Below are 50,870 nucleotides of genomic sequence, written 5' to 3'. Positions count from 1 at the left end.
ACAGAAAACCACACAGCACGTTTCAGTAGGATTCTGCTCCTTATTTCCATGTCTTCACACCACCTCGAGATGCAGAGGGCAGCTCAGAGTGACCTCCAGCGAATCTGCCCTCTCTGTGTCGTCTGCAGGGGATTAGTGGGGAGTAAGGGGATGGAGAATTATCCAGGAGTCCTTCAGCCTTGATGGTCCAAGTTCACAGCCGCTTCTGCGCTGGGTGGCCAGAGGGCGGGCTCTACACGAGAGTCTCAGGGGACCCTGCACCAGGCGTCGGGTTGCCACGCTCTGGGTGAGACTGCACCTTGAACGCTCCAGCCTTCCCTGGGGGCGTACCGCCCACGGCCGCTGCGACTGGCCGCGGGACCTGCCAGTCTGCGGCTTTGCAGCCAATCCCCGTCTCCCCCCAGGCTACGCCCTCTGTTCCTCTCGCCTCTGTGCCACCGGTCGCGCCAGTTTCCTCGTAGCCCCGCCCTTGGTCCCCGGCGATTGGCCGACAGTTCTGCCTGTTTTCTGCCAAGATTCCTCGCCTGCCTCCAGGCCCTCGCCTCCCAGCGCCTAGCACCCTGCGGGACTACCGAGGCACCCCAGGCCTCTCCCAATAGCCCCACCTCTGCCTGTCAGCGATTGGCTTCGGGGGCTGCCCATACGCTTCATACCCGCCAATCACTGACGTTTCCAGCGCTGACTGGCCAGGGAGCAGCCAATCGGGGCGTGGCGTGGACCCCTCCCGTGGCGCGCTCTGGGGGTGCGCGAGGCGGGGCCGTGGCGGCTGGAGGTGGCGGCGGCGGCGACGCGTCCGGGCCGGTGAGGGGGCGCGGGGGCGCCGGGGGGCGCAAGCGTCAGCGGCCCGCGCTTGTCGGGCTGAACTGAGGTAAGGCATGGGTCCTGTCATGGATCCCGGGGCGAGGGGCGGACGAGGCGGGGCGTGACAGCAGCGTCGCGAGGGCAAGAAGAGGTTAAAGACCCCCCCAACCCCACACTCCACGTCTACTGCCCTCTGGGGGCTACTGCATCCAGGTCTGAGCCCCTCACCCGCAGCCCACGCACGCCTGACACCATGTCCCTTTTCGTTGACATCCCCCATACACCTGAAACTGTCCTTGCTGACATCTCCCACACCCCTGGGGCCTTGTCCCCGGCGCCCCGCAGAGCTGGGTCTGACATCCCCCTCACACACCTGACACCGCGCCCCCACTCACGAACACCCACCCCCACTCACGAATACCCCTCATATCACCTGAGACTGTCCCTGTCGATGACACCCCCACATCCACACCTGAGCCTGTGACTTCTAACCCACGGTCCCGCAACTCACACCTGGACCTGGTCCCGTCCCCTACTGCCTTTCCTCATATCCAGCTCGCTACCCTTGTACCCACTCCCCCAGCAACCTGGGTCCCTCTTCTCAGGGACTTTCCCCCCGGCAACTGCCCTCTGGTCCTGGCAGCCCCACACCTCTGTCTCTCCCCTTTCTCCTCCCTCCTACCCTCTCCCATCTTGGGCTTTCTTCCACGTGCACCTGTGTTCGCACACCCTCTGTAATAATCCCCCCGAATCCCCCAGGTCCTCCAATAGTCCCCCAAGCCTTGGTATCACAGTATCGCTGCACCCTCCCCTCCCCAAACAAAAGCTTACCCCAGTGTTCATTTCTAACAGTGCTTGACAGTCTATAAAGTGATTTCCGGACCTTAGAATAATCCCATCGGTCAGACGAAACCGGAATCATCTCCATTTTACCAGCCACAGACCTAAACCACTTGAATGCTAGAGGCAGAGACTGTTGCATCCTGGGCATCGCTGACCCTCTGCTGTGGGGACCCACCGCGTTTGCGCCCATCTGTTATGTTTATCGCAGAGGGATTGGCAGGAGTCGTGACTTTGACTCGGTCCGGAAAGGCTTAGCTGGAAGGGACAGCCCCTCTGCCAAGCATGTGTCTCGGAGTCCTGGGGCGGGCTGGCGGTGGAGACGCTACCGGAGGAGGGGGGTCATCATCTTGGGTATCTCCTGCAGGATGCCGGAGAGGGAGTTGCCGGGGCCGGGGCTCCCAGCCCTTGCAGACCGAGGACCCCTCTCAGACACTCCTTGGGCCCTTGAAGCCGATAAACAGAGTAAGGAAACACTCTTTAGAGTGAGTCAAACTACTGTTTCAGCTGTTTAAAGCTAACCTGCAAAACGAGCCTGGGAGCCTGGCATGGTGCTAGGAATGATTCTTCTGGAACTTTTTAGTTCTCTTGAGTCTGATTTGCAAGCATGCAGCATAGAAGGAGGACAGTGGCTTTGTTGTTGAAAAGCAATAACGTGCCATTTCCTGTAAGGCTTGCGGAGCATTTCTTATCCCCTCCCACCTCTCCCTGCAAAGACGGTGCCAGAATGTTCCAGAGGGTCATGTCACCTTCAGCTTCTCCTGTGGAAACTGAAGCCATTTGGGTTTTCTGTCCAACTTCAATAGGGGTCATTTAAAACATATATGGATGTGTGTGTATATATGTATGTATATGTGTGTGGGTGTGTGTTGTACACAGCACCTATATGCATATGTTTATATACATAGTTTATATACACATATTTCATGTGTGTTATATATGTACATGTGTGTAAACTTTGACAAGATCATTGAGTGTATAGTTTTTGGGTTTTTTTTTTTTGAGAAAGAGTCTTGCTCTGTCGCGCAGGCTGGAGTGCAATGGCGTGATCTTGGCTCAAGGCAACCTCTGCCTCCTGGGTTCATGCAGTTCTCCTGCCTCAGCCTCCCGAGTAGCTGGGATTACAGGCGTGTGCCACCACGCCCAGCTCATTTTTGCATTTTTAATAGAAACGGGGTTTCATCATATTGTCTAGGTTGGTCTCACACTCCTGACCCCAAGTGATCCACTCGCCTCAGCCTCCCAAAGTGCTAGGATTACAGGCGTGAGCCACCACGCCCGGCCTATTATATAGTTAAAAACAAAAAATCAAACAGTACAAAAGGGCATGTAGTAGAAATCAGGCAGTCTACCCCGTTCCTCCTCAGATGCACTTACTGTTGATAATTTCTTGTATTTTCTTCCAGAGGTAGTCTATGACTGGGGTGGCAGAAACGGGTGGGGGGAGGTATATATCCCCCAGCCCTTTTAAACCACTGGTAAATTTGCATTGAACAGACATAGGCATTCTAAGGCCACTCCCCTACTGATGGCTATTTAAGCTGCAGCCCATATTTAGCTTTTACAAACAGAGCTGCAATGGATAGACACATGCATTATCATGTACTAAATACACAGTGAACGTATTTGGGCTCCAGCCATGCCCAGACACTTCAGACCCCCCTGTCTTGCCAGCTGTGCCTATAGTCCACAGTTACTCAGGAGGCTGAGGTGGGAGGATTGCTTGAACCAAGGAGTTCAAGGTTGCAGTGAGCTATAATCTTGCCACTGCATTCCTCTCCAGCCTGGACGACAGAGCTAGATCCTGTCTCAAAAAAAAAAAAAAAAAAAAAAAAAAAAATCGGGGGGCCAAGTCAAAGGGCATATTCATGTAAATAGTTAATGTCCCTCCTTCTCCTCTCAACTGTGAAGTTGGAAAGCCTGATTCCTCTCTTGCGGCCAGCTCAGTTATTATCAAGTTTTGTGGTCTGTCCCATCGATAGGTAAAAAATAGCACAAGAGAACATCACTTCCATGCTTCCTACCCCTCTCTTAGGTGTTCTGGCTTGTGGGGTAGGGATTAAACATTAGACTTGTTTCTCTGCCAGTCAGACTAAAGTTCAAGAAATATTTGGGGCTGGACGCAGTGGTTCACACTACCCAACTCTTTGGGTGGATGAGGCAGGAGTATTGCTTGAGCCCAGGAGTTTGAGACCAGCTCGGGCAACATGGTGAAACCCCATCTCTATAAAAAAAAATTTAAAAATTAGCCAGGCATGGTGGCATGCACAAATGGCCCCAGCTAGTTGGGAGGCTAAGGTGGGAGGACTGCTTGAGCCCAGGAGTTCAATGCTGCAGTGGGCTATGATTGTGCCATTGCACTCCAGCCTGGGCAACAGAGCAAGACCCTGTTTTTCTGTTTAAAAAAATAATTTTTTTTGAGTTACTGCTCTGTGAAGCTTGTCACTGTAGCAGGGAGCAGTGGTGGTGCTGAGATTTTTGGCTTAAGTTACCTCAACAAGAACAATTGCTAGAAGAACCATTTAGGTGTTGCTGATTTTTTTTTTTTTTTTTTTTTTTTTTTTTCCACTTGGGTCTAGGAAAAGAAAGATGAGGGCATCATGAGAGATTGAGACGAGTCAGATGTTAAATCTGTCTGTGAAGCTGTTTCGAGACTCTCTCCAGTTGTCCAATTTCTCACCACTGGTGCCAGATGGAGGGTGTCGTCATACTGAAGTCAGGCCTCTGCCCACGTGTCATACAGTTTTTTTTGTCTGTCTCTTCTATTTTGGCAGTTAGACATTAAGAGGGGATTATTGAGATGATCAGAATCATTCACTTGTTTGGGTTTTGCAAGACAGGGCTTTTAAAAATGCATTTGCATTTTTTATTTAAAACATGAAATACTTCTTCATAAAGAGTATATTGGCTGGACGTGGTGGCTCACACCTGTAATCCCAGCACTTTGGGAGGCCGAGGCAGGTGGATCATGAGGTCAGGAGTTCAAGACCAGCATGACCAACATGGTGAAACCCTGTCTCTGCTAAAGAATACAAAAATTAGCCAGGCGTAGTGGCACATGACTGTAATCCTAGCTACTCAGGAGGCTGAGGCAGGAGAATCGCTTCAACCCAGGAGGCGGAGGTTGCAGTGAGCCAAGATCATGCCATTGCAGTCTAGCCTGGGCAACAGAGCGAGACTCTGTCTCAAAAAAAAAAAAGTATATTATGTCGGGCCAGGCATGGTGGCTCACGCCTTTCATCCTAGCACTTTGGGAGGCCGAGGCACGCGGATCACTTGAGGTCAGGAGTTCGAGATCAGCCTGGCCAACATGGCGATACCCTGGTCTCTACTAAAAATAAAAAATTAGCCGGGCATGTTGGTGGGCGCCTGTATTCCTAGCTACTCTGGAGACTGAGGCAGGGAGAATTGCTTAAACCCGGGAGGCAGAGGTTGCAGTGAGCCAAGATTGTGCCACTGCACTCCAGCCTGGGCGACAGGGCAAGACTCCATCTCAAGAAAAAAATAAAAACAAAAATAGCCAGGTGTGGTGGTGCATGCCCGTAGTCCCAGATACTCAGGAGACTGAGGCAGGAGAATTGCTTGAACTCTGGAGGCGGAGGTTGCAGTGAGCTGAGATGGCACCACTGCACTCCAGCCTAGGTGACAGAGCGAGACTCAGTCTCACATAAATAAATACATAAATTAGCTGGCCTTGGTGGCATGCGCCTATAGTCCTAGCTACTTGGGAGGCTAAGGTGGGAGGATCACTTGAGCCCAGGGGATTGAGGCTGTAGTGAGTCATGACTGTGCCACTGCACTCCAGCCCGGGTGACAGTGAGGCTCTGTCTCTTTAAAAAAAAAAAAAAGTATATAACGTGTATGTGAAAAGAAAGAAGATTTAACCAATAATGAAATTAGCATTCAGCTCAGGAAGTAGAACGTTGTCCCCTGGAGGCCCCACCCTGTTCACAGAGCTATTTTTAAAATATGCTTGTCAACATTTGTTTTCTTCACTGAGCACCTTTTGCTACAACCATCTTGGGCTGAATGCTTGGATTCCAGGGGCTCAACAAAGTTCTCTGCTGGCCAGATTTTCTGCTGAGCTCTCTGCCAGCCCAGCAGCCTGTGAAGTTCTGGCAGGCAAATGGCTGAGGACAAGCCACCAGCTGAGGGACAGGCCAACACTTGGAGGCTTGGCCTCAGATCCCTGCATATTCATTTCCTGTGGCTGCCATAATAAATTACCACAGGCCGGGCGCGGTGGCTCAAGCCTGTAATCCCAGCACTTTGGGAGGCCGAGACGGGCAGATCACGAGGTCAGGAGATCAAGACCATCCTGGCTAACACGGTGAAACCCCATCTCTACTAAAAAATACAAAAAAAAACTAGCCGGGCGAGGTGGCGGGCGCCTGTAGTCCCAGCTACTCGGGAGGCTGAGGCAGGAGAATGGCGTAAACCCGGGAGGCGGAGCTTGCAGTGAGCTGAGATCCGGCCACTGCACTCCAGCCTGGGCGACAGAGCCAGACTCCCTCTCAAAAAAAAAATAAATAAATAAATAAAATAAAAAAAATAAATTACCACAAACTGGGGGGCTTCAGACAACAGGAATATATCCTGTCATAGTTGTGGAGGCTTGAAGTCTCAAAATCAAGGTGTCAACAGGGCTGGTTCCTTCTGGAGGCTCTGAGGGAGACCTTCCCAGGCCTTTCTCCAGGCAAACCTTGGAGTTCTTGACTCGTGGCTACATCACTCCAGTCTCTGCCTTTGTATTCACGTGGCTTTCTCCCTGTTGTGTGTCTCTTTGTGTCCTCTTTTTTTTTTTTTTTTTTTTAGAGATGGGGTCTTGCTATGTCGTTCACACTGGAATGCAGTGATATGATCATAGTTCACTGCAACCTCTAACTCTTTGGCTTAAGTGATTCTCATGCCTCAGCCTGCTGAGTAGCTGGGACTATAGGCGCAGGCCACCACTCCTGGATCTCCTCTTCTTTTTTTTTGTTTTTTGAGACAGGATCTTTCTGTGTTGCCCAGGCTGGAGTGCAGTGGTGCGATCTCTGCTCACTGCAACTGCTGCCTCCTGGGTTCAAGCGATTCTCCTGCCTCAGCCTCCCAACTAGTTGGGGTTACAGGCACGCGCCACCATATCCAGCTAATTATTATTGTTATTATTATTATTATTTTTTTTTTGAGACTGAGTCTTGCTCTGTCGCCCAGGCTGGAGTGCAGTGGCGTGTTCTCGGCTCACTGCAAGCTCCGCCTCCCAGGTTCACGCCATTCTCCTGCCTCAACCTCCCCAGTAGCTGGGACTACAGGCGCCCACCACCACACCCAGCTAATTTTTTGTATTATTTTTAGTAGAGACGGGGTTTCACCGTGTTAGTCAGGATGATCTCGATCTCCTGACCTTGTGATCCGCTCGCCTCGGCCTCTCAAAGTGCTGGGATTACAGGCATGAGCCACCGCGCCCAGCCTTTTTTTATTTTTTTAGACAGAGTTTCACTCTTGTTGCCCAGGCTGGAGTACAACAGTGCAATTTCAGCTCACTGCAACCTCCACCTCCCAGGTTCAAGCCATTCTCCTGCTTCAGCCTCCCAAGTAGCTAGGATTATAGATGTGCACCACCACATACAGCTAGTTTTTGTATTTTCAGTAGAGACAGGGTTTTACCATGTTGGCCAGGCTGGTCTTGAACTCCTGACCTCAAGTGATCCGCCCAACTCGGCCTCCCAAAGTGCTGGGATTACAGACGTGAGCCACTCCCGGCCGATCCCCTCTTCGACACTAGTCCTTGAGTTTAGGGCCCATCCTAAATCTCAGGGTGAACTCATCTTAAGATCCTTAGCTGATTGCATCTGCAAAGACCCTATTTCCAAAGAAGGCCACGTTCTGAGGTTCCAGGTGGATATGAATTTGGGGGGATGTCATTCAACCCCTATACTTTCTGAGCCAGTATTTCCAACAGGACATTATTAAGGGAAATGCTTGTTCAGGTGCCTCTGTTACTTCAGGAAGAATAGGCCAGTGGGGTCAGACACGTTCCTCAGCCCCTCCAGATGGCTCATGTTGGCAGCTTCGCTTACTAACCTGTCTCCCTTGGAAGGTGGAGGCATCTAGATGGTCTAAGCCAGCAAGGACCTGGACTAGTGAATGCATAACGTCTTTTTTTTTTTAATACAGGGTCTCACTTTGTTGCTCAGGCTGGAGTGCAGTGGCAAGACCACAGCTCACTGCCACCTCGAATTCCTGGGCTCAAGTGATCCTCCTGCCTCAGCCTCCCAAGTAGCTGGGACTATAGGCACGCACCACCATGCCCAGCTAACTTTTAATTTTTTTGTAGAGACAGGGTCTCTCCATCCTTCCCAGGCTGGTCTCAAACCCCTGGGTTCAAGCCATCCACCCGCCTCAGCCTCCCAAAGTGCTGGGATTAGAGGTGTGAGCCACCGCGCCCAGCTCCACCTGTGTACGTCTTAATTTTGCTTTCTGGGCTGTGAGCTCGGTCCTGTGATTATCTCCTGTTGATACCCAGTCTCAGAAGGATGGCACAGACACACATCAGACCACCACTCAGTGATTGGAGTACCATATTGGTCAGTCTTGAGGAGAGGCTGGGGTGCTACGGTCTGATCTTCAGGGGGCCAGGGAGATTTTCAGGAAGCTCTGGGAGATCTGAAGTTAGTGAGGAATTAACCATATGGCAGAGCCAAGGGCTAGCAGAAAGCAAAATTAGGGCTGGCGCGGTGGCTCACACCTGTAATCCCAGCACTTTGGGAGGCCAAGGTGGGTGGATCACCTGAGGTCAGGAGTTCGAGACCACCCTGGCCAACATGGTGAAACCTGTCTCTACTAAAAATATAAAAATTAGCCAGTTGTGGTGGCAGGCGCCTGTAATCCCAGCTACTCAGGAGGCTGAGGCAGGAGAATCACTTGAACCTGGGAGGCGGAGGTTGCAGTGAGCCGAGATTGCACCACTGCACTCCAGTGTAGGCGACAAAGCGAGAATCTGTCTCAAAAAAAAAAAAAAAAAAAAAAAAAAACTAAAAATACAAAAATAAAGGAATGTTCTTTGACGAGCAGCCGGACAAGTCATCTAAGTTTTGTTTCACATTGTAGGAAGATTAACCTGTGGGGGGATGTTCAGCCTGGCATGGGGCGACCCAGGATGAATAAGGGTCTTCAGGTGGTGAGATGGGGCAAATGGGATCTTGCTGTGTTGCCCAGGCTGATCTCCAATTCCTGGGCTCAGACTGTCCTCCCACCCCAGCCTCCCAAAGTGCTGGCTGGGATTACAGGTGTGAGCCACCGTGCCTGGCGAATATGTACTTCAATCACCGATCATGGGGAAGCCAAGTGTCTTGAAAGCATGCTCAGTAGGCCAGGGCCGTGTTAAATGGGATTTGCCCCAGCCCCGTCTGATTCCTTATTAGGGAGAACAATACTTACCAACACTTGTCACCCACTTGAGTGGCACTATCCTGTGAAGATGGTGACAGATGAGGAAATCAAGGAATGGGGAGGTTTATTTTTTACTTTGGATTTGTTGTTTGTTTGTTTTTTCAGAGTCTCACTGTGTTGCCCAGGCTGGAGTGCAGTGGCCTGATCTTGGCTCACTGCAGACTCCGTCTCCCAGGCTCAAGTGATTCTCATGCCTCACCTCCTAAGTAGCTGAGATTACAGGCACCTGCCACCACGCCCAGCTAATTTTTGTATTTAGCCAGGCGTGGAGACAGGGTTTCGCCATGTTGGCCAGGCTGGTCTCAAACTCCTGGCCTCAAGTGATCTGCTGCCTCGGCCTCCCAAAATGCTGGGATTACAGGCATGAGCCACCTCACTCAGCTGAAAATTTTTTTTAGAGACAGGATCTTGTTCTGTTGCCCAGGCTGGAGTGCAGTGGTGTGATCACAGTGTATGCAGCCTCGACCTCTTGGGTTCAAGTGATCCTTCCACCTCAACCTCCCGAGTAGCTGAGACTATAAGTGTGCGCCACCATACCTGGCTAATTTGTTTATTTTATAGAGACGGGGCCTCACTGTGTCACCCAGACTGGAGTGCAGTGGTGGGATCATAGCTCACTGCAGCCTTGAACTCCCAGCCTCAAGTGGTCCTCCTGCCTCGGCCTCCTAAAGTGCTGAGATTACAGGTGTGACCCACTGTATGTGGCCTATGTGGAAGTTTAGTGACACATCCAGTGTGTCACATGCTAGACCCCATCTTCCCACAATACAGTGTGGGGTGGCAGGGAGCTTGTGCATGCTGCTGTGTGGCCATGAGGAAGAGAATGGTTGAAGGGGTGTATTCTTGCTGCTGTGGGAGGGATGGCTGAAGAGCAGGAGGATGGTACAGCAACAGGTAAAAGCACCTGTCTGCAGGTGTTATGTTTCTGCTTCCTTGCTGGGCATGGACACTGAGTGTGATGCGGACCCTTGCCTTCCAGGGATCCCCGCCTTCCAGGGACCCCCAGCCTGGTTGCGGGGAAGCAAGTGGAGAGTGGCCCCTCAAGTGCAGTAGAGAACCACAGACTGCTCAGTGCAGGGCACAGCAGTTAACTCTGGGGGCAGCGAGGCCACGACATTTAGGAGCTTTGAAGGATGCAGAGAAATTTGCCGGGATCGGAGACTGCGGCCAAAGTAAAACTTGGCATATCCAAGGAATTAATTCACTTGTCCAGCAAATAGTTGTTGAAGGCCAACCAAGTGTGGATTGCTGTGTCAGGTTCTGTGTGGTAAGAACATAGGATTTTTTTTTTTTTTTTTTTTTTTTTGAGATGAGGTATTTCACTATCACCCAGGCTGGAGTGCAGTGGCATGATCTCGGCTCACTGCAACCTCTGTCTCCTAGGTTCAAGCAATTCTTCTGCCCTCACCTCCAGAATAGCTGGAATTACAGGTGTGCATCACCATGCTGGATAATTTTTATGTTTTTAGTAGAGATGGGGTTTCACCATGTTGGCCAGGATAGTCTTGAACTCCCGACCTTAAATGATCCACCTGCCTTAGCCTCCCAAACTGCTGGGATTATCGGCGTCAGCCACTGCGCCCAGCTAATTTTTGTATTTTTGTAGAGACAGGGTTTTACCATGTTGCCCAGGCTGGTCTTGAACTCGTGGCCTCAAGTGATCCGCCCACCTTGGCCTCCCAAAGTGCTGGGATTACAGGCATGGGCCACCAGGCCCGACCAAACATAGGGCTTTTGAGGTGAGGTCAGTTACTGAAGTAGACCCTCTTGGTGGAGGGATGTGAGTACCATTCAGTACCTTGGATTGTTTTAGATCACATCTCCTTTGGTGACAGGTGTGGGTAGCACTGTCTGCAAGGACAGAGGACAGCAATTGATCATAGAATTTCCTGGATCTTTCAGGGTGTTTAACCCACAGAGACCGCAAAAGGGTCGCTGTTACCAAAGATTGTCTGAAAGGCACACAGGAGTGAATGCAGCAGGAAGAAACTCCCCATTTGTGAGGCAGTCTGTGGGGTCAGGGTTAACAGGGAGCAGCCATTATGTAAGATGTGCCCGGATCCCTTAGGCAGAGTTAATGCCTATTAACTAGAAAAGAAAACAGCCTTTATCAAAGACTGGCAGATAGGATGTTAATTGGCTTCCGTTTACTGAGAGATTACAGGATTCATTTCACGGCTGCTTATAATAAACTCCATCCACAGAGAAACTGTCCCCACCCCCCAACATTTGTACAAACATTTCCTGAGTCCCAAGGGGTGGAGCTGGCAGTTGTATGGTGGTCCCCACAAGGTAACAGCATAAATGGTGGGCCTGTCTTATGGCTGGTCGGGAAGCTATGAGACAGGCTTAAGGGAATCAGGCACACGTGCATATGAGTGTGTGTGTGTAAGAGTGCATGTGAGAGTCTGAGTATGCGCGTGTGTGTGTGAGTGTATGTGTGAGCGAGTGTGTGTATGTGTGAATATGTGAGTGCATATGAGAGTGTGAGTATGCATGTATGTGTGTGTGAGTGTATGTGTGAGCAAGTGTGAGTGTATGTGTGAGTGTGTGTGTATTAGGATAACCCATGCACATGGAGCTTATAGGATGCTTTAACGGTGCTGTGGCTCACACCTGTAATCCCAGCACTTTGGGAGGCAGAGGCAGGTCAATTGCTTGAGGCCAGGAGTTTGAGACCAGCCTGGGCAGTATAGCAAGACCCCGTCTCTACTAAAAATAATTTTAAAATTAGCCGGGCATGATAGTGTACACTCATAGTCCTAACTACTCAGAGGCTAAGGTGGGAAGATCACTTGAGCCCAAAAGATGGAGGCTGCAGTGAGCTATGATCTTACCACTGCATGTCAACCTGGGTGACAGAGTGAGACCCTGTCTCGAAAAAACAAGTAGCTTGTCCTCCCCTCTCCCAAGCAACTGCCAGCTTGCTTGGAACCAGTGTTCCCATTGCTCTGGAGGTTCTGTGCCGGAGCTGGTGTGTGATCGTGAGTTATCGAAGATCCCATGCTCCAGGTTTACGTTTCCTGAATAATGCTGTTTAATAAGTCATTTCCCACATCATCCCCCCATGCCCCGCTGAGCTTTGTTTTTTGTTTGATGAACAGAAAGACTTCATGAACAGAAACAGCATGGGAAAAGATACACATATGTTATTTGGGGCTGGCCCCCCTGTGCCTGGCCGCTGGTTGTCACCCTTGTGGGGACACCTGAATCCCAGTTCAGAAAGCTCTGGCGTTCTAGGTACTCACGAAAGGTACCTAGAGTCAATGTGGCAAGGCTGGGTCTCCTAGAGCCACAGAACACTGTCATCTGTGGTTGTAAATACTGTGTGGTGCTGGGGGAGTATGAGGTACCTACCCCAGCACAGCATACGAGTCAGGACTCTGGTAGGTGCAAGTGACAGAAACCCATCCTATGCTGACTGAACCGGAAAGGGTGCTTCCTGGGCTCCATGACAGCAAAGTCTGTGTGCTTTTGGTACCACTGGCTTCCAGATCACCCTAGCCTGCAGGTATCCTCCTCCGCCTCCTGGCCTTGCTCTGCCCCCAACTCTGTGTCAACTCTGCCCAACCTCACACCCTACTGGCTTCCCCTCCCCTGAAGAAAGAGTACTTCTCCAGCCTGATGGTTCCCTTAAAAGTCCCAGGTCTCGGTCTTTGGGGGCAGCACCCTGAACCTAGGGGAGTATGAAGTCTCATTACCTGACTATGGTCACCTGGGTCATCCTGGTGTCAAGCGGAGGATCAGCCCCAATTCCTCCATAGTGACAGGGAGCAGAGCGAGTGGTTTCCCAGAATGCTGTCCTCACACTGTGAGTGTGGACCAACTATAGAGGCTTTCGTCACTGCTAAGATCATGAACAGGTATTCTCGGCCAGGCGCCATGGCTCACACCTGCAATCCCAGCACTTTGGGAGGCCGAAGCAGGTGGATACCTTGAGGTCAGGAGTTTAAGACCAGCCTGCCCAACATGGCGAAATGCTGTCTCTACTAAAAAAAAATACAAAAATTGGCCAGATGTGGTGGTGTGTGCCTGTAATCCCAGCTACCCGGGAGGCTAAGGCACGAGAATCACTTGAACCCAGGAGGCAGAGGTTGCCATGAGCCGAGATCATGCCACTGCACTCCAGCCTGGGCGACACAGCGAGACTCCGCCTCAAAAAACAAAACAAAACAGGTGTTCTCCACAGGTGAGAGGAAAGTGGGAAAGAGCAAGCTGAACACGTCCACCCACAAAGCCCATCCATTCAAGTCCCCTGGGAATTACAAATTGCTTGCCTGCCCCACTCCTAGACTTGGCAGAAGGGGATGTGGCAGAGGTGTTTTGTTTGCACTGTTTAAACATTTTAAATTGAGGCATAGCTTATACAGAGTAAAGCACATAAATCCTAAGTGTATATATAGCTCAGTGAATTTTTACATATATATTCATCCTTGGAACCAGATCAAGACAGTTTTCAAGCCCGCAGCTGGCTCCTTCTTGCCCCCTCCCTGATATACCCCCGAGAGGTAACCAGTATTCTAATCTTTATCACCATAGATGTGTTTCGTACTTACATTTCTTAAAAATTGTGGTAGTCTGGGCACAATGGCTCATGTCTGTAATTCCAGCACTTTGGGAGGCAGAGGCTGGAGGATGGCTTGAGCTCAGGAGTTCAAGACCAGCCTGGGCAACATAGTAAGACCCCGTCTCTATAAAAAATTTAAAATTTAGGCCGAGCACGGTGGCTCAAGCCTGTAATCCCAGCACTTTGGGAGGCCGAGACAGGCGGATCATGAGGTCAGGAGATCGAGACCATCCTGGCTAACCCGGTGAAACCCCGTCTCTACTAAAAAATACAAAAAACTAGCTGGGCGTGGTGGCGGGCGCCTGTAGTCCCAGCTACTCGGGAGGCTGAGGCAGGAGAATGGCGTGAACCCGGGAGGCGGAGCTTGCAGTGAGCCGAGATCGCGCCACTGCACTCCAGCCTGGGCGACAGAGCGAGACTCAGTCTCAAAAAAAAAAAATTTAAAATTTAGCTGGTCATGGTGGCCCACACCTGTAGCCCCAGCTACTCAGGAGGCTGAGGTAGGGGGATCATTTGAGCCAGAGAGTTGGAGGCTGCAGTGAGCCACGATCATGCCACTGCACTCCAGCCTGGGTGGCAGAGCATGACCCTATCTCAAAAATAAATAAATAAATAAATATGTGGTAAAATACACAGTACTTAAAAATGACATTTTTAATTGTTCAGTTCAGTGGCATTAAGTACATTCGCACTGTTGTGCAACCATCATCACCATCCGTCTCCACAACTCTTCCATCTTACAAAACTGAAACTGTCCCTATTAAACAGTAACTCTCTGTTCCCCCGCTCCCAGCCCCTGGCACCTGCCATTCTGCTTTCTGTCTCTATGAATGTGATGACTCTAGGTACCTCGTATAAGTGGATTCGTACAGTATTTGTCCTTTTGTGACTGGCTCATTTCACTCAGCATGACATCCCCAGGGTCCATCCGTGTGGCGGCAGGTATCAACATTTGGATGTGTACAAAACATTTTGTTTACTGAGCTTAACTGTTACACAGACAGAATCATTCAGTATGCAGCTGGGCACAATGGCTCAACCTGTAATCCCAGCACTTTGGGAGGCCGAGGTGGGCAGATCACCTGAGGCCAGGAGTTCGAGACCAGCCTGGCCAACATGGTGAAACCCCATCTTTACTAAATACAAAAAATTAGCTGGGTGTGGTGGTGCACGCCTGTAATCCCAGCTACTCGGGAGGCTGAGACATGAGAATCGCCTGAACCCAGGAGGTGGAGGTTGCAGTGAGCTAAGATCGCACCATTGCACTCCAGCCTGGGCAACAGAGTGAGACTCCAACTCAAAAAAAAGAATCATTCAGTATGCAACCTTTTGTGCCTGGCTTCTGCCTCTTCACTGGTGTGTGTGTGAGATCCATCTGCGTTGTCATGTGTAGCAGCACTTTGGTGTGTTACATAGTGTCTCATCATGGGATATACCACATCCGTGTTCCCATTCTCCTGTGGGCGGTCTTTGGGGTTGTGTCCATAAAGTGTGCTCATCATTGCCATGATATGCTGCTGGGCAGGTCATCAGAGCTCCCAGGGCTGTATATGGGGAGACTGGAGGGAGAGGCCTCTATGGCTGGTGTGGCTTGTAGGAATCTTGGCTGCACTGGGCAGAAGCAGGGGTCTGAAGGCAGGAGACCCAGCCGGCATTGGGCAGTGGTGGTACTTTTTGTCTTCCTACAAGCACAGCCTGCAAAGGCCCACTTGCATTCAGCATGAACGTGCACGTGCCTGACACAGCCTCAGCCTGTTTGTTTCCCTGGTCAGCCTGAGCTCACTCCAGCCTTGGGTTCTTCCTTCTTGCTGTTCTCCCTCCCTGGTGTACTCCTTCCCTTCCAGATCCCAGGACAGACTCCTTTCCCCCACCCCATGTCCCTCCTCCCACACAGACTGTGCACATGGTCATCCCTGTGTGGGTCATTTGCAGTACCCACTGAGCCCGTGAAGGTGTGCCTCCACAGAGCATGTACGCAGCAAGCATGCAATGCACGTACACAAAGGGAGTGACATACGAATGTCCAGCAGCTAATCTGATTCCAAGTAACCCAGTAGGAAGGGAAAGATCCGTAAGAAAAGGGAGACCCAAGGTCATGAACATTGCCTGAGTCAGCCCAGGGTGTACCCAGGCTCCTACCACCATGTTATCCTGCCAGAGCAGAGAAGGGCCTCCCGGGGTCGGTGGGAACCTGGGCAGGTTTTTGTATGTGTGTCAAAATGCACATAACTTAAAAGTTACCATTGTGACCTTTTTTTTTTTTTTTTTTTTTTTTTTTGAAGTCTTGCTCTTGTCCCCCAGGCTGGAGTGCAATAGTGCAATCTCGGCTCATTGTGAGCCTTTTAAAGTGAATAGTTCAGGGGTATATAGTACAATCACAGCGCTGTGCAACTACTGCCTTCATCTGATTTCAGAACTTTTTTTTTATTATTTATTTTTTTAGACAGAGTCTTGCTGTGTTGCCCAGGCTGGAGTGCAATGGCACGATCTTGGCTCACTGCAACCTCTACCTCCCAGGTTCAAGCGATTCTCCTGCCTCAGCCTCCTGAGTAGCTGGGATTATAGGCACACGCCATCACACCCAGCTAATTTTTGTATTTTTAGTAGACAGGGTCTCACCATGTTAGCCAGGGTGGTCTTGAACTCATGACTTCAAGTGATCTGCCTGCCTCAGCCTCCCAAATTGCTGGGATTATAGTGTGAGCCACCACACCTGGCCAATTTCAGAACATTTTAATCATCCCCAAAAGGAAATCCCATCCCCATCAGCAGTCACTCCCCATTCCACAGCTCCCATCTCCTAGCAACCACCCATCTGGTTTCTGTCTCCATGGATTTGCCTGTTCTGGGCATTTCGTATCAATGGAACCTCACACTATGTGGCCTTTTGTGTCTGGCTTCTCTACTCAGTATTGTGTTTTTGAGGTTCATCTATGTTGTAGCATGGATCAGTGCTTCATTCCTTTTTATGGCTGACTAGTACTCCGTTGTGTGAACATTTAGTCTGTCCATTCATCTGTTGACGAGCAGTTGGGTCGCTTCCACTTTTTGGCTGTTGTGAATCTTACTGCTAGGAGCATTCATGTACAAGTTTCATTGTTGTTGATATTGTTTCTATTGTGTTGGGGTCTCACTATGTTGCCCAGGCTGGTCTTGAACTCCTAGCCTCAAGCATCCTCCTGCTTTAGCCTCCCAAAGTGCTGGGATTATGGGTGTGAGCCACCATGACCAGCCCCATGCACAAGTTTTGTGTGGACCCTTTGGTTCTGTGCCTGGGAGTTGAATTGCTGGGCCACAGTGCTATCTCCCTATGTAACTTGTGAAGGAACCTCCAGGCTGATTTCCACAATGGCTGCCCCATCTAACATTCCCAGCATACAAGGACACCAGTTTCTCCACTTGCTTACCTGGCAGGTTTTAGCCAGATGCTTGGCAGGATGGGAGTCAGGAGGAGAAGGCGTGTTCCGCATGTGTAGGCTTACCGGCCAGCGCTGGGGTGGGATGGTGAGACCAGCTCTCAGATGAGGAGGCCGAGGTCCTGGGAGCTGGTACACCTGCCTGAGGTTGCTCATCTGGTGAAGAGCAGAGTGAGCTTGAACCTGTGACCCTGCCTTCACAGGGGAAGTTCACAAAGGGAAATGCTTCCTCAGCAGGTGACTGAGGGCGAAGGGTCACTGCTTGTGCCTCAGCAGTGACATTTTAGGGATAAGGACAGCGCCACTCCCCACCCATTGGATCTATGAGTAAGGAGACAGAAAAGAAAGGAAGCAAGGGGAGGGGCCCTCACCCAGAAGGACAGCATCCTGTTCCTTCATTTGGACCAGGGTCAGGGACTCAGGGTTCTGCTGATGAAAGAGGTCCCTCCCAAACCAGGCGCAGTGGCTCACAGCAGTAATCCCAACACTTTAGGAGGCTGAGGTGGGAGGATCACTTGAGGCCAGGAGTTCGAGACTAGCCTGGGCAACATAGCAAGACCTCATCTCTACAAAAAAAACTAAGAAATTAAGGCTGGGCGTGGTGGTGCATGCCTGTAATCCCAGCACTTTGGGAGGTCAAGGTGAGCAGATCGCATGAGCTTAGTTTGAGACCACCCTGGGGTACATGGTGAAACCCTGTCTCTATGAAAAATACAAAAATTAGCTGGGCTTGGTGGTAGACATCAGTGGTCCCAGCTACTCGGGAAGCTAAGGCAGGAGGGTCTCTTGAGCCCAGGAGATCAAAGCTGCAGTGACCTGAGATTGCGCTACTGCACTCCAGCCTGGGCAACAGAGAGAGACCCTATTTAAAAAAAAAAAAAAAAAAGGCCGGGCGCGGTGGCTCAAGCCTGTAATCCCAGCACTTTGGGAGGCCGAGACGGGCGGATCACAAGGTCAGGGGATCGAGACCATCCTGGCTAACACAGTGAAACCCCGTCTCTACTAAAAATACAAAAACTTAGCCGGGTGAGGTGGCAGGCGCCTGTAGTCCCAGCTATTCGGGAGGCTGAGGCAGGAGAATGGCGTAAACCCGGGAGGCGGAGCTTGCAGTGAGCTGAGATCCGGCCACTGCACTCCAGCCTGGGTGACAGAGCGAGACTCCGTCTCAAAAAAAAAAAAAAAAAATTAAAAATTAAAAAAAAAAAAAAAAAGGAGGGAGGGAGGGAAATTGACCAGGCATGGTGGTGCACATGTGTAGTCCCAGCTACTCAGGAAGTTGAGGCAGGAGTTTGAGGAATCCCTTGAGTCCAGGAGTTTGAAGTTACAATAAGCTGATTATGCCATTGCACTCCTACCGGGGTGACAGAGCGAGACCCTGAAAAGAAAAGAGAGAGAGAGAGAGAAGAAAGAGAAGAAAGGAGGGAGGGAGGGAGGAAGGGAGGAACGGAGGAAGGGAGGAACGGAGGAAGGGAGAAATGCTGTCCCCGCAGACTTGTCATTGGGGCACATTTCTGCCAAGTGGCCCCGGGGGTGACTTTCCAGCACTGGACCTATAAGGAACCACAGGGACAACCAGTATGACCAGTCTGGCAGGGGGTGATGACAAGAGGAAGTGACACCCCAACAACAGAACCTGGAAACAAGCTGTTTCCAGTGCCAGTTGGCCGGTCTGTTTTTAAATAAACGGAAGCATATTTCATGTTTTTTCCTTATAGTGTCCCTGGCAGTGTCATGGGACACTCAGGTGGTACCAGTAATTCTGACAACCTCTTCTCGCTTGGGAAGCCAAGGTGGGGGCTGATGGGTGTAAACCACCTGTCCCTTATAGTGACAAAGAGGAGAATGCCACTGAGGGTGGGGGTCATGGGAACCAGGGCTTCCTCCCACAACCCATCCAAGCCTCCCTGTCCCAGGAAATGACCTCACCACCTCCAGGTCTCAGGCAGAACCTGGATAGGCTCCTGAGGTGTCTGCCACCTCCCTCCACCAAAGCCTACCATCCAGGCCCCATGCTGTCACCTGAGTGGTCCCGTGGTATCCTCTGGCTTCCCTGTCTCACTGTCCTTTTCGCTCCTTTAGCTGAGTGACCTCTGTCCTGGAGACCCACTCCCTCCTTCACTAGCCCCATGGCATTTTGTGGCTGGAATGTGGCTCTGCCATGCCTTGGACACTGCCCCTCAGGGAGGTCGACCTGATCACCTGGTCGCTGGTTGCAAGTCTGGGTACACATTGCCATGGGAGTGATCAGCCTCCTGGGACCACTCCCACCAGGGCTGGCAGCTCTAGTGACTGCTTATTTGACGTCAGCCTGACGTCCACCTCCTGTCACTCCCCTGGCCACTAGGCCAGTTGGTCCTCTTCCCTTGTGACAGCCTGTGTCCACTTCCTGTTGCCGCTGTAACCACCACAGACGTGGAGGCGTAAAGCAACACGTTTGTCATCTTTAGGTTCTGGACATCAGGAGTCTAAACTGGGAGTGCAGGGCTGGTTTTCTTCTGGAGGCTCAAGAAGAGAATCTGTGTCTTTGCCTTTCCCAGCTTCTATCCCCTGGGGCCTCTCCCTCCAACTCTAAAGCCAGCAGTGGAGCACACTCACATCTCCAACTCTCCTGCCTCTATCTTTGTTCTTTCTGGTCCTTTTCCTTTTCCTTTCCTTTCCTGACAGAGTCTTGCTCCATCACCCAGGCTGGAGTGCAGTGGTGCAACCTCCACCTCCCGGGTTCAGGCAATTCTCATGCCTCAGCCACCCAAGTAGCTGGGGCTACAGGAATGTGCTACCACACCCAGCTAATTTTTGTATTTTTTGAAAGAGACAGGGTTTTGCCATGCCGACCAGGCTGGTCTCGATGCCTGACCTCAACTGATCCACCTTCGTTGGCCTCCCAAAATGCTGGAATTATAGGCATGAGCCACTGATCTTGGCCTTTTCTTTTTTTTTTTTTTTTGAGACAAAGTCTTGCTGCGTCGCCCAGGCTGGGGTTCGGTGGTGTGATCACACCTCACTGCAGCCTCCAACTCCTGGGCTCAAGCCATCCTCCCATCTTGGCCTCCTACAGGTATGTGCCACCACACCCAGCTAATATTTGTTGTTGTTGTTGTTGAGATGGAGTCTCCCTCTGTCACCCAGGCTAGAGGGTAGTGGGGCGATCTCGGCTCACTTGGTGCCACCACACCAAGCTAATTTTTTTTTGTATTTTTAGTAGAGGTGAGGTTTCACCAATTGGCCAGGCTGGTCATGAACTCTTGACCTCAGGTGATCCACCTGCCTCAGCCTCCCAAAGTGCTGGTATTATAGGCGTGAGCCACTGCACTTGGCCACACCCAGCTAATTTTTAAATTTCTTGTACAAATGGGGTCTCACCGTGTTACCCAGGCTGGTCTCATCTGGCCCTCAAGCGATCTTCCCACCTCCCAAAGTGCTGAGATTACAAGGTGTGAGCCACTGCACCTGGCCTCTCCTGCATCCCGCTCATCGGGACCCTGGTGATTACACTGGGGCCATCCAGATAATCCAGGACAGTCTCCCCCATCTCAAGACCCTTAACTTCATCACATCTAAAAAGTCCCTTTTGTCATGTAAGATCACATATTCTTGGTGTCTAGGGTTTAGGATACAGACATCTTTGAGTGCCATCACTGAGCCCAATGCAGCCCATTATGGTGGTCCTTAAGGTTCCCCTTTCCAGGGAAGTCATCCCAAATGTCAGGACAAGAGGGTTTCAGGACCTCCAGCCTCGGCTTTCTGGCCTCCTGCCCCTGCCCTGCCCAGCAGCATCATTCAACCTTTTCTGGGGCTCCTCTTACCTCAAGGGTGAAGGCGTGAATTGGCAAACCCTTGGCACTCACTGCACAGGCAGCAAGCCAGGCCAGCACAGTGAACGAGTGTTGTGGAGGGAAGTCACAGGAGCAGTGAGGATGCAGAGCAGAGGTACAACCTGAGCAAGGGGCAGAGAGCCCCAGAAAAAGTGAAAGGGTACCTCACTCCTGCATACTCCACTGCCCCAGCATGCACCTCCCAGTCCCTGCACACACCATCCTGGACCCAACTGCCTCTAAATGCATCTCCAGGCCCTGCACACACCTGCCCGCACCCTACCACCCCAGCATGCCCCTGCAGGCACCTCCAGGGCCCTGCACACACCTGCCCGCACCCTACCACCCCAGCATGCCCCTGCCGGCACCTCCAGGGCCCTGCACACACCTGCCCGCACCCTACCACCCCAGCATGCCCCTGCAGGCACCTCCAGGGCCCTGCACACACCTGCCCGCACCCTACCACCCCAGCATGCCCCTGCAGGCACCTCCAGGGCCCTGCACACACCTGCCTACACCCCACCACCGCAGCATGCCCGGACTCTGCACATACCTGCCCGCACCCCACCACCACAGCATGCCCCTGCGGGCACCTCCAGGGTGCTGCACACACAATCTCCCACCCCGCATCCACCACAGGCCCCGCCTCCCCTCTACATCTGCATAGTCAGGATTGGGGCCCATAGGTAGAGGTCAGTGTCTCCAGCCACCTGAGTTCGGCGCAACCTCTTCATCCAGTGAAATCTCCACCCACCGTCCCTCCCCAAACCCGCTTCTTTGCCTACGGTGGTGGATGTATAGCATCACATCCCCAGAGGGTAATGGAGCATTTGGGTTTAATGGACAGTGCAAAGTGAATATCCACAAGGCCACACAGACAGGAATCAATGACTGCAAAAATAAATGGGGGAGGAGAGAGAGCCATCCCTGTGGAATAATTCCAAGTCCTATCCATCGGTGCTTCTCCTTCCTGGAGGTGGAGCTTAACCCGTCCCCATCCCATCAGACTGGGCTGCTTCCAAAGAGTAGAGTAAGGAATGGGGAATACCCACTTAACAGAGGCCCTAGCTGAACCCACCTTACCCAAGAGGTCCAGGTGTGGGTCACCTGGGGTAAGTTGCCCTCCTCGCCCCCAGAACTGGCTGTTCCTTTAGGTTAAGCAAAGTCTTGAGTAAGGGCACATGGCAGGGCAAGGTGGTTCACACACATCCCAACTACTGGGGAGGTGAGGTAAGGCAGGAGGATTACTTGAGCCCAGGTGTTCCAGACCAGCCTGGGCAACATAGCAAGACCCCATCTCAAAAAAAAAAAAAAAAAAGGAGGGGGTACATGGTCCTCTAGAGGGCTTGATGAAATGATGTTGAGACTCACCTTGGTGGCTGTGGGCTGCCTAGGGGCCAGACTCCATGGAGAAGGACCCAGCTGTGGCTTTCGGGTCCTGCACTGGGGCCTGAGTCCCTCTGTCCTTGAAGTTGGCCAAACTTCCCTGAGTTTCATCTGCAGAGAAGGGAAACAGCACCTCACCATGAGGGGTAAAGAGGAACCACGGTGCCCCCAGTCATTAGCGGCAGTGATTGTCACCATTGTCTTCAGCCCAGCTAGGCACCACTAGCTAGGCTGTGGCCTCAGGTAAGCACCCAGACTGCCTCAGCTTCCCCAGCTGTGAAGCTGAACTGAGACTCCTCAGTTAAGGCTGGGAGGATTCCAAAGCACAGGGGCAAAGGGATCTCAGAACAACAGCCACTTTTTTTCTTTTTTTGAGGAGTCTTGTTCTGTTGCCTAGGCTGGAGTGCAGTGCCGCGATCTCAGCTCACTGCAACCTCTGCTTCCCGGGTTCAAGCTCTTCTGCCTCAGCCTCCCAAGTAGCTGGGATTACAGGTGCCCACCACATGCCCACCTAATTTTTGTATTTTTAGTAGAAACGGGCTTTTGCCATTTTGCCCAAGCTGGTCTCGAACTTCAGGTGAGGCCTGCCTCGGCCTCCCAAAGTGTTAGGATTACAGGTATGAGCCACTATACCCGGCCAGTAGCCACTATTGTGTTGTGTGGGTGCCTGTGTCTTCACCCCATTCTCACCCCCACATGCAGAGGTAGAAACAGGCCCTGGAGGAAGGAAAGCCTTTGCCTGAGCATGGCCCCAGAAACCCTGCTCCCAGAAAAGGAGAGGAGAAGGGAGGGAGCCAGCCAAGGTCAATGTACACTCTGCTGAGAAGGACAATGGGTTCCCTGAAAACCGGGGCTGCCAGTGCCCTACGCTGCCCCTCTGCACTGAGCCCCTGGGTGTAGCCACGCTGGATCAGAGGCACCCTCCACAGTGCCCCTTGGGATCATGTGCCCTGAAGGGCCTGGACCAAGAGGAGCCAGATCAACAGGCCAGTCCTTCTATAGCCACAGACACCCAATGTGTTTCCCAGACTTGGCATGCCCTAGAAGCTGCTGGTTTTCTCCAGGCTTTCTTTGTTTTAGCACTTTATTTATTTATTTATGAGGGAGTCTTGCTCTGTCACCCAGGCTGGAGTACAGTGGCACGATCATGGCTCACTGCAACCTCTGCCTCCCGGGTTCAAGTGATTCTCCTGCCTCAGCTTCTTGAGTAGCTGGGACTACAGGTGAGCACCACTACACCTGGCTAATTTTTGTATTTTTAATAGAAACGGGGTTTCACCATGTTGCCCAGGCTGATCTCGAATTCCTGACCTCAGGTGATCCACCTGCCTCGGCATCCCAAAGTGCTGGGATTACAGGCGTGAGCCACTGCACCCAGTCCAGAGAAATGATTAAGTGTCTTGTGGGAAGATGCTCAGAGACCACGCAAACACCGTTTCGCATCCTGTTTTCACCCACTCGTTGTAGCATCTGCCCATGGTTTTATTTTCTTTAAGCTGGTCCATTTTTTTTGAAATAACATTTTTAAATTATATATATATATATATTTTTTTTTTTTCTTTTTTTTTTTTAGATGGAGTCTCGCTCTGTCCCCCTGGCTGGAGTGCAGTGGCGTAATCTCGGCTCACTGCAAGCTCCGCCTCCCGGGATCACACCATTCTCCTGCCTCAGCCTCCTGAGTAGCTGGGACTACAGGCACCCGCCACCGCGCCCGGCTAATGTTTTGTATTTTTAGTAGAGACGGGGTTTCACCATGGTCTCGATCTCCTGACCTTGTGATCCGCCCGCCTCGGCCTCCCAAAGTGCTGGGATTATAGGCGTGAGCCACTGCACCCGGCCTAAATTGTTTATATTTAACATGTACAACATGTTGTGTGGTTTTAGGGGGTTTTATTTTTATTTTTTTATTTTTTGAGACATGGTCTTGCTCTTTCACCCAGGCTGGACTGCAGTGGTGCGATCTCAGCTCACTGCAGCCTCAGCTTGGTTTCAGATGATCCTCCTGCCTCAGGCTCCCGAGTAGCTGGGACTACAGGTACATGCCACCACACCTGGCTAATTTTTGTATTTTTTGTAGAGATGGTGTTTTGCCATGTTGCCCAGGCTGGACAATGTGTTGTTCTAATATATTTACTTTGATATATAGTGAATTGATTACTACAGTCAAACAAACTACAAACTAATATAAAAATCATCTCATGTAGTTACCGTGTGTAGGGGGGCAGTGGGTGGGGAGGTTGAGGTTATCAGTAATTGATACAGTGTTATTAACTATAGTCCTCATACTGTCCATTAGATCTCTAGCATACTTGCCTTGCATAACTATAATTCTGTTCTGTTTGACCTACAATCTTCCCATTTCCCCCTGCTCCTGGTAACTGCCATTTTACTCTATTCCTATGTATTTGATTTTTTTTTTTCTAATTCCACATATAAGTGAGATCATGCAGCATCGTCTTTCTGTGCCTGGCTTATTCGGTTATTCATGTATCTTCTAAATTAATCTGAATTGTCACAGATGTCAGGATCTCTTTTTTGTGTGTGTTTGTGACACAGTCTCGCTCTGTCACCTAGGCTGGAGTGCAGTGGCATGATCTCAGCTCACAGCAACCTGCACCTCCCAGATTCAAGCAATTCTCCTGCCTCAGCCTCCCGAGTAGCTGGGATTACAGACACACACCACCACACCCAGCTGATTTTTGCATTTTTAGTAGAGACAGAGTTTCACCATGTTGGCCAGGCTGGTCTTGAACTTCTGACCTCAAATGATCCACCCATTTCGGCCTCCCAAAGTGCTGGGATTACAGGTGTGAACCACCGTGCCCGGCTGTCCCCATGGTTCTTGATGGCAATAATTAATACTGGCCTTTGCCTAATGGTGTTTTCTATTTCCGTCATTCCATCTGCATTTGTTAATTGAAATGCAACTGTAAGGAAGTGCTGTCTCTTCTCCCCTCATTTACTGAGCTACTTGGAAGAACAAAGACCATCCAAATGAGAGCAGCACAGGCTGCTTATTCAGAGTTTGCAAGGGAGTCAGCCAAAGCTCTAAGGCAGGCAGGGGAGAGGGAGAGCTGTGGAGTGGAAAAGGGCAGGCTCAAGTGAGCCCACAGGAGGCTGTCGGTCTGGGGAAGCTAGGGGCAGCCAGCTAACAGCGGATGTCCTGTGGGGTTGCTTAGGGAAGCACAGTTGGCTTTCTCTGGTTGGTCCTGAGTTGGAAGTGGGGGCCAATGTTAGAGAAGCTGCAATCATTGACCAGGTCCTGAGCATTGCTGCAGAGGTTGGTAGTTGGTTTCCAGAGCTGGTTACTGCACAGGTTTTGGGCCACAGTTTTGTTGCCATGTATGGACTGGCCATTGTCCTGCACCTCTTCTGCCTCTTACCAGGAGTTTCTAAGGAAAGGTTCCAGACTCCACCCCAGCCCTGGATATAAATCTGATCTTCAAGTTTTTCTTTTGTTTCTTTTTTTTGAGACAAAGTCTCGCTCTGTCACCCAGGCTGAAGTGCAGTGGCACAATCTCGGCTCACCACAACCTCCGCTTCCTGGGTTCAAGCAATCCCTCCTGAGTAGCTGGGATTATAGGCATGTGCCACTACGTCCAACTAATTTTTTTTTTTTTTGTATTTTTTAGTAGAGACGGGGTTTCACCATGTTAGCCAAGATGGTCTTCATGTCCTCACCTTGTGATCCCCCTGTTTTGGCCTCCCAAAGTGCTCGGATTACAGATGTGAGCCACTGCGTCCGGCCTTTTCTTTTTGTTTTGCTTTTTGAGACAGCGTTTCTTTCTGATGCCCAGGATGGAGTGCATTGGCACGATCTCGGCTCACTGTAACCTCTGCCTCCCGGGTTCAAGCAATTCTCCTGCCTCGGCCTCCCAAGTAGCTGGGACTAAGGCATGCACCACCACACTTGACTAATTTTTGTATTTTTAGTAGAGACGGGGTTTTGCCATGTTGCCCAAGCTGGTCTCGAACTCCTGGCCTCAAGTGATCTGCCCACCTTGGCCCAAAGTGGTGGGATTATAGGCATGAGCCACTGCACCTGGCCAGTGATCCTCAACTTTGATTCAAACGGGCACCTGTTCTTTCTGTACTTCCTGAAACAAAGCGTGGTAACACCCTTTAGAGAGAGCTCAACTTATACTCTGAATTTGACAAATGTGCAGTTGAACTTTAAAACAGATTCCAGGGCTGGGCGCGAGGCCTCAAGCTTATAATCTCAGCACTTTGGGAGGCTGAGGAGGGCGGATCACGAGGTCAGGAGTTTGAGACCAGCCTGACCAATGTGGTAAATCCCCATCTCTAGTAAAAATACAAAAAAGTTAGGCAGGCATGGTAATGCGTGCCTGTAATCCCAGCTACTCAGGAGGCTGACGCAGGAGAGAATCGCTTGAACCTGGGAGGTGGAGGTTGCAGTGAGCTAAGATCACAGCAGCGCACTCTAGCCTGGGTGACAGAGCAAGACTCCATCTCAAAAAAAAATTAATAATAATAAATTATATATATATATATATATAATTTAAAAAAAAAAAAAGATTCCAGGCAGTCGGGTGTGGTAGCTCATGCCTGTAATCCCAGCACTTTGAGAGGCTGAGGCAGGTGGATCACCTGAGGTTAGGAGTTCGAGACCAGCCTGCCCAACATGGTGAAACCCCGTCTTTACAAAAAAATGCAAAAATTAGCTGCACATGGCGGCACACGCCTGCAATCCCGGCTACTTGTGAGGCCGAGGCAGGAGAATCACTTGAACCTGGGAGGCAGAGCTTGCAGTGAGCCGAGATCACACCACTGCACTCCAGCCTGGGTGACAGAGCGAGACTATGTCTCAAAAAACAAAACAAAACAAAACAAAACAAAAAACCACTCTAAACTCTTAACAAATGAGCTGAGAAGAATAAGGCATTTCAGCAGGAATGTCTGTTCCACTGGGGGTCCCTGGAGGGAGAGCAAGAGTCTGCCTTCTAAGCTTTCCTTGGGCTCTTTCCAAAGATTGCTTTCTTAGGCACAAACTTTGACAAGTGGCCAATCTAGTGTCCTGTCCCCCCTTGGCCTGCAGATCCTATTTTATATAAATAATCTTTTTTTTTTTTTTTTTTTTTTTTGAGATGGAGTCTCGCTCTGTTGCCCAGGCTGGAGTGCGGTAGCGCAATCTCGGCTCACTGCAAGCTCCGCCTTCCGGGTTCACGCCATTCTCTTGCCTCAGCCTCCCCAGTAGCTGGGATTACAGGCATCCACCAACACACCCGGCTAATTTTTTGTATTTTTAGTAGAGACGGGGTTTCACCATGTTAGCCAGGATGGTCTCGATCTCCGGACCTCGTGATCCGCCCGCCTCGGCCTCCCAAAGTGCTGGGATTACAGGCGTGAGCCACTGCGCCTGGCTATAAATAATCTTTGAACTTGTGAGTGACTTACATTTTGAGAAGGCCAAGTTTGGGTTTTGAAGCAAAACCAAGCGTGTCTGTCCCCCAACCGCCCCAAATGATGCCTAGGAAGTCCCGTGTCAGTTTCACCTCTTCTTGAAAGTCATAGCCAGGTGTCTGCTTGCTTATTAAGGGGCAAAGGTGCCACCCCAAGTGGCCGCTCCGTGCAGGGGAGGAAAATATTTTTTTCTCACCCATCTTAGGTTCATGGCTGAGGCCCCTGTAACAAAAGGCAGATTAACAAGATAAAAGCAGACAAATTTATTTAATACAAGTTTTACGTGACTTGGGAGCCTTTATACGGAAACAAAGACCTCCCCCTAAAACAGGTAAACCTGAGTATGTTTATGTTAGATTTGATGAAGATTAGAGTCATGGCAAGTCTAACTGAAGGGCAAAAGGGTCTGATCTGTCTGGGCACAGTGGCAAACACCTGTAATCCCAGCATTTTGGGAGGCCAAGGCAAGAGGATCACTTGAGCCCAGGAGTTCAAGACCAGCCTGGGTGAGACCCCCCCACTTCAAAAAAAAAAAAAGGCTTCTGATTTAATGGTAATAACCTTGGGGGAACTTAGCAAGACCTGTTTGTTCAGGTTCTTCTTGGCATCTCTGCATCTTCTGCTCCCTCCTCCAGGTATACGGGAGGCACTCTCCACCTGAGAGTCTCATGACCTGCTTCTGGGGAGAAGGGAAAGGGAACAGTGCTTCCTGCTTCTGTTTTCTCAAAGGCCGAGGTCGTATTTTAGGCTATCATGTCTCGAAACCCATCCCTTGTTCTCACTGTGGTCCCCAGGGTCCAGGATGTCACATGGCTTTTCCCTTTGCCTTCCTGAGCTGCAGCAAACACGGCTTACTCCTGACCACAGGCAGCATCCTTCTGCTGTGACAAAAGACAAAAGCGTGACTCTTGGGCCCGTTTCTGCTGAAATCCTCGGGGACCTCTTCCCCCAGATCTGCGGTCTGCCCTACCCAGTTCTAGAATTCACTTAATGGTTGTCTTTTCTAACTTAAATTCATCTAAAGGTAGTTTGGGCCAGGCGCGGTGGCTCACGCCTGTAATCCCAGCACTTTAGGAGGCCAACACAAGTGGATCACCTCTCGAGGTAAGGAGTCTGAGACCAGCCTGGCCAACATGGTGAAACCCTGTCTCTACTAAAAATACAAAAAAATAACCAGGTGTGGTGGTGCGTGCCTGTGATCCCAGCTAATCGGGAGGCTGAGGTAGGAGAATTGCCTGAACCCAAGAGGTGGAGGTTGCAGTGAGCCAAGATTGCACCACTGCACTCCAGCCTGGGCAACAAGCACGAAACTCTGTCTCAAAAATAAAAATTAAAATTAAAATAAAATAAAATAAAATAAAAGTTTGTATCACTGCCTTAAAAATAAATTCAATATTACTGCAAAATGGGAGGTGATGGGAAAAAACAAACTAAGTACAGTGGAAACACAAGAATGTTATGGCCAGGTGCGGTGGCTCCCACCTGGACTCCCAGCGCTTTGGGAGGCTGAGGCAGGAGGATCACTTGAGCCCAGGAGTTCAAGACCAGCCTGGGCAACATAAGGAGACCCTGTCTCTACAGAAAATGAAAAACTTAGCCAGGTGTGGTGGCATGAGCCTATAATTCCAGCTATTCAGGAGGCTGAGGTGGGAGGATCGCTTGAGCTCAGGAGGTCGAGGCTACAGTGAGCTATGATTGTGCCACTGCACTCAAGCCTGGGCAACAGAGCAAGACCCTGACTATAAAACAGCAACAACAACAAAGAGAATGTCATGAAAACCTGTGTCTCTGATGGTTGCAGGCATTAGTGCCCTGGGGCCCTCTTCCTGTTGAGACGGGGAGGGTGGTGGGTGCTGGTGGTGCCGCGACTGTCTCCTTGACCTCATCAAGGGATGAGGACGCAGCTGGAACAGAAGCAGGCCGTTCTTGCGCTGTGGGATCACGCACCGGCTGTGGTGGCCTACCGTGCTCCAGGCCTCATCCTCAGCTCTCCCTTCTGTGTCTGTGTCTCCTACTCTGTCTCTTACAAGGACACCAGTCATTGCACTTAGGGCCCACCTTAACCCTCATCTAGAGATTATCACATCTGCACAGACCCTTTTTCGTAAAAGTGTCACATTCACAGGTTCTGGGGGCAGGATGTATCTTTCAGGGGCCATGGTTCCGCCCCCTCCAGGTCCTCCAGGTACGTCCCCCAGCCCCAGCTGCCCTCAGTGCTCTGTCACCTGCAGGGCCCAGCACACTTGTGTAGTTCCGGCCAGGTTGCACAGTGACTTTGTCTATGTCTATGGGTGCCATTCGAGGCTGAGCCCTGGCCCTGGGCAGGTGATCCAGCGAAGGATGGTACCAGGGGCACTGTAGGCAGCCCTGGCTGGTGGCTCTTCTTGTTCACAGAGGCTGGGCAGGTGCAGCCAAGGGAGGGTCTGAGGCTGCAATGCCCTCCTGGGGAGACTGTTCCTCACAGGACTGTGACCTCCTGAGGAGCTCAGAGCAAGAGCCCACAGGAGGGCAGGAGGGACCCCCTTCGGCCAGGACCCAGGCCTTGGGCACCTCACCCACTGTTGGGGGATGGCAAATGGCTGAATCCTTTCTGGGGAAGGTGACTTTGCAGAATGTGTCCAGGCTGCCTGACCCAGCACCTCAATTCTAGGAATCGAGGAGTAGAGAGGCTGCGCTGTTCTCACCTGAGCACCCAAGTGCAAGCACAGCCCCCAGGGTCTGTAGCGTCAGGGGCGGTGCTGGGCAGCAGTCAGACATGGCCGATGGTTGCAGGGGAAGGTGAAACAGACGCAGCGCGTCCCACGGGCCGATGATGAAAGATGCCGACCCCCAGCAACCGGCTGGAAAAGGTCTTTAGGACCTGGTTTCTGTCTGTTTGAGAGCAGTTTTATTTATTTTTATTTTTTGAGACCCAGTCCAGTCTTGCTCTGTCACCCAGGCTGGAGTGTACTGAAATCACAGCTCATTGCAGCCTCGACCTCCTGGGCTCAGGCGACCTTCTCACCTCAGCCTCCTGAGTACCTGGGACCACGGGTGCATGCCACCACATCCAGCTAATTTTTTTCTCTAGAGATGGGATCTCACTATGTTGCCCAGGCTTGTCTCAAACTCCTGGGCTCAAGCGATCCTCCTACCTCAGCCTCCCAAAGTGCTGGGATTCCAGGTGGGAGCCATCACGTCCAGCTAAGAGTAGTTTTAGATTTACAGAAAAATTGCAAAGGTTGTACTGAGTTCCCCGACACCCCACACATCCAGCGTCCCTTATGCGTAACCTCTCACAGTGCTGCGGTGCATTTGCCTCACTAATGAACAAGTGCTGAGACAGTATTAATATTAATGGAGCTTCACACTTTATTCACATTTCCTCCGTTTTTCCTGAATATCCTTTCTCTGTCCAGGGATCCCACCTGACCTTTAGTCCTCACATCTCCTTTTTTTTTTTTCTTTTTGAGATGGAGTCTCGCTCTGTCGCCCAGGCTAGAGTGCAGTGGCCAGATCTCAGCTCACTGCAAGCTCCGCCTCCCAGGTTTACGGCATTCTCCTGCCTCAGCCTCCCAAGTAGCTGGGACTACAGGCGCCCGCCACCACGCCCGGCTAATTTTTTTGTATTTTTAGTAGAGACAGGGTTTCACTGTGTTAGCCAGGATGGTCTCGATCTCCTGACCTCGCTCACATCTCCTTAGACTTCTCTTCTCTGGGCTGAGATGGTTTCTCAGGCTGTCCTTGTTTTTGGTGACCGTGACTGTTTGGGGGAGCAGTGGTCAGGGGTGCTGGAGAATGCCCCTCTGTTGGGATGTGTCTGGAGTTTTTTCTTTTTCTTTCTTTTGAGACAGAGTCTACTGTGTCACCCAGGCTGGAATGCAGTGGCATGATCTCAGCTCACTGCAACCTCCACCTCCTGGGTTCAAGTGATTCTCCTGACTCAGCCTCCTGAGTAGTTGAGATTACAGGTGCCCGCCACCATGCCCATCCAATTTTTGTATTTTTAGTAGAGATGGGATTTTGCCAGGTTGGCCAGGCTAGTCTCGAACTCCTGACCTCGTGATCCGCCCACCTCAGCCTCCCAAAGTGCTGGGATTACAGGTGTGAGCTACTGCGCCCAGCCTGATGTTTTTCTCACGGTCAGATGGGGTGATGGATCTGGGGGAGGAAGACCCTGGTCGTCACACTCCATCAGAGGCAAGTGCATCCACCTGACTTATCCCAGCCAGTGTTGCCCTGGATCACCTAGCCCAGCTGGGATCCATCAGGTTTCTGTGCTGCAGTCACTGACAGCCCCCTTTCCAGACTGCACTCTTTGGAAACAAGCCGCTAAGCGCAGCCACACCTGAGGGTAGGAGGCATGGCCCCTCCTGGAGGTCCAAGCTGCTGAACTATTTGGGAATCCTTTGCCTGGGAGATTTGTCTCTTCTCTACCATATACTTACTTATTCTGTCATTTGTTTATATCATATGGACGCATGGTTATTTATTTTATAGTTCAGGCTTTCATCCATGGCTGCTTTATGTTTTTTTCCATTTCCACTCAAACTGTTCCAGCTTTGGCCATCAGGGGTTCTTTCGGAGGGTGCCCATGACCCCCTAACCACACCCATCTGCTTTGGTTTCTGTTTCTGAGCATGTCCTCCATGACTGGCACCTCCATGTGCTCCAAGCTCATCCTTTCTCTCCAGCCCCATCTTTGAAGCAGGTGTTTCTCCCAGAGCCAGTGCCCATGGGTCCATCTTCACTAGGAAAGAGTCAGCAGTGGAGGCTGGTGTAGCAGAATCCCAAGTGCACTTTGTACAGCGTTACTCACCGGCACTGATGCCTGCTCTGGGGCCTCTGCACCCTTTGCGTCACTTTGTAGTAATGTGTTTTCATTTACTGGATGATTTTAAAGTATGGGAACTAACCAGGCACAGTGGCCATGCCTGGAATCCCAGCATTTTGAGAGGCTGAGGCCAGAGGTTCACTTGAGCCCAGGAGTTCCAGACCAGCCGAGGCAACATAGTCAGTCCCTGTCTTTACAAAATATAAAATGAAAAATAAAAATTAGCCAACCCAGTCAGACGCGGTGGCTCACGCTTGTAATCCCAGCACTTTGGGAGGCCACAGCAGGAGGATCACATGAGGCCAGGAATTCAAAACCGGCCCGGCCAACATGGCAAAACCCTAGCTCTACTTAAAAAAAAAAACAACAACAACAACAACAAAAAACCTGGGCATGGCAGTGACCATCTATAATCCCAGGTACTTGAGAAGCTGAAGCACAAGAATCACTTGAACCTAGAAGGCGGAGGCTGCACTGAGCCGAGGTCATGCCACTGCACTCTAGCCTGGGCTACAGAGGGAGATTCTGTCAAAACAGAAACAAAAATATCACCCTTAGCTGGCCAAGGTGGGAGGATCACTTGGGCTCAGGAATATGAGGCTGCAGTGAGCTATGATTGTGCTACTACACTCAAGCCTGGGTGGAAAAAAAAAATAGGCCAGGTGCGGTGGCTTATGCCTGTAATCCCAGCACTTTGGGAGTTCAAGGCGGGCAGATAACTTGACGTCAGGAGTTCGAGACTAGCCTGGCCAACATGGTGAAACCCCATCTCTACTAAAAATAAAAAATTAGCTGGGTGTGGTAGCGGGCGCCTGTAGTCCCAGCTACTTGGGAGGCTGAAGCACAAGAATTGCTTAAACCTGGGAGGCAGAGGTTGCAGTGAGCCAAGATCGTGCCACTGCACTCAAGCCTGGGTGACAGAGTGAGACTCCGTCTCAAAAAATAAATAAATAAATAAATAATAAATAATTTCGGTGGACAGAGACCCTTGGGTCCAAGCTGACACGAGCCCACTGGATGTGTGGCCCGACAGTGGTATTGGCACCAAGCACCTCGGTGTTGGCACGGAGCACTGAGCACCTCGGCCACGCTAGCCCCACAACCTGCTGGTAGCTGTGTGACCTTGGCTGGCTGCTTAACTTCTCTGAGCCTGTTTGCTCCCTGGGCACCAGATTTGGAAAAAGAACAGACTGTTTGTGGGGATTACATTCCAGTGCCAACAAGAAAGGCTTTTGTAAATGATTAAGCAATACACACAGGACCGTGGCCGCAGAATGCAGTTGAGGGCATCCCTCCCCATGCAGGGAGCCAGAAACCGGGATAGGAAAAGGCTGGTAGGAACACCCGCCATCTCTCAGGACCTCGCCGTATCTTACCACCTCCCCTTACCCCCCCAGGACCGAGTCTCCTGCCATTCCGAGCAGGCCTGGTATGGATAATGGTGTGAAGGAAGGCCCGGTGCGATTGCGTGAGGATGCCGAGGCTGTCCTGTCCTCGTCCGTCTCATCAAAGGTAAGTACCCCGGCCTCCCGGGGTGGGTGTTCTCCTGGGGCCCCAGCCTCCCCCCACCCCAGGCTCCCCGCCCCCTCCTCCCAGCTTCTGCGCCCTCTCCAAACAGGTTCAGAGATCCCTCTCCTGTGCTCCATGCACCCCATCACAAATCACCCTGCACCTAGGATGTGCATGTTGGTACCCCTGCCCACCTGGGCTGAGGGTGGAGTGGCGGAGCCTCTCTGCTCCCACAGCCCTAGATACTGTAAGGTCAGGGGATGGAGGACACCAGCCACCCTCTATTCCACCGAAAGCCCTGCTTGTGGTGATGTGAATCCAACCAGCCCAGCCACCTGGTAAGAGGCAAAAACCTCACCCAGCGCCAGCGTGGGGTGAGAAGCCTGAGGTATCAGACGTGTCTTGGAGCCCCCTTTTCTCCCTCAGATTTTGAAACACTAAGGAATTAGCCAAGGCCAGGTGTGGTGGCTCACGCCTATAATCCCAGCACTTTGGGAAGCTGAGGTGGGAGGATCATATGAGACCAGGAGTTTGAGACCATCCTGGGCAACATGGTGAAACCCCGTCTCTACTAAAAATATAAAAATTAGCCAGGCGTGGTGGCACACATCTGTAATCCCAGCTACCTGGGAGGCTGAGGCATTTGAATTGCTTGAACCCAGGAGGCGGAGGTTGCAGTGAGCCGAGATTGTGCCACTGCACCCCAGCCTGAGCGATAGAGTAAAACCCTGTCTCAAAAAAAAAAAAAGGCAAATGCAGAGAGCCAAAGGGGGTGGGCATGCTTGGGCTTTACTCTGTGTTTCCAAGTTCACCTCTTAAGTCCACAGTTCCACTGAAGAAAAGACATTCTCTCAAAGCAATTGGGTCAGCCCTGTTGTTGTTCACCGTAGAAACCAGAACCCCCACTGGCCCCTAAGTCCTATCAGCTGAACCTGAAACACAGACCAACCCAGCCCCACGCAGAAACCATTGCACTCCCAGGGCCTGACTCAGGCCAACCGCACAGGCAGTTTTCAAAGTCCATGGGGTCAAAGACTGAGGTGGCGTCATTTTCCAGGCCTCCTGACCTTTCCCCGGATTCCAGGTGACACCTCAGAGCAGCAGGTGGGCGGGAGGACTCATTTACTGGGGTTACCACCAGGTGACTGAGGCACAGGGCAGGCACGTGCCTTGAAGTTTAGTGAAGGTCCCAAAAGAGCTGGACGAACACCCAGATACGGCTGTTGCTCTGCATGCCGGAGAGGAGGGGTTCTGCAATGTGGATCCCGCCACGTGGACAAGCTCGAGGCAGCGATGGCTGCCGAACCACATGCAGAAATGCGCCAGTGCTGGTCATTTGCTGGGCATCACACACACATGCCCATTCTCCTCTGTGCTGGCAGGCCCTGAAGACATTACTGTTGGTGTGCCTGGCCAGCCCCAAGGTGGGAGGGACTCACTCTGCAAAGTCTCTTTTCTTTGGTTAAGAAGCTGAGCCTTGGCTGGGCATGGTGGCTCATGCCTGTAATCCCCGTACTCTGGGAGGCCCAGGTGGGAGGATTGCTTGAGGTCAGGAGTTCGAGACCAGCCTGGCCAACATGGTGAAACCCCGTCTCTACTAAAAATACAAAAATTGGCCAGGCGTGGTGGCACGCGCCTGTAATCCCAGCTCCTCATGAGGTTGAAGTGGGAGAATTGCTTGAACTCAGGAGGTGGAGGTTGCAGTGAGCTGAGATCACACCACTGCACTCCAGCCTGGGTGACAGAGGGAGACCCTATCTCAGAAAAAAAAAAAAAAAAAAAAAAAAAAAAAAACACTGAGCCTCTTCCCATGGTGTTTACGGCCAACATGCATCCTATCCGGGATCGTCCACTTTCTCTCTGTCACCTGCCTGGCCAACAAATTCTTCTTTTGTAGGATCTCCCCACATGATGGATCTTGAAACTTTGACCCGTCAGTGATGCCTAATCCCAGCTCTTTGGATAATAAGGTGTTTGTGTCCATTAGAGAGGAGCTGGAAGTGTTGGCCAAACACACGTCCTCCAGGTGCCACTGGTGGCCGCCTTGAGAGGTGCAGTTTATGGATGTGTGTTCCCGATACTAAGATTTAGCATTGGCCAGGCATGGTGACTCACACTAGAGATCCCAGCACTTTGGCAGGCCAAGGCGGGAGGATTGCTTGAACCCAGGAGTTTGAGAACAGCCTGGGTAACACAGCAAGACCTTGTCTTTGCAAAAAAATAAAATTAGCTGGGTGTGGTGGCACACATCTGTGGTCTCAGCTACTGAGGAGGCTGAGGTGGGAGGATCACCTGAGCCCAAGGGGTCATGGCTGCAGTGAGCTATGATCATGCACTTGCACTCCAGTCTGGTGGCAGAGTGGGATCCTATCTCAAACAAACAACACAGAGTTGGCTTTGTAATGTTAAGAGCCTCTGCTGGGCCTGTAATCCCAGCACTTTGGGAGGCCAAGACAGGCGATCACCTGAGCCTCAGGAATTCGAGACCAGCCTGGGCAACGTGGAGAAACCCCATCTCTGCCAAAAATACAAAAATTAGCCAAGCAGGGTGGTGCACGCCTGTAATCCTAGGTACTGGGAAGGCCGAGGCAGGACAACCACTTGAACCTGGGAGGCAGAGGTTGTGGTGAGCCAAAATTGCGCCACCGTACTCCAGCCTGGTGGACAGAGCGAGACTCTGTCTCAAAAAACAAGCAAACAAGCAAACAAAAGGACAAACTGATAGGAGGTAAACACCGAATGGAGGAGGTGGAAGAACTCTGTCGCCAGCAGGGCATAGGGAGGCACTCTCCATGGAATATTCCATTTGCACACAGAGGCCCATTCCAGAGGGGAACAGCTGGTCCGACTGATTCAGAGAAGAAACTGGCTGGCTGGTAAAGCCTTGGACTGCTGCTGGGACGACCACCAAGCACCCACATTTCTCAAAGCTCGTGGAACCAGACATCTGCAACCTGGCTGCATGTCCCAGAAAAGGCAGAGGCCCCCAAAGACAGGCCTCCAAGAAGCTAGGAGAAGAACAAACCCCATGGCGAAGTTTGACCTCAGAAACAAAATCGCTGTGCACTCTGTCCCTTTGAGGAAGGGAGGGCTGGGCTGGTGGAGGGGACCCTGAGGGCACTGAGGAAAAGAAGGCTGTGTTCTGTGGAACCGGACTGGGGGTGCAAGGCTGCTGGGTAGCCCAGGACATGTGGGAGAGGGTCTGAGAGCTGGCACCTTGCTGTTTCAACGATGAGGACTGGGAGACCAAAGAGGGCACCCTCTGCCTGAGCTCAGTCAGGGCAGAGCTGGGATTCAGGCAGGTGTGTGGACAGACTCAGGCCCAGCCCTTCACCCCAAGCCACCCACTGAGTTGAGCAAACTCTAGAGGTGGGGGCAGCCATGCTCAGTCTGACTCTGGCTGCCTGTAACACCTGAGAAGTGCTCCCACATCCCTTCCCCATCTCCAGCCTCCACCATATCTATCCTGGGTTTCTGCAGGAGCCACTTCTACCCTGGTCACATTGTTATTTTTATTCTTTATTTTTTCAGATGGAGACTCGCTGTGTCACCCTGTCTGGAGAACAGTGGTACAATCACGGCTCACTGCAACCTTGGCATCCCGGGTTCAGGCGATTCTTCTGCCTCAATTTTATGAGTAACTGGGATTACAGGCACCCACCACCATGTCCGGCTAATTTTCATATTTTTAGTAGAGATAGGGTTTCACCATGTTGGGCACGCTGGTCTCGAACTCCTGACCTCAGGTGATCTGCCCATCTCGGCCTCCCAAAGTGCTGAGATTACAGGCATGAGCTACAGTGCCCAGCCCCACTCTGGTCATATTAAAAATGGGCCATTTAGGCCGGGCATGGTGTCTCATGCCTGTAATCCCAGCACTTCAGAAGGCCGAGGCAGGCAGATCACTTGAGGCCAGGAATTCGAGAGCAGCCTGGCCAGCATAGCGAAACCCCATCTCTACTAAAAATACAAAAATTAGCCAGGCGTGGTGGTGCTTGCCTGTAATCCCAGCTACTCAAGCAGCTGAGGGAGCAGAATTGCTTGAACCTGAAAGGCAAAGGTTGCAGTGAGCTGAGATCACACCACTGCATTCCAGCCTGGGCAACAGAGCGAGACTGTGTCTCAAAAAAAAAAAAAATTGCCCATTTATTTGGGCAAAGATCAGCCCTCCTTGCCAGGCTTTGTGGGGTCTGGCACCCACCTCTCTTTCCCATCTCCTTTCTATTCTCTGGGCCCCCTCCCTTTCCCTGTGCCAGCAAATCTGCCCTCCTTGTGGTCCCCCAGGGTCCCCTGCTCCTTTTCACCCTAGCCTCTGAGTGTTCATTCCTCCCCACCTAATACTATGACACACACCCCAAAGTGACCTGCACCTCATCCTTCAAGATCAGCCTCTCACCCCCCTACCCAGAGTTCTTGCAGAACCCTGGGCCACCTCCTTGCGGCACCTTCCCAATGGGTGGTTGTATTTGCATTTATCTGATGATTCTGTTGGCATCTGGCTCTCTGTGTGGACCAGCGGCACCATGGGGAAAGGAGGAGTCTTGCACACACCCCCACCCTGCACTGTGGGACTCCAGGCCCTTCAGGAAGCCTGTGCCTAGTGGGACTTCACAGATCCCTGGGAGTTGCTGAACCACCTGCCCATCCACGTTACGTTCAGACAGCAAAGCACTGCAGGGCAAGGAAAGGTCAGAGCACTTCCCATCCAGAACTTTCCAGAATGCTTTCCGCCACTTCTCAATGAGTCCCGTGGCCGAGTCCACTGGGGAAATGGAATCAGAGCACCTCCCATCCAGAACTTTCCAGAATGCTCTCTGCCACTTCTCAGTGAGAGTCCCGTGGCCGAGTCAGCAGGGGAAATGGAAACTCCAGCCTGATGGGCAGGTGGTACCCATGGGATCCCACAGGGCTCGGACACACTCCTGTGCGGTGCGACCTTCCTGGGAAGGAGGGAGGGCTGTGGGGGAGCAGGGGCCTTGGGCAGCTCCAGAGGGACTCCAGAAAGCAATGGCTCTCGGGCTGGCATGGGAGTAGTCAACGCAAGTTGGCAGCCATCATCAATGTCGCTGTCACCCCCTCAACTGGGCTGGATGAAGAGTCATAGATGCCAACCTCCGGAGTCCTGATCGGAAGTTGTGGGAAGGGACACGCCGGCACAGAGTCAAGGTCTGCTTGCCTGATACCCACTGCCAACCCCCTGACCGCATCGGTCCCTAGTGCCTGTTTTCAGTCCCTGTGTACCTAAAATGCCACAGTGCCATAGTCAGGTGCACACAGGCTGTGGAGGGAACAGAAGTTTGCACGTAGGCCAGTCCTATTGTGAGCCTGTCTCTGAGAATGTTAAACCTGCACACCTCACCTCCAACGTGGATGGTCCCTGTTATCCTGGGAGGTTTTCACTGTGGCCTGTGGACCCACCATGGATCACCCAGAACCAAGCAGCGCCAACACACTCCGGGTGGGGTGCATCCCTTGGCCCTGGCCCAGAGGGTGTAAGGAAGGCACTTCTGGGGCACGGTCCTCTGCAGAACAGACCCCCTGCCCTCTGACCTCTGATCACGTGTTCTGTTGCAGCGTGACCACAGGCAAGTGCTCAGCTCCCTGCTGTCTGGGGCCCTGGCTGGCGCCCTTGCCAAAACAGCAGTAGCCCCCCTGGACCGAACCAAAATCATCTTCCAAGGTAAGTGTTGTCCTTCCCCATGTGAAAGAGAAGCTGCCAGGCGGTCACCTCCTCCTTCATGGCCCCTAAACCATGCTTCAAATTTTTTTTTTTTTTTTAGATTTATTTTAGAAATGAGGTTTTTCTCTGTTGCCCAGGCTGGCCTTAAACTCCTGGGCTCAAGTGATCCTTTTGCCTAAGCCTCCCAAGTAGCTGGGACTATGGGTGTGCTCCACTGCACTCAAATTGGGTTTTTTTAATGTCTCTTTAAAATCCACTTAGAGGCCAGGCGCAGTGGCTCTTGCCTGTAATCTCAGCACTTTGGGAGGCCGAGGTGGATGGATCACTTGAGGTCAGGAGTTTGAGAGCAGCCTGGCCAACATGGGGAAACCCCGCCTCTACTAAAAATATAAAAATTAGCTGGACATGGTGGCGGGCACCTGCAATCCCAGTTACTCTGGAGGCTGAGTCAGGAGAATCGCTTGAACCTGGGAGGCGGAGGTTGCAGTGAGCCGAGATCACGGCTTTGCACTCCAGCCTGGGTGACAGAGAGACTCTGTCTCAATAAATGAATGAATGAATAAATAAATAAATAAATAAAATAATAAAATCCACTTCAAATCTGTATGAGTTTCCTGGGGCTACTGTCAGACCACAAACCAGGCGGCCTCAAACAACAGGAATTTCTTCTCTCACAGTCCTGGGGCCAGAAGTCTACAGGTGTGGGCAGGGCTGCGTTCCCTCCAGAGGCTCTAGGGGAGGATCTTCCTTACTTCTTCCAGCTTCTGGGGGCTCCTGGTTCTCCTTGGCTTGTGGCCGCATGGCTCCAATTTCTGCGTCTGTCATCACGTGTGTGTCTGTTTTCTCTCTGTATATTTATTTTGTTGGTTTGTTTTTGAGATAGACTCTCACTCTGTCACCCAGGCTGGAGTTCAGTGGTGTGATCTTGGCTCACTGCAACCTCCATCTCCCCAGTTCAAGCAATTCTCCTGCCTTAGCCTCCTGACTAGCTGGGACTACAGGCACGCACCACCATGCCTGGCTAATTTTTTTGTATTTTTAGTAGAGACAGGTTTCGCCGTGTTGGCCCGGCTGGTCCTGAACTCCTGGCCTCAAGTGATCCACCCACCTTGGCCTCCCAAAGTGCTGGGATTACGGGCATGAGCTATCGCGCCCGGCCTGTTTTCTCTTCTTATAAGGACACCAATTTGCATTTAGGGCCCACCCTAACCCAGTACAACCTTACCTTAACTCTATTACATCTGGAAAGGCCCTGCTTTCAGATAAGGTCATCTTCTTGGGGATTAGGGGTTAGAATTTGGACACAGCTTTTCGGAGGACAGAAATTAAACCCTTAACAGAAACCCTCACCCTCCCTCCCTAGGGTTAAACAGTCGCAGAGTCCTTTGAAGAGGTGGCCTTTGCCCCCCTCAAACAGTTACCAGTTCCTGCCCAGGGCCCAGAAGCAAGATGGTTACGGCCGGGGCCCTCTGCCCCTCAGCTGTTTGGGAAGAATCTGCAGGCTTCAGCCAGGCCCTTCCCACCACCTTGAGCCGATCCCCTACCCTCTCTGTGTCCCAGTTTCCTCCTCCGTAAAGTGGAGGCATAAATATCAGCGTCCTCCTTGGCAGGCATGGGCATCCAGTGAGCTGGCAGGTCTTCAAAAGGGGCAGGCCCTTTTATTTATTTATTTATTTTGAGACAGAGTCTCTCTGTTCCCCAGGCTGGAGTGCAGTGGTGCGATCTCGGCTCACCGCAACCTCCACCTCCCGGATTTCAGCGATTCTCCTGCCTCAGCCTCCCGAGTAGCTGGGATTGCAGGAGTCTGCCACCATGCCCAGCTAATTTTTTTGTATTTTTTTTTAGTAGAGTCAGCGTTTTGCCATGTTGGCCAGGCTGGTCTCGACCTCCTGACCTCAGGTGATCCACCCGCCTCAGCCTCCCAGAGTGCTGGGATTACAGATTTGAGCCACTGCGCCTGGCCAGGGCAGGCCCCTTTAAGTGCGCATGAGCAGGTGCGGGGTGTTGTGTTCTTCAGGGAACTGGGGTTCAACCCTGGAGGCAGCAGGCATGCATGCACGTTGCACACACAAGTGGTGGGGCGCGAGGGCTGAGGGAAGCGGGCTGCCAGGCCGTCAGAGGCTCCTGGTGACCGTTTGTGGCCCGTTTTTCTGGGTCTTTCCCAAGAGTGCTCATGGCCCAACATGGCTCGGGTCCCCCATGCCCAAGGGCAGCACAGAACCAGAGAGGGAACCCGGCAGCCACAGGGGGTGGGAGAGGCAGGATAGCGGTGCCTGTGCTGGGGCCCTGGGAGGGGCATGTCTGGAAAAGAGGACTGACCGCACACATGGAACCCGCAAGCCTTGTTCTGAGAGCCTGGGCTTTCAGCTGAGGCCCAAGTGCCTGGCGGCTGGGACACCTTCACTGCAGGGGTTTGGGTGAATAGTAGTCTAGTCCAGGGACAGGGGGCTGAGTGCCAACCCATCTCAGACACGTTCTCTCACTGGAGACCCTCACTATTCTGGGGGTTGGGTGTCAGCTCAGCTCCCATTCCTGGGACAAGATTGGGGAGAAGAGGAGGGCGACTCTGCTAGGGGGTGCTGGGGGTGGGGCCACGCAGACGCGAGGTTCTCAGTGGCTTTTGTGCTTCTGTTTTTTCCAGTGTCTTCAAAAAGATTTTCTGCCAAGGTGAGCCACTATGTCACCGCCCTGGCCTGGGGACAGTCACCACTACCCTGCTGGGCTGGCAGGAGTTAGGCAGGTGATCTGAGTCTCAGGGGTGGGGACAGGACTACCTGTCTTCCCATCCCCAGCTCTGCCTGGACACAGCCCAGCCTGGGAATTGACGGGACATCCCGAGTGTCTTTCCGGCAGTGGGGTGGGGAGACTCGGCAGCTCTAAAACAACCTTTCATGTTTGATTTATTGTTAGAGAGCAGGTGCTACCTTCTTAATAAAGAAAAAGATAGGCCGGGCGCGGTGGCTCAAGCCTGTAATCCCAGCACTTTGGGAGGCCGAGGCGGGTGGATCACGAGGTCAGGAGATTGAGACTATCCTGGCTAACATGGTGAAACCCCGTCTCTACTAAAAATACAAAAAAAAAAACTAGCCGGGCTTGGTGGCGGGCGCCTGTAGTCTCAGCTACTTGGGAGGCTGAGGCGGGAGAATGGCGTGAACCCGGGAGGCGGAGCTTGCAGTGAGCCGAGATCACGCCACTGCACTCCAGCCTGGGAGACACAGCGAGACTCCGTCTCAAAAAAAAAAAAAAAAAAAAGAGATAAACTGTAAAAGCTAGAATGCCAAACACCAACAGACATGCCCTCGGACAGGCTCCGAGCTGCTTTGCAGCCTGGTTCGCTTTACAGTCCCCAGGGATGGAGAACTTGCTGGGGTGGGAGGCCCAGAAAACATAGGGAGGAGGGACGGGGCTGGGGTTGATAATGTCAGTCTGGACAAATCGGGGTGGGGCCCTCACATGGGGGTGGGGGTGTTTACTGTGCATGGAGATGGAGTCACCCCGGCCCCGCCTCCGCACTTTCAGCGCTCTGCTGGTCACACAGGCGCACAGGGAGGGCAGGCAGAGGCGGAGGGATGTTGACCTCCCCGCTTATCTCCAGGAGGCCTTCCGGGTCCTCTACTACACCTACCTCAACGAGGGCTTTCTCAGCTTGTGGCGCGGGAACTCGGCCACCATGGTGCGCGTGGTGCCCTACGCCGCCATCCAGTTCAGCGCCCACGAAGAGTACAAGCGCATCCTGGGCAGCTACTATGGCTTCCGCGGAGAGTGAGGCCCCGCCCTGCCCTGCCCTGCCCCAGAATCGCCCCGCCCACGCCCGCCCCTCTCTCTTTCTTCTGCACGCCCTGCCCCCTGCCCTCCCTATGCCCCGCCCTCTCCGCGTTTTCTTCTCGGTGACCTGCCCCTAGCCCCGCACTCCCTCTTCCCCCAATGAAACACCGGGAGATTCCTCACCCAGGCCCTCCTGAGGCGCCCCCTGACTCTGTCACATGCCCTATTCTGTGTTCAGAGCTCCTCTCCTTTGCCCGTTTGTCTCCAGACGTTTCTCCACCCCCACACATAAATCCCAGAGAGACAGGCCACTATGCCCCCTGGGCCGCAGGGAAAATACGTATCATTGATTAATTTATGCCAGCAGCGGGGAAGGGAAGGCAGCCATGTGAACCTCAAAATGAGGCCCACTCCAGAGACCCCATCATCTTGGCCACGAGAAAGCCAAACCCGCCTCGTGTTCCTCGGTCCCCACCCCTGTCCCCGCCCCAGCAGAGACGTGCGTGTGCTCCAGGCTGGGCCTCTGTGCATCTGCAGTCCCCTCACTGGCGTCTCGCCTTCTCCCCCTGCCCTGTTCAGAGCCCTGCCCCCTTGGCCTCGCCTCTTCGCCGGCGCACTGGCTGGAACGACAGCCGCTTCACTGACCTACCCCCTGGACCTGGTCAGAGCGCGGATGGCCGTAACCCCGAAGGAAATGTGAGTCCTTACGTCTGTGATGCGCATCAGCCCCGGGGGCTCTGTGTCTCGGGGGCTCCCAGGTCGGAATCCCTCTCTCTATCGGGCCCCTGGGGTTTGCATCTGGGCCTCTGTGTCCACAGGGCAGGCCTCGTGTTTTATTCTGCAGCTGTTCCAGAAAGGCAGCAATTTGTTCTCTTAGCCTGGGGGTCAGTTTCTGCTTAGATCAAAACCAAGAGTCTTCATTTTGAACTGGGCACAGATGCATTAAAAATATGTAAGAATATGGCAGTGGCTCACACCTGTAATCCCAAAACTTTGGGAGGCCGAGGCGGGCGGATCACTTGAGGTCAGGAGTTTGAGAGCAGCCTGGGCAACATGGTGAAACCCCATCTTTACTAAAAATACAAAAATTAGCCGGGCATGGTGACACTCACCTGTATTCCCAGCTACCTGGGAGGCGGAGGCAGGAGAATGGCGTGAACCCGGGAGGCAGAAGTTGCAGTGAGCCGAGATCTAGCCACTGCACTCCAGCATAGGCAATAGAGCCAGACTCTGCCTAAAAAAAAAAAAAAAAAAAAAAAAAAAAATTCTGAGACTAGATTGCTTAATTCAGGGAAGATACTATGATCATGAAAAATGTGTTAAGAATAGACCGGGCGAGGCCGGGCGCGGTGGCTCAAGCCTGTAATCCCAGCACTTTGGGAGGCCGAGACGGGCGGATCACGAGGTCAGGAGATCGAGACCATCCTGGTTAACACGGTGAAACCCCGTCTCTACTAAAAAATACAAAAAAAAAAAAAAAAACTAGCCGGCCGAGGTGGCGGACGCCTGTAGTCCCAGCTACTCGGGAGGCGGAGGCAGGAGAATGGCGTGAACCCGGGAGGCGGAGCTTGCAGTGAGCTGAGATCCGGCCACTGCACTCCAGCCTGGGTGACAGGGCGAGACTCCGTCTCAAAAAAAAAAAAAAAAAAAAAAAAAAAAGAATAGACCGGGCGGCCGGGCGAGGTGGCTCAAGCCTGTAATCCCAGCACTTTGGGAGGCCAAGACGGGCGGATCACAAGGTCAGGAGATAGAGACCATCCTGGCTAACCCGGTGAAACCCTGTCTCTACTAAAAAATACAAAAAACTAGCCGGGCGAAGTGGCGGGCGCCTGTAGTCCCAGCTACTGGGGAGGCTGAGGCAGGAGAATGGCGTAAACCCAGGAGGCAGAGCTTGCAGTGAGCTAAGATCCGGCCAGTGCACTCCAGCCTGGGCGACAGAGCAAGACTCCGTCTCAAAAAAAAAAAAAAAAAAAATAGACCGGGCTTGGGCCTGGGTGCAGTGGCTCATGCCTGTAAACCCAGCACTTTGGGAGGCCAAGGCAGGAGGATCGCTTGGGCCCAGGAGTTTGAGATCAGCCTGGGCGACATAGCAAGACCCCATCTCTACAAAAACTGAAATATTAGCCTGGTGTGGTGGCATACGCCTGTGGTCCCAGTTGCTCCAGAGGCTGAGGGAGGAGGATTGCTTGAGTCTGGCAGCTTGAGGCTGCAGTGAGCCATGATCACACCACTACACTCCAGCCAGGCCGCAGAGTGAGACCCTGTTTCCAAAAAAAAAAGACAAAAAAAGTGTAAGAATAGAGGCCGGGCATGGTGGCTCATGCCTGTAATTCCAGCACTTTGGGAGACTGAAGTGGGTGGATCACCTGAGGTCAGGAGTTCAAGACCAGTCTGGTCAACATGGTGAAACTCTGTTTCTACTAAAAATACAAAAATTAGCCAGGTCTGCTGGCATGTATCTGTAATCCCAGCTACTTGGGAGGCTGAAGCAGGAGAATCACTTGAACCCAGGAGGCAGAGGTTGCAGTGAGTCGAGATTGTGACACTACACTCCAGCCTGGGCAACAGAGGGAGACTGTCTCAAAACAAAAATAAACAAACAAACAAAAAAAAACAAACAAAAAAAGAGACAAGGGCTGAGCATGCCAGAGTGCTTCCTGTGGCAAAGGTGGAGTCTAGGCTTACCCGTGCATTTCCCCTCTAATGCCAAAGCTTGGGCGATGGGGTTATATGTCTTGAAGAAGGAAAACATCAACATCCAAACACACCCAGGCCCAGGCGGCTGTGGGAGGAGCCAAGAGCCTCTGTGGCTCCTCCCTGTGCCTGGGAGGGCCGAGTCCCACCTGCTGGGCTGCTCTGTCCTGGCAGGTACAGCAACATCTTTCATGTCTTCATCCGCATCTCGAGAGAAGAGGGGCTGAAGACCCTCTACCACGGATTTATGCCCACTGTGCTGGGGGTCATTCCCTACGCCGGCCTGAGCTTCTTCACCTATGAGACGCTCAAGAGCCTGCACAGAGGTAAGGAGAGCTGGGGGCATGGGGAGGGGACGTTCAGGAAGCATTCCCTGGGGACCGCAGCTCCACCTGGGTCACATAGACCTGGAGACTGGGCAGAGTGGGGTACGACCCCTGGATGGGGCAGGCTGTAGACCCACATCCAAATCGGGAGAAAACACACTGTGTCCAGCCACCACTGAGGAACCTGGACTCACTGCCTGAAATGCCTATGTGAGAGGAACTCTGGCCAGTGCCATGGCTCATGCCTGTAATCCCAGCACTTTGGGAGACCAAGGTGGGCGGATCACTTGAGGTCAGGAGTTCCAGACCAGCCTGGGCAACATGGCGAAACCCCGTCTCTACCAAAGATACAAAAAAATTAGGCATGCAGTGGAATGATCTCAGCTCACTGCAACCTCTGCTTCCCGGGTTCAAGCCATTCTCCTGCCTCAGCCGCCCGAGTAGCTGGGATTACAGGCTCCTGCCACCACACTTGGCTAATTTTTGTGTGTTTTTAGTAGAGAGGAGGTTTCTCCATGTTGGTCATGGAGAAACCCTGTCTCTACCAAAAATACAACATTAGCCAGGCGTGGTGATGCATGCCTATAATCCCAGCTACTGGGGAGGCTGAGACAGGAGAATGGCTTGAACCGACGAGGCAGAGGTTGCAGTGAGCCGAGATTGCGCCATTGCACTCCAGCCTGAGCAACAAGAGTGAAACTCCGTCTCAAAAAAAAAAAAAAAAATTATTTCTCGAATTTGAGTGAAAGGAGCAACCCCGGGGATGAGGCAGTGGGCGTGTGGGTGCGCATGAGTGCGAACACACGTGGGGGTGCAAGTGCATGTGTGTATGTGCACGCAGGTTGCTCCTAGGGGTGCAAAGGTGCGCGCGCACGGGTGCGGGGTGCACGCCCCCTCGCGGCGCCCTCACGGCCCTCCCGCCCCTTGCTCTGCAGAGTACAGTGGCCGCCGACAGCCCTACCCCTTCGAGCGCATGATCTTCGGCGCCTGCGCTGGCCTCATCGGGCAATCGGCCTCGTACCCGCTGGATGTGGTGCGGCGGCGTATGCAGACGGCCGGCGTCACCGGCTACCCGCGTGCCTCGATCGCCTGCACGCTGCGCACCATCGTGCGGGAGGAGGGCGCCGTGCGCGGCCTCTACAAAGGCTTGAGCATGAACTGGGTCAAGGGTCCTATCGCCGTGGGCATCAGCTTCACCACCTTTGACCTCATGCAGATCCTGCTGCGGCACCTGCAGAGCTAGGGTACCCTGAGCTGCTCTCAGGACGGTGGACCAGTGACCCCTTTGTATTCTGGGCCCACGGAACGGGGGGGCGCGCTTGATTCCACCTCAGGAGCCACATGAGGCGCTTTGTGGAACGAGAAGGTGGACCGGAGGAGCCTGGGCTCAGAGTCCAGGTCCAAACGCAAAGCTGGCGGCCCTGGAAGTGCAGTGTTGGGGCGATGGTGGTGGGGGTGTCCCGCAGCCCCCCTCCTCCTTACTCTGCAGAGGCTGGCGCTGCCTGCCGGAGGTGTTGCCCAAAAGGCCCTAGTGGGGCGTGGTCGGCTCCACCTCCTGATCCTGTGTGTCCTCCGACATGCTGCTGATTCTAGTGACCCCTGTCCCCACCAGGCTCAGAGCCAGACCGCGCCTGGCCCTTCTTGTTCTGACTCCAGGTGCCTGCCCGGCCTCTGGGGTGCGGGGGCGCCTTTCCTGCAGGCGGACCCTGCCCTGGATGGGGCCAGCCTCGTGATCAGCTTTGGTCACAAATGCAGCCCCTGGACCACCCCACCCTGCCGGCCCTGCCTTCTTCAGTATTTCCTGCGTGGCCACGACTCCTCAGTCACCAGAGCCTCCTGCTGGGAACAGTGTCCCCCAGAGCCTCATGTCTGTCTCTATCCTAGACCCTGCAAGCAGCTGGGTCCTCAAGAGCACATCTCCCCCTAGGGTTGCCTGCCCACCTGCTTTGTAACCTTCCCAGGAGACTCACGCTTGCTCTGCAGCAGGGCTCGAGGCCCAGGCCATGACATGGAACTGCCTCAGGTTTGGGTCAACCTGCAGCCTGGGGCATCTGCTGAAATGTAAGCGCCCAAGCCCCCCGCTTTGGCCCAGAAGCTCCTGCCCCCTGGGCCCAGCGTCTCAGTGCCCCAACCCTCTGCCCAGCTGTGGTATCCAACGGGTTCCTGGGTCCCCACTTGAGCAGGCATTTGGCTGGGATATGGAGCAATTTAAAGCCCACAGGAGTTGTTCAGTTTCTATGAAATGGAGCACGGGGCACCTGGTAGCCTCGATCTCCCCGAGTGGGAGCCTCATGACAGAGTATAGCCTGGGGGTGGGAGGTGAGGAAGAGCTGAGGTACCCAGGGGAGGCTAACTGGTCTCTCAGAGAAGTCCCCCAGGGCCCACCAGATATCACAGGGACTCAGAAACACCCTTCTTTTTTTTTTTTTTTTTTTGGTTTTGGTTTTCAACTTGGCTGACCCCGGGTCTATGATCTATTGACATTGAACCCCTGACCTGGTGCCAGGGTGAGCATAACGTGAGTGTTGCTTTCCACGGCTGGCTCAGCACACGCTGTGTGAAGGGATCTGAGCTTGTTCATCTCCAGCTGTGACTTCCATTTCTCCCTTCCTTCTGTCCTCCTCCTGTTCTTGCCTTGAACCTGTGGGTGTGCAGACCGCTCTCTCTGCCTTCCTTGCATGTGGCCACCAGCCATCCCTGATCTCGTCCCCAGAGGCCCAGGCAGCCTGTGATGGCTGTGAGGGGTTGTCCCACTGGGTGGGTATCCTTTACCCAGCACTCAGACTTGGCAGGAGAGGCAGGGCAACCCTCACAGGGAGATGAGAGGGCACCCAACTCACACAAGCATGTGACAGCAATAGGGATTGGGGGTCTGCCCCAGGTGGGTGAGACCAAATGGGTGGATTTGGGGCCACAGGCTAGGCAGGAGAGACAAGGCGTAGGTGGGAGGGTCCCCCAGGCCCTGCTGACCCCAGTGTGTCTCCCCGGAGATGGCTCCCAGCTGAGTGGGACCCGGCAGGAGTTGGGACAGTGCTGTCCCCCACCCCTGCACACAGCCAGGCCCTCGAGGCTCTGCGGTCACTCGCCTCCCTGCTAGTCTCTGGTCCTGGTCTGGAGTTATATTTTGATGCCATGAAGACACTGTTTATATCTAATGTTTATATATTTTAACGATTTGTGCCAAGAGAGTATATTTAATAAAAATATAAATGACTTATTCTCCTGCTCCTGGCTGTTCTTTGGCTCTGACCCCACATCTTCCCCCATGAACCCCCAAACAGGGTTGAAGTGTTTTTGAAACATATTTGTGATAAACGTTCTGAATAAAAGTCTTGAATAAAGTTTTTAAATGCGATTGTTGTTTGAATTAATACATACCACAATTTTCCAGAAAACACCGGCTGTCTACAAGGGCTTACAGTGAAAACTAGGTGAACAGTTCCCTCCGCAGGGGCCTCCTGTGACCATTTTCTCCTGTCTCCTCCCACAGAGATTCTGTGCATACACTCGTCCCTTTCAGGATATATGTGGCCACCCACAAAGGCAGGAGGGGCCGTCTCCAGCTGCATCCAGCGCAGCCCAAAGTCTCATGGACTTGAACACGGCCTTCCTTCCCAAGCGCCCTGCACTCTGGGGCTGGCTGAGGCTTCAGGTCTGAACATCAGTCACCATCTGCAGGGGCAGCCACCGCAGGGTCTCCAATGGCAATCCCGGCTCACTTCGCCTGCAGCCCATTGGCCAGAGCAACTTGCAGGGCCCACCCACCACCAGGCCAGAAGTGGGAGCCTCTGCGTGCCCAGAGAGGAGAGGTGGCTGGGCCAGCACAGGCGTGGTGCTCTTGTTGGGGTGGGACAAGTTCCACTGTGCTGAACCCCGCTGCTCTCCAACCTGCTCACGTGCAGCAGGATTTCTTTTGAGTTGGTCTGTGTTGTACATACTGTTTAGCAGCTATGCAGTTTTCTCCTAGAGGATTCCCATGGTAAAATTCACCAAGGTGGGTGCGGTGGCTCACGCCTGTAATCCCAGCACTTTGGGAGACTGAGGCAGGTGGATTGCTTGAGCCCAGGAGTTTGAGACCAGCCTAGGCAACATAGTGAGACCCCCCATCTCTACAGAAAAAAAAAAAAAAAAAAAAAAAAAATTAGGCCAGGTGCAGTGGCTCATGCCTTTACTCCCAGCACTTTGGGAGGCCAGGGGAGGTGGATCACTTGAGGTCAGGAGTTCGAGACCAGCCTGACCAACATGCTGAAACACCATCTCTACGAAAAGTACAAAAATCCCAGCTACTCAGGAGGCTGAGGCAGGAGAATTGCTTGAACCTGGGAGGCAGAGGTTGCAGTGAGCCACTGCTCTCCAGCCTGAGTGACTGAGCAAGTCTCCATCTCAAAAAAAATTTTTTTAATTAG

General features: G+C 52.5%; 1 protein-coding gene across 1 annotated transcript; it reads left to right on the top strand.

Annotated features, from left to right (window-relative positions):
• The first annotated feature begins 744 nt into the window (after positions 1-744).
• On the top strand, positions 745-49,681 carry SLC25A42 (solute carrier family 25 member 42). The gene is made up of 8 exons (XM_050769739.1): positions 745-868; positions 33,888-34,002; positions 39,574-39,679; positions 42,321-42,346; positions 43,275-43,441; positions 44,024-44,140; positions 46,313-46,464; positions 47,400-49,681. The coding sequence occupies exons 2-8, from the start codon at positions 33,922-33,924 to the stop codon at positions 47,705-47,707; spliced, it is 957 nt and encodes a 318-aa protein (XP_050625696.1). The 5' UTR covers positions 745-868; positions 33,888-33,921; the 3' UTR covers positions 47,708-49,681.
• The last annotated feature ends 1,189 nt before the right edge of the window (positions 49,682-50,870 follow it).

Source organism: Macaca thibetana, chromosome 19 (genome assembly GCF_024542745.1).
Source record: "Macaca thibetana thibetana isolate TM-01 chromosome 19, ASM2454274v1, whole genome shotgun sequence".
Lineage (NCBI taxonomy): Eukaryota > Metazoa > Chordata > Mammalia > Primates > Cercopithecidae > Macaca > Macaca thibetana.
The sequence above is the reverse complement of the archived record's forward strand: the minus strand, read 5'-3'. Positions and strand labels throughout refer to the sequence as shown.

Coding starts and splice junctions, on each gene's coding strand:
- SLC25A42 (XM_050769739.1), top strand. CDS start 33,922: ATGGATAATGGTGTGAAGGAAGGCCCGGTGCGATTGCGTGAGGATGCC. Junction 43,442..44,023: donor TACTATGGCTTCCGCGGAGA/GTGAGGCCCCGC, acceptor TGCCCTGTTCAG/AGCCCTGCCCCCTTGGCCTC. Junction 44,141..46,312: donor GCCGTAACCCCGAAGGAAAT/GTGAGTCCTTAC, acceptor CTGTCCTGGCAG/GTACAGCAACATCTTTCATG.